Source organism: Misgurnus anguillicaudatus, chromosome 6 (assembly GCF_027580225.2).
Source record: "Misgurnus anguillicaudatus chromosome 6, ASM2758022v2, whole genome shotgun sequence".
Taxonomy (NCBI): Eukaryota; Metazoa; Chordata; class Actinopteri; order Cypriniformes; family Cobitidae; genus Misgurnus; species Misgurnus anguillicaudatus.
Window position 1 is genome coordinate 29441211 of NC_073342.2, and position 72089 is coordinate 29513299.

The following is a 72089-nucleotide window of genomic DNA, read 5'->3' on the forward strand; positions in this document are numbered from 1 at the left end:
CACATTATTTCCTCAGGAGGAGTATTTAAAAGTTTACCGCATGCAGATGTAAGGTTTAAATATGCCTTAAAAACGAAAGTAAAGTTTGACAGGTTGCCATGGGAACAGCGTTTGAGATATCAAAAATCCCTTCGCAATTTAGCATCTACAATGTCTCAGCATCATGTTGACCACTTCTGGTGTCAATAACATTATTTACCTAGAAGGAGTATTTAAAAGAACATAGCATGCAACTGTAATGCTTAAATAAGCCTTTAAAACGAGAGTAAAGTTTGACACGTTGCCATGGGAACAGCGTTCGAGATATCAAAAATCCCTTCGCAATTTATCATCTACAATGTCTCAGCATCATGTTGACCACTTTTGGTGTCAATTGCATGATTTTTCTAGAAGGAGTATTTAAAAGAACATCTCATGGAACTGTCAAAAAAATCAACCTTTGTGACTGCAACACTTCCTGCCGCCTGGTGGTGGCGCTATACCCGAGACTTACAATAGGCACATTGATGCGATCGGAATCTTCAGACGAACAAACACCCCGCGTGTCATCACTATAAGACATTTTTTGCCTTAGATATTAGACACTTTCTGTTTCTCTGATTTCGCCATGACTTTGCCGCTTCGCCATTGCAACACCGTTCGAGATATCAAAAATCCCTTCGCAATTTAACAAGTCCAATGTCTTGACATCATGATCACCACGTTTGGTGTCATTTGCTTGAATCCCCTAGGAGGAGTATTCAAAAGTTCACCGCATGCATTTTTTAAACAATCCAAAATGGCGGACTTCCTGTTGGGCGGAGCTAAAATGTTAGAGGGCGAAAGTTGTTCGGGTCGATGAGATCTATATGTGTACCAACTTTCGTAAATGTGCGTACATGTTTGCCCGATCTGCGCACTACTGTTTGTTTTTGCATTACAGGGGGCGCTACAGAGCCCCCGTGCCACGCCCGTGTTCCAGCCTTTGTCTGTTCGCAATGACGGACGACTCTAACGTCTGTGCTAAATTTCAAGAGTTTTCGAGTATGTTAAGGCACCCAAAATGCCCAAAAGTGTTAAAAAAAATAAAAATTAAAAAAAAAAGGATTAAAAAAAAAATAATAAATTCGAGCAAAAACAATAGGGCTTCGCACCTTTCGGTGCAGGCCATTCTGGCCTGCTCCTCGGTGCTCGGGCCCTAATAATAATCCTAAGGAAAACAATAGGGCTTCGCACCTTTCGGTGCAGGCCATTCTGGCCTGCTCCTCGGTGCTCGGGCCCTAAATATAGCTGCAAGCAGCGATGGCGGGCCCTCGCACGTTTTTTTACCGCTACACGGTGCCTCCGAGAAAACGATGCACGGTGGGCAAGTGCATCAAGTGGGTAAATATCGGTGGACTATTTATGTTGTTACTGACCCATTTGGGGACTGTAGGTAAAAGAAACCCCACATTTTGGACAAACGGGGGCACTAGTGAGCAACTTTAGAGGCACTTAACAGTTGACAACTCTGATGTGTGTGCCAAATTTGAAGTTAATCTAAGCATGCCAAGAGGCTTAAATATTCCTGAAATAATAGTAAATTTTGATTCGTTGCCATGGCAACAGCGTTCGAGATGTCAAAAATCCCTTCGCATTTTATCATCTCCAATGTCTCAGCATCATGTTGACCACGTTTGGTGTCAATCGCATGAATATCCTAGAAGGAGTATTGAAAAGTTCACTGCATGTAACTGTCAGCCTTAAATATGCCGGAAAATGAAAGCAAAGTTTGACACGTTGCCATGGGAACACCGTTTGAGATATCAAAATTCCCATTGCAATTTATCATCTACAATGTCTCGGCATCATGATCACCACATTTGGTGTCAATCGCTTGAATATCCTAGAAGGAGTATTTAAAAGTTCACTGCATGCAACTGAAGGGCTTAAATATGCCTTTAAAATGAAAGTAAAGTTTGACGTGTTGCCATGGGAACAACGTTCGAGATATCAAAAATCCCTTCACAATTTATCATCTACAATGTCTTGGCATCATGTTGACCAATTTTGGTGTCAATCGCATAAACATTCTAGGAGGAGTATTTAAAAGAACATCACATGGAACTGTCAAAAAAAATCAACCTTTGTGATTGCAACACTTCCTGGCGACTGGTGGTGGCGCTATACCCGAGACTTACAATAGGCACATTGATGCGATCGGAATCTTCAGACGAACAAACACCCCGCGTGTCATCACTATAAGACATTTTTTGCCTTAGATATTAGACACTTCCTGTTTCTCTGATTTCGCCACAACTTTGTCGCCTTGCCATGTCAGAACCGTTCGAGATATCAAAAATCCCTTCGCAATTTAGCAAGTCCAATGTCTTGACATCATGATCACCACGTTTGGTGTCATTTGCTTGAATCCCCTAGGAGGAGTATTCAAAAGTTCACCGCATGCATTTTTTAAACAATCCAAAATGGCGGACTTCCTGTTGGGCGGAGCTAAAATGTTAGAGGGCGAAAGTTGTTCTGGTCGATGAGATCTATATGTGTACCAACTTTCGTAAATGTGCGTACATGTTTGCCCGATCTGCGCACTACTGTTTGTTTTTGCATTACAGGGGGCGCTACAGAGCCCCCGTGCCACGCCCGTGTTCCAGCCTTTGTCTGTTCGCAATGACGGACGACTCTAACGTCTGTGCCAAATTTCAAGAGTTTTCGAGTATGTTAAGGCACCCAAAATGCCCAAAAGTGTTAAAAAAAACAAAAAATAAAAAAAAAATAAAAAAAAAAAATAATAAATTCGAGCAAAAACAATAGGGCTTCGCACCTTTCGGTGCAGGCCATTCTGGCCTGCTCCTCGGTGCTCGGGCCCTAAAAAAAAAAAAAAAAAAAGAATAAATCCGAGCAAAAACAATAGGGCTTCGCACCTTTCGGTGCAGGCCATTCTGGCCTGCTCCTCGGTGCTCGGGCCCTAATAATAATAATAAATATAGCTGCAAGCAGCGATGGCGGGCCCTCGCACGTGTTTTTACCGCTACACGGTGCCTCCGAGAAAACGACGCAAAGTGGGCACGTGCATCAAGTGGGTAAATATCAGTGGACTATTTCATGTTGTTACTGACCAATTTGGGTACTGTAGGTAAAAGAAACCCCACATTTTAAACAAACGGGGGCGCTAGTGAGCCACTAAATAGACACGCCTTTATCTGACCTTTTTGTCAACACTTAACAGCCGACAACTCTCATGTGTGTGCCAAATTTAATGTTAATCTAAACACGCCAAGAGCCTTAAATATGCCTGAAATTAAAGTAAAGTTTGAAGGGTTGCCATGGCAACAGCATTCGAGATGTCAAAAATTCCTTCGCAATTTAGCATCTACAATGTCTCAGAATCATGTTGACCACTTTTGGTGTCAATCGCATAAACATTCTAGGAGGAGTATTTAAAAGAACATCACATGGAACTGTCGAAAAATCAACCTTTGTGACTGCAACACTTCCTGGCGCCTGGTGGTGGCGCTATACCCGAGAGTCACAATAGGCACATCAATGCAATCAGAATCTTCAGACGAACAAACACCCTGTGTGTTATCACAATAAGACATTTTTTACCTTAGATATTAGACACTTCCTGTTTCTCTGATTTCGCCATGAATTTGTCGCGTCGCCATGGCAGAACCATTCGAGATATCAAAAATCCCTTCGCAATTTAGCAAGTACAATGTATCGGCATCATGATCACCACGTTTGGTGTCAATCCCATGAATCCCCTAGAAGGAGTATTCAAAAGTTCACCGTATGCATTTTTTAAACCATTCAAAATGGCCGACTTCCTGTTGTGCGGAGCTAATAGATTTGATTGTGAAAGTTGTTTGGGTCGACGAGATCTATATATGTACCAACTCTCGTACATGTGCGTACATGTTTGCCCGATTTGTGCATTAATATTTTTTTTTGCATTACAGGGGGCGCTACAGAGCCCTACTACCACGCCCGTGTTCCAGCGTTTGCCCGGTCCTAATGGTCAACGACTTTGAGGTCTGTGCCAAATTCCCGGTGTTTTCGAGCATGTTAAGGCACCCAAAGTGCATGCCAAGTGCTTAAATATGCCTGAAAATGAAAATAAAGTTTGAAGGGTTGCCATGGGAGCAGCATTCGAGATATCAAAAATCCCTTCGCAATTTATCATCTACAATGCCTCAGCATCATGTTGACCACTTTTGGTGTCAATCGCATGAAAATCCTAGGAGTAGTATTTAAAAGTTCACCGCATGCAACTGTCAAAAAATCCACCTTTTGTGACTGCCACACTTCCTGGTGCCTGTTGGTGGCGCTATACTCGAGACTCACAATAGGCACATCAATGCGATCGGAATCCTTGGCTGAACATACACACTGTGTTTTTATCCCAATAAGACATTTTTTGCTTTAGATATTAGATAATTCCTGTTTCTCTGAATTCGCCATGAATTTGTCGCCTCGCCATGGCAACACCGTTTGAGATATCAAAAATCCCTTCGCAATTTAGCAAGTCCAATGTCTCAGCATCATGTTCACCACGTTTGGTGTCAATCGTATGAATTCCCTAGGAGAGGTATTTAAAAGTTCATGACTGACACACTTCCTGGTGCCTGGTGGTGGCGCTATACCCGAGACTCACAATAGGCACATCAGTGTGATCGGAACCTTAAGACAAACAAACACCCTGCATGGCATCCCAATAAGACATTTTTTGCCTTAGATATTAGACACTTCCTGTTTCTCTGATTTCGACATAAATTTGTCGCCTCGCCATGACAGAACCGTTCGAGATATCAAAAATCCCTTCGCAATTTAGCAAGTACAATGCCTTGACATCATGATCACCACGTTTTGCGTCAATCCCATGAATCCACTAGGAGGAGTATTCAAAAGTTCACCGCATGCATTTTTGAAACAATACAAAATAGCAGACTTCCTGTTGGGCGGAGCTAAAATGTTAGAGGGCGAAAGTTGTTCAGGTCGATGAGATCTATATGCGTACCAACTTTCGTACATGTGCGAAAATTTTTGCCCGATCTGCGCACTACTGTTTGTTTTTGCATTACAGGGGGCGCTACAGAGCCCCCGTGCCACGCCTGTATTCCAGCCTTTGCCCGGTCGCAATGACGGACGACTTTGATGTCGGTGCCAAATTTCAAGAGTTTTCGAGTATGTTTAGGCACCCAAAATGCCCAAAAGTGTTAAAAAAAATAAAAATAATAATAAATATAGCTGCAAGCAGCGATGGCGGGCCCTCGCACGTTTATTTACCGCTACACGGTGCCTCAGAGAAAACGATGCACGGTGGGCAAGTGCATCAAGTGGGTAAATATCAGTGGACTATTTTATGTTGTTACTGACCCATTTGGGGACTGTAGGTAAAAGAAACCCTACATTTTAGACAAAGGGGGCGCTAGTGAGCCACTTAAGAGACACGCCTATGTCTGACCTTTTTGTCCACACTTAACAGCCGACAACTCTGATGTGTGTTAACTTTTAGGTTAATCTAAGCACGCCAAGAGTCCTAAATATGCCTGAAATAAAAGTAAAGTTTGGGGCGTTGCCATGGGAACAGCGTTTGAGATATCAAAAATCCCTTCGCAATTTATCATCTACAATTTCTCGGCATCATGTTGACCACTTTTGGTGTCAATCGCATGAAAATCCTTGGAGGAGTATTTAAAAGAACATCACATGGAACTGTCAAAAAATCAACCTTTGTGACTGCAACACTTCCTGGCGCCTGGTGGTGGCGCTATACCCGAGACTCACAATAGGCACATCGATGCAATCAGAATCTTCAGACGAACAAACAACCCGTGTGTCATCATAATAAGACATTTTTTACCCTAGATATTAGACACTTCCTGTTTCTCTGAATTCGCCATGAATTTGTCGCCTCGCCATGGCAGAACCGTTCGAGATATCAAAAATCCCTTCGCAATTTAGCAAGTACAATGTCTTGACATCATGATCACCACGTTTGGTGTCAATCCCATGAATCCCCTAGAAGGAGTATTTAAAAGTTCACCGCATGCATTTTTTAAACAATCCAAAATGGCCGACTTCCTGTTGGGCGGAGCTAAAATGTTAGAGGGCGGAAGTTTTTCGGGTCGATGATATCTATATGCGTACCAACTCTCGTACATGTGCGTACATGTTTGCCCGATCTGTGCACCAATGTTTTTTTTTGCATTACAGGGGGCGCTACAGAGCCCCTGTGCCACGCCCGTGTTCCAGCCTTTGCCCGTTCGCAATGACGGACGACTTTGAAGTCTGTGCCAAATTTCAAGAGTTTTCGAGTATGTTTAGGCACCCAAAATGCCCAAAAGTGTTAAAAAAAAAAAAAAAAAAATAATAATAATAATAATAATAATAAATCCGAGCAAAAACAATAGGGCTTCGCACCTTTCGGTGCAGGCCATTCTTGCCTGCTCCTCGGTGCTCGGGCCCTAAAAATAGGGCTTCGCAACTATCGGTGCAGGCCATTCAGGCCTGCTCCACGGTGCTCGGGCCCTAAATATAGCTGCAAGCAGCGATGGCGGGCCCTCGCACGTTTATTTACCGCTACACGGTGCCTCCGAGAAAACGATGCACGGTGGGCAAGTGCATCAAGTGGGTAAATATCGGTGGACTATTTCATGTTGCTACTGACCCATTTAGGTACTGTAGGTAAAAGAAACCCCACATTTTAGACAAATGGGGGGGGGGTAATGAGGCACTAAATAGACACGCCTTTATCTGACCTTTTTGTCAACACTGAACAGCCGACAACTCTGATGTGTGTGCCAAATTTAAAGTTAATCTACGCACGCCAAGAGCCTTATGCCAGAAATAAAAGGAAAGTTTGACGCGTTGCCATGGGAATAGCGTTCGAGATGTCAAAAATTTCTTCGCAATTTAGCGTCCACAATGTCTCAGCATCATGTTGACCACTTCTGGTGTCAATCGCATGGATCCTATACGAGGAGTATTTAAAGGTTCACAGCATGTTACTGTCAGTCTTAAATATGTGTAAAAATGAAAGTAAAGTTTGACACGTTGCCATGGCAACACAGTTTGAGATATCAAAAATCCCTTCACAATTTAGCATCTACAATGTCTCGCCATTATGTTGACCACTTCTGGTGTCAATCACAGTATTTCCCTAGAAGGAGTATTTAAAAGTTAACTGCAGGCAACTGAAGGGCTTAAATATGCCTTTAAAATGAAAGTAAAGTTTGATGCGTTGCCATGGGAACAACGTTCGAGATATCAAAAATCCCTTCGCAATTTATCATTTACAATGTCTTGGCATCATGTTGACCACTTTTGGGGTCAATCGCATAAACATTCTAGGAGCAGTATTTAAAAGAACATCACATGGAACTGTCAAAAAAATCAACCTTTGTGACTGCAACACTTCCTGGCGCCTGGTGGTGGCGCTATACCCGAGCCTCACAATAGGCACATCGATGCGATCGGAATCTTCAGACGAACAAACACCCCGCGTGTCATCACAATAAGACATTTTTTGCCTTAGATATCAGACAGTTCCTGTTTCTCTGATTTCACCACAACTTTGTCGCCTTGCCATGTCAGAACCGTTCAAGATATCAAAGATCCCTTCGCAATTTAGCAAGTCCAATGTCTTGACATCATGATCACCACGTTTGGTGTCATTTGCTTGAATCCCCTAGGAGGAGTATTCAAAAGTTCACCGCATGCATTTTTTAAACAATCCAAAATGGCGGACTTCCTGTTGGGCGGAGCTAAAATGTTAGAGGGCGAAAGTTGTTCGGGTCGATGAGATCTATATGTGTACCAACTTTCGTAAATGTGCGTACATGTTTGCCCGATCTGCGCACTACTGTTTGTTTTTGCATTACAGGGGGCGCTACAGAGCCCCCATGCCACGCCCGTGTTCCAGCCTTTGTCTGTTCGCAATGACGGACGACTCTAACGTCTGTGCAAAATTTCAAGAGTTTTCGAGTATGTTAAGGCACCCAAAATGCCCAAAAGTGTTAAAAAAAAAAAAATATATATATAGCTGCAAGCAGCGATGGCGGGCCCTCGCACGTATTTTTACCGCTACACGGTGCCTCCGAGAAAACAATGCACGGTGGGCAAGTGCATCAAATGGGTAAATATCGGTGGACTATTTATGTTGTTACTGACCCATTTGGGGACTGTAGGTAAAAGAAACCCCACATTTTGGACAAATGGGGGCGCTAGTGAGCGACTTAAGAGACACGCCTATGTCTGACCTTTTTGTCAACACTTAACAGATGACAACTCTGATGTGTGTGCCAAATTTGAAGTTAATCTAAGCATGCCAAGAGGCTTAAATATTCCTGAAATAATAGTAAACTTTGATCCGTTGCCATGGCGACAGCGTTCGAAATGTCAAAAATTCCCTCGCAATTTATCATCTACAATGTCTCAGCATCATGGTCATCATGTTTGGTGTCAATCGCATGAATATTCTTGAAGGAGTATTGAAAAGTTCACTGGATGCAACTGAAGGGCTTAAATATGCCTTTAAAATTAAAGTAAAGTTTGAAGCGTTGCCATGGCAACAGCGTTCGAGATGTCAAAAATTCCTTCGCAATTTATCATCTACTATGTCTTGGCATCATGTTGACCACTTTTGGTGTCAATCGCATAAACATTCTAGGAGGAGTATTTAAAAGAACATCACATGGAACTGTCAAAAAAATCAACCTTTGTGACTGCAACACTTCCTGGCGCCTGGTGGTGGCGCTATACCCGAGACTTACAATAGGCACATCGATGCGATCGGAATCTTCAGACAAACAAACACCCCGCGTGTCATCACTATAAGACATTTTTTGCCTTAGATATTAGACACTTTCTGTTTCTCTGATTTCGCCATGACTTTGCCGCTTCGCCATTGCAACACCGTTCGAGATATCAAAAATCCCTTCGCAATTTAGCAAGTCCAATGTCTGGACATCGTGATCACCACGTTGGGTGTCATTTGCTTGAATCCCCTAGGAGGAGTATTCAAAAGTTCACCGCATGCATTTTTTAAACAATCCAAAATGGCGGACTTCCTGTTGGGCGGAGCTAAAATGTTAGAGGGCGAAAGTTGTTCGGGTCGATGAGATCTATATGTGTACCAACTTTTGTAAATGTGCGTACATGTTTGCCCGATCTGCGCACTACTGTTTGTTTTTGCATTACAGGGGGCGCTACAGAGCCCCCGTGCCACGCCCGTGTTCCAGCCTTTGTCTGTTCGCAATGACGGACGACTCTAACGTCTGTGCCAAATTTCAAGAGTTTTCGAGTATGTTAAGGCACCCAAAATGCCCAAAAGTGTTAAAAAAAATTAAAATAAAAAAATAAATAAAATAAAAAATAATAAATTCGAGCAAAAACAATAGGGCTTCGCACCTTTCGGTGCAGGCCATTCTGGCCTGCTCCTCGGTGCTCGGGCCCTAATAAATTCGAGCAAAAACAATAGGGCTTCGCACCTTTCGGTGCAGGCCATTCTGGCCTGCTCCTCGGTGCTCGGGCCCTAATAAATCCGAGCAAAAACAATAGGGCTTCGCACCTTTCGGTGCAGGCCATTCTGGCCTGCTCCTCGGTGCTCGGGCCCTAATAACTCCTTGAAAAACAATAGGGTCCTCACACCCGGTGTGCTCGGGCCCTAAAAAGTTGGGACACTGTAGAAATTTTGAGAAAAAAAGGAATGGAATAATTTACTACTCTCATAAACTTATATTTTATTTACAATAGAATATAGATAACATATCAAATGTAGAAAGTGAGACATTTTGAAATGTAATGCCAAATATTGGCTCATTTTGGATTTTATGAGAGCTACACATTCCAAAAAAAGTTGGGACAGGTAGCAATAAGAGGCCAAAAAATTTAAATGTACATATAAGGAACAGCTTAAGGACTAATATGCAACTTATTAGTTCAATTGGCAACATGATGGGTATAAAAAAGCCTGTCAGAGTGGCAGTGTCTCGCAAAGGTCAAGATGGGCACATTCCTCCTAACCCGAGATGGCCTTCACCCGTCATCGGAAGGAAGTGCTATACTCACTAGAAATCTGATCAATAGTCTTAATTCTGATATAGCCCAGGTCAGGAAACAGATGGATCGGCTTAACTGTCTGTCTGTTAGCTGCCGTGATATGTCAAGATCACTTATATCCCAGCACTTCGAGTCGATCTTACCAGAATATCAACACATTTCAACTGTATCTGTTCCCCGAACAAACAAATACAGAGCACCGCTTACCGCATCTGGTACAAATTTGATTAATATAAAATTAGAAAACAATACATTAACCGATGAACCTCGAATGTTAAAATTCGGCCTTCTTAACATTAGATCGCTTACCAATGTAGGGTTAAAAATATAGGAATTTATTACTTTGTCACAACCCCCATTTCCATACTGTACCATCTGGATTCCTGTGCCTACTGATGGTGATCACAGACTATTGTCACAGCTGTTTATTCAATACAGTGGGGGTTAAAGGTGTGGTCTTCTGATTGGTCAGTTTGAATGTATGATGTTAGGTTTAGTCACATGGTCAAGGGAAAGAGAATATAGGTCTTGGTTTTCATGAGATCTGGGCTTTTGCCTTTTGGCATTGGCCATTTGCTTTCTGCCCTCTGCTTTTCTTCTTTACCTGAGTTCTTGGGTTTAGGCCTTTAGGCCTAGATTCCAGTTCTTAAAGGCGCAAAAGAGGATGTTTCCGCCGACTGAGAATCCAAAGACCGTTACTGAGTTTTTTAAATAAGCGCATGCGCAAGAACAGCCTCCCTCCTTCACAGCTCATATCTAGGAAACGCCTTCCATAGCTCGTGCACGAGTATTTGAACACGAGTGTTTGTTTACCACTGGCATATGCTGTGTCGCGTCAGTGGATTCATTATGTGAAATGATATGATAATAAACACATAAGACGTAAAGTTAGATCAGTCGACGCTACTCCCATTTCAACTAGCGTGTAGCAGACTGGTCACTTACAACTACAGTACAAGAACAACGTCGATATACCTGAATAACAGTACAACAATAATTATTCCACAAAGAAAGAATAATCACTGTTACCTGTCGAAGAGAATTTTTGCGACCTGCGCGTCTGACACCTCTCTGTTCCTTCATTGCTCTCCAGTGTTGAAATGTTTCTCCAATAACGACTCTGGTTAGATAACATTCTTCTGACAATTTTCTCCTCTTCTCAGCGACTTAAAAACTCTTTCTTTTGCGTCCTCCTTCGGGTTTCTTCTCTTCCATGGTGCAGATTCGAGGAGGAAAGCAGGAGCGAAAATGAAAACAAACCGAAACTTAAGACGGAGTTTCATGCGCTATGCGCATGCGTCACTCGTGTAACGTTACTGGAGCGCGCACGTCTCTCGCAAGAAACGTAATGGCAGTGATTGACAAGCCAGAGGGCCAATGACGATTGCGATGATTGCATCAACGATTGGCTGATGTTTATAAGGCCCTACCTTATGCACAGATGACATATATTAATTTTATTACTTTCAGTGCGCCTAATAAATAGTCTTTTATCATTTAGTAAAGACAGTTTCAGGTAATATTGCAAAAATGTATTAAACAAACATCCTCTTTTCCACCTTTAATGGTGATTCTCTTTCTTCTAAACTTTCTTTCTTTCTCTATCTTATCAGGTAATATCACACATACATTGGAAACAGTCAATTGTTTGTATTAAGTACCATTTCATGCATTTATAGTGTAACCATTTCAATTGTAACTTTAAGTCAGTACTGTTATTAAACCTTTTAATTTACAAATCTGTTGTTTAGTTTTGATTTAGTGTTAATACTTAAACGCTACATATTGCAATTCAATATATTTATATTCTAGCAATGCTCTCCCACATATTTTGCTATTATAACTGCACTTATTTCCGTCGTTGGTATAGGTTGCAGAAGGGTGATAATTGACCAGAAATACACAGTTTTATAATATCTTGCTGTTAACATTTCTCAGTCATTTCGGCATTCCTACAGACTGAACCACTGTAGTGAATCCACCCTTACAGTTTTGGTGCCGAAACCCGGGATCCCTTGCAGTGAGTTTTCTGAGTTTTACTTTGTTTGATCAACTGAATGAGGACTTTATCACAGTTTATCCTGTGAATGTGTTAAAGACCTTCTGACCACACAGTGGGTAAGTCTGTTTTCATTGTTTCATGGCATGGTTAGTAAAATCTCCATTTGCATGAATTGTATGAAACAGAAATAAGAAGGACCTTAAATAGTTCTAGAGATTATTTCAGATTATCTCCTCAGGGATGGAAGGGATTAATTTAAGTAATGATATATTGTTTGCTTTATGGAGCGAGAAAGTTGAACCTACACTTTCTAAATTATATAAAAAGGGTTTGAATTACAACGCTACCACTGATGATATTCTCACATGGTGGCACACAGTTGGTAGTGAACAAAGAAAATCCAAACATGCTGAAATCATTGAGGCTTTGAATTTCATGACGTGCAAGCAGCTACGTAAAAATAATGCAATTTTTGACTCAGTCCTAAATGCTAAAAGTGATGAATTGAGAACCAAAAACGCTGTATTAAAAAAGTCAGAGGCAAAGATCCAAAATCTTCAAACTCAGATAGATCAACTATCATCTGAGCAGTTAGCCCTGGCTAAACAGTGTGAGAAGTATAAAGACATTATTGCAGATGTAAAGGCAAAACTAATTGTGCGAGACACTAAGGCTATGTTTACACGTGGGCGGCTATTTTCATAAACGGACATTTCAAGCTCTCCGGTTTCAAAAATAATATCGTGCACACATGTCAGTTTTCAGAAAAGTGTTTATGTACACGTACCCATGCATATATGCCGTCAAGAGAAGCTCAAGCCCACGTAAGCCAATCACTAGCAGCGCTGGTGGTGACGCGAACTGGTTCTTCATGTTGGAGGGAGGAGCTGTTGCAGTAGGTGATCGATGACGTCAAATTACCGCGAGAGCGAGTTGAGGAATCACACGTAGAGGTCTAATTTTGAATTGCTCTCGCGGTACTTTGACGTCATCCGTCTGTCGGTTTTTGCAGCGCCGCATGAAGTCAAACACGCGTAAAATTGCTGACCTCCGAGCACTCGTCTCTGCTCCTCGACATAATGGAGCAGCTGTATTTGCAAATACAAACACACGAAACGAGTTTGCACAAACATAAATGTGATCTTGGAAGCATTCAGAGTAGCAGTCACATGTAAACATGGGTCGCACTTTTGACGTAGGTGCGAGCTCTGGCGCATACTCTGTGACGTTGCCTGCTTATGTCACCAGGTGACTATGATGGGGCGGAACCGAAAGTGGCGGAGAAAGGTTCCGCCTGAAGACGGTTTCCGCCCGGGCCCAATTTTTAACTGCACATATTTGCTTCCTGGTCTCCCTGGCAACACAGATCACGGGCAGACGAGCAACAGGTGTTATGAATTAAACAGGCAACTCGTGATTGGAAGAGAGAAGGGAGGCAAGACCCATAAAAAGGTCTAAGGAAAGCACAAACGGGGAGAGTTGTTTTGGGCATGAGCTCCATTTGCTGCCTAGGGCAGAGAAATCACACGCTCCGTCCTTGGAGGAGCCGGAGGGCGCTGTTGATCCACGGAGTGCTTATAGCAAGAGGAAAGAGTGCGGCAGCCAAGAGAGGCGAAAAGGACGGAGCTGTGATATTTAAAGGAGCACTGCACCGGAGGGTGCTTTGTAAACGTTGGTGCTTAGTGTGTGAGTTGAGGTGCGGAGCTGTGCTCGTCCGATACACATTGGAAGCTGGTTGTACTTTCTCTCTCTCTCTCTCTGGTAGTTCTCAGTGGATGTTGCAGTAAGAGAAAACCCTGTGGGTAGAAGAAACATCGGTATATGTGACACATGTAGAGAAACCAAGGAAGAAGGGAATGAAACAGTCCTTTTTGCAAAATATTAACCGAGAGGACCGCTGTGAGTATTAGCTTCTGGATTAAACGAAGTGTAACCACTAACCTGTCTATTTACCGTACACCTCCAGGAAGCGGAGGGCGGCCCTACCCCTGATCTAGCGCGGTAGGTGAGCCGCAGAAATAGTTGGACTCAGCAGCCATAGCAGCAGAGCTAAACATCCCGGCCGTATTGTCATCGCCCCCATCCGACCTCAGCGAAGTGGAGGACGTCGGGCGTCTCTTTGTGTACACCTATAGTGTGGTGGGTGAGTCCATGTAATTTGAAAACCTTTCACGTTGAAGTGGTGCTGTGTATTTGCTGTGGGTTGCTGTGCAAGTGCTGTGTGTCTTGTCAGACGTACCCCGCATCATCCCCTTTACTGAGGAAGAGACGGAAAGGCTGACGGTCGTGAGTAACCTCATCTATTATACGCTGTGTGCGGTTTGAGTCTGAAGTGACGGTGTGGGCCTCTGGAAGCCACCCCCGTCTGTGTGTCGACAGTTTTCGGAGTGTGGCGGTGAAGATTTGAAAGCTGGCAGTGTGTGCGTGAGTACAACTACGGGCCTGTGTATTGCTACTTTACCTGTGTGTTTTCCCTTGTGGCAGAGCGAGAGGCGAAGGAGTTCCGCCGCCCCGTGGTCTCTACAAAGGGGCGCCCCTGTCCGGTATTCGATCGCCCGACGGGCATTTAGGATAGGGCAGCGCTCGGCCCGGTGAGACGGTGTGACAGTTCGCCCCCCTGCTGGCCAGCGAACTCGCCGAGAGCGTTTTGGTCCCCCGGCGTCTTCTGGGGAAATCATCGCCGTTGCCCTTCTGTGTAGGCCAGCCGTCGTAAGCCCGCCCCCGTGCATTGTCGATCAGAACACTGTGTAGTGAGCTGAGGAAAAGCTGCACTTATCCAGAGTTGAAAACAGCCGAGAGGTGAGAAGCATCTAAGTTGAACTAACCGTGTTGTTGTGTCCAAGCTGCCTGTGGAGAAAGAGAGAACGAGAGTGAACGTCAGGAGAACGAACTGTGGACAGACATACATACCCAGAGCTGTAAACAGCAGAGAGGTGAGAAGCATCCAAGTTGAACTAACCGTGTTGTTGTGTCTAAGCTGCCTGTGGAGAAAGAGAGAACGAGAGTGAACGTCAGGAGAACGAACTGTGGACAGACATACATACCCAGAGCTGTAAACAGCAGAGAGGTGAGAAGCATCCAAGTTGAACTAACCGTGTTGTTGGGTCCAAGTTGCCTGTGGAGAAAGAGAGAACGAGAGTGAACGTCAGGAGAACGAACTGTGGACAGTCATACATACCCAGAGCTGTAAACAGCAGAGAGGTGAGAAGCATCCAAGTCGAACTAACCGTGTTGTTGTGTCCAAGCTGCCTGTGGAGAAAGAGAGAACGAGAGTGAACGTCAGGAGAACGAACTGTGGACAGACATCCATACCCAGAGCTGTAAACAGCAGACAGGTGAGGATGATCCAAGTCCAGATTAAACGTGTTTTTGTGCCCCAGTCGCTGCCTGTGGAAAGAGGAGGAAAGTAGAGTGAGCAGTGAAGCATCTGACCCACGCGATACAGGTATAACGGGCGAAGAGAGAGATAAACCCCTAAATCACACTATTTTGTCTTTGCCTCCAGGAGAGAAGAGGAGGGTGCCACGGATAGCGGAGTTTGGCAGGAGCCTGTGTTTCCCGTCTCCCCCCCCCCCCTATACCTTTGGTCACCAGCCCCCTGGAACCCCCGTTGCCCTCTTCCCCCTTCTTGCCACCTTCCTGTGCCGTGGTCTGCCTGGAAGGCAGAGAGGAAGTTTAGTTTTAATTGCCCCTCCCCCATTCCCCAAGTTATTTTAAATATTTAAATAAAGTTTGTTTTAATACTTACCTGTTCGCGTGTTGTCTGGTCATTGGGTTGGCTTTGGGGACCTCCTCGAGGTGGAAGTTGAGAAGGGGCGTGGCTTTAGCCATTAACAGCCAGCCCCTAGCCGTGACACTTAAACATCCGTTTGTCTCACTTTACATGCAACCGTGCAACCGAAGATTTTCAAGATCTCCACTCTGGCCGGAGTTTTTAGAAACAATCGATTTCAGAGGCGAGTTCTCCATTTGCATGTAAACGAGGGGCACAAACGAAGGTAAATCTCTTAGTTTTTAAAAATAACCATGTACATGTAAACAGAGCCATAGTCTCCCCAAATGATGTTTTATTAACATAGTTCGGGAGGAGCATGTCAAATAAACCACTTAAGTACTTCCAGCTGACTATAATCAGTAATCAACTCTAGTACCATCAGCTGTCTGCAATCAGTAATCATCTTATCTACCCAATTAGCACAAAGGCAAGCCATATATAAGTCACAGTTTAACTCTCCAAAGATCCTCTGCAGTCTCCAGAATCCCTCCACCACCCCGTCTCCTCTCACTCACCATGTTATTTTCTTAAACCGGGGGGGGATACTCTGCGTTCGGGCCCATTTCCGAGCTCAGAGCCCTCTCCCCGGACAGCACGCCAAATACGTTTACTAATTTAATCTATCCAACTTATTTGTAAGTGTGAACTCGTGAAACGCTTAACAGCGATGGGACTAAAAATGATGCTACTTGTACTAAAGAGAATGTATTTTCCAGAACCCAGAAAAGTGTTCCTATTTCAGCGATTGGGGTGATGCATCAACATGCTGGAACAGAACCGCATGTTGTGAAAGAAGCATTAGAGAGTCACAGACCTCCTAAAGCTCCAGTAGAACCAAGCTACAGACCCGGTGGCAAAATGAACAGGCTTTGTAATTCCTGTCATAAAATAGGCCATACAGAGGAGAAATGCTGGTCACTGGGCAGGGGCAGACCTCCATCCTATTATTTAAAATGTAGGAAATCACTTTCTAAGGACAGATGTAAGCAATCTGGTTTTGCTGGTAAAACTCTTACTGAGTTAACTGCATTGTTTATGCAAGGACTCCAGCTGTTGACCTCACTTGCTAGTGGCTTAGCAGCCAGTTAGCATGTGTTTAACATTCTCATTACAACGATCCTGTTTGCATTTCCTGATTTGTAATTGTTCGTAATGCATTGTTGTTTCTATAGAACACAAATTGTAGTTGTTTGTTGTACTATATGTACACATAGGCTAATGAAGTTAATTTCTTAAAACACTTGACTGTTTCCACTGTAAGTATTAGACAGTGAAAGGTTGTTGAAGCTGGACCAGTTGTCTTGTGTTAATGGAATAACTTTTGCTCTTGAAATTGTCTACCAGTTTCAAGTTGTATGTGTTTCTGATGTAACCCACAGTTCAAATAGAACCATAAATAATATTAGTGAAATAAATAATATATATAATAATATATAATATAATTAATAAATAGCAATAAATAGATAAATACGTTATTTAGAAACCACACAATATATTAAAATATTGATTTTGTAAAAGTTTCAATTCTTTTAATGATGTTGAACCATCCCTTTAGCTTAATATCCCTCTGCCCCTTTAAGACACTTTCACAGTTATGCACGAGCTGTTTTGTTTTGTTTTGTTTTTTTAACATTAACGGCAGACGCTAACGGAAAATCGATAAGATACACACGGAATCCAGACACCTTAAACTAAACTCCAAAATTAGGCTTATTTAACACTTCTAATATTTTGTTCATCGAAAATCAACCCTATAACATCTTAGCGGTGGTTTTGAGGAGTGTTTTCGGTTTTGGCCAGTTTTTTTTCCCCTACACGGAAAAGTTTATGGACAGCTCGACGCCGGATCGGACCTTTGGATAATCAGCGTATTGCGAGACAGCATACGAATGAACAGATATTTCAACTGGATACTAGATGGCGAGCCAACCCAAGGATCTCTAACCTGCAAGAACTGAAACACTGCATTCTGATCGCTTACATGGTTTGACCTGAACAAAGTGAACCACTGAGCTATATTCTTTTAATCACATTGGACATTGACCTTTGAACACATTGAATTGGACGGATCCTCTGAACTGAAATTCTGAAATTGCAACACAATAATTTTGATTTATTGAATAGAGAAATTGGTGAATAGGTGAATGTATGAATGAAAATTGGTTGATGTATTGTATTTTTTTTTCTTTTATGTTTTCTGTTAAAGTGAGACTCCAAAGTGTAGCAATTGCACAAACAAAAGAAACATTTAAATCCTTACATTTTACCTGCAAAGAAAGAGTTAGACCCTATAAAGTGAAACAATCACACTAACATAAGCACACTAAAATACGTACCTGTTCCCTTAAAGAAGAGTTAACTTAAAAGAAAACTAGAAACAAATAGCTTAAAAATAGTTAAAGCAACTGTTCTAAAAGAGCTGATTAAAATTTAATAGACCGGTCTAAGAACAAAACTAACCAGAATAAACCCATACTTAAACCAGTTAAATCCATTTAAACTTATTTAAATAAGAAAAGATTAAATATAAAGGATTTAAAATTATATATTATACATATCGTACTGTAAATATTTATTGATTATTTATTGACATACATCTTTTATTATAAATATTTATTGATTATTTATTGATCTACATTGATTATTTATTGACACATCTTTTACTGTAAATATTTATTGATTATTTATTGATCTACATTTTGTGGGGTAAATATTTATCAATACATTTATTGAATAATTTATATATTTATTTAATTATTCTATTTATCTTACTAACTTACCTATTCCATTCTTATTCCTGTTTTTAGTAAACTGCTAATTAATTTATATAAGTTTTCATGTCTCATGTGTCTTTTCTAATATAACATACACCACTCAACGAACCTAGAACTGGTCCAGTAGCATAGTTATTACGATTGCAGTGACATAAGTGCTACATAAAATTTGACGAGCCAGCAGCCAGGAGTGGTATTAATTCAAATAAAATAGAGTTAAAACTAGAGTCTAACCTTAACGAGACATGGAAGCAGTCCAGCATAACAATGTAAAAGTCCCTAATGCTGTTATCGTTAGTGGCATTACCGATACAGAAACAGATGAAGAACTTTTTGACTTTCTTAAGCAATATGGTTCCATCGAAAGAATAATTCCAATAGACTCCACACACACAGCACACTCAGACAAGCAAGTCATTATAGAATATAGATATGGCACAGCTGTACAGGCACTTGCATCTTTATTGCCCTACACACTTGACACTAGTTCCCCAGCTAAATACAGTTACTGCATTAGAACCCTAGCTAGTGTCTACACACCTGTAGTTAGCAAAACAGGTACACAGACCTACCTCTCTGAGCTGAAGGAGATAGCAAAGCAGACTGGCAAGGACCTTGCAACTCTCCTTAAAGAAGAACTCTCCATCATCAGCAATGCCGTTGACCTCGAGATTCCCGAGACTCAAAGTGACAGCATGGAATTGAAATCACCTGAGCAACATCTTCCACAAAGAGCCACACAGGTTGGCCCTCAGAACACATTTCCAGAGCAGCATGTCCAGCCAGGCGGCGACTGGACGCCACCTCCAGCACCAGCCAAAGAGACACCATCTGTTCTGAAACTCTGTGACATGAATCCACCAGAAATTCAGAAAGTAATCGTTGAACACATTGTGCGAAATGAAGACTCTGCTATGCATGTAAACACAGCCCTAAGAATCCAACCCTTTTCTGGGCATCTCCCTAGACCCAACAATGAGGCAGATTATGAGACCTGGCGCTCTAATGTGGGACTTCTTCTCAAAGACATTAGGCAATCAGACCTGCACAAATCACGGAAGCTCCTTGAAAGCCTCTTGTCACCTGCCATTGACATTGTGAAGCACCTGACACCCGAAACACCTCCAAGTGTATATCTGGATATCCTGGACTCTGCATTTAGCACCGTTGAAGATGGCGACGACCTATTTGCAAAGTATCTCAATACAATGCAAGACAGTGGTGAGAAACCCTCAACTTACCTCCAACGGCTGCAGGTGATGTTGAATGCCACCCTCAGGAGGGGGGGTGTCTCTGCAAGTGAGTTTGACAGGCAGCTTCTGAGACAATTTGTCAGAGGTTGTTGGGACAACACCTTGATATCTGAGCTGCAACTGGAGCAGAAAAAGCAAAATCCACCTACCATTGCAGAACTGCTGCTGTTACTCCGCACAGCAGAAGACAGGCGAGCTTCCAAAACATCTCGGATGAAGCACCATCTCAGTTCCTCAAAACCCAAGGTGTCATCCCATTACCAAGGCATTTGTGTGCAGTATGATGAAGAATGCAGTACATCGCATTTACCTACTCCTTCACCAGAGATTCAAGATCTGAAAAGGCAAATAGCAGATTTACAAACCCAGCTCGCACGTGTCACGCAGAAAAGTCAAAGAAAGAACCAAGCTAAGCCAGCTCCCAAACTGAAGGTGCCCACACCTGGTTTTATGGGAGTTCAGACTCCCACACCTCACAGCCAAGATGAAAAGACCAACAGCAGCAGGAGACCAAAACCTTGGTACTGCTTCAGGTGCGGAGAGGATGGACACATCAAGCCACAGTGTGATGGTGAACCAAATCCCTCTCTGGTAGCCTCAAAAGGAAAGCTGTTGAAGGAAAAGCAGCAAGCATAGGATGTTGTAAACAGCACTTCAGAGCCTAAGAATTTTTAGAGCCAGTTCCTGCAGAGGGACAAACAGGGACTGGGAGACAGACAAAGTGTCCCAAACAGAAACGACGTGTTTCCAACATGTTCTCTAACTCTACCACCAAGAGACAGTCAGCAACCCTGCCCAAGGGACTGATTGGAGCACGGTGCACTGCACAAGTGACCATATGTGGCAAAGTATGCAGCTGCCTATTAGACACAGGCTCTCAAGTCACGACAATCCCAAACTCCTTCTATCAAGAAACCCTGTCTCATCTTCCCATCCACTCATTAAGTGACTTGCTTGAGGTGGAGGGAGCAAATGGTCAGGAAGTGCCTTACCTTGGCTACATCGAAGTCACCATCAGCTTCTCTAGGAGCACCTTTGGAGTGGACATTGACGTTCCTACACTAGCGTTAATTGTACATGATATGCGCTCAACTCTGTCATCAGTACTAGTAGGAACCAATGCTTTAGATGTTCTCTATGAGCAGTATGTAGATGTCACTCCTCAGAACTACCAGTCCCTTCCATATGGCTACAGAGCAGTCTTAAAAACTCTAGGAGCCAGACAAAGACATACTTTTGATTCAAGCATGGGGAAAGTGAGACTACACAGCAGAGACGCTGAGACCATTGCTGCCTGTCAGACAAGAGTCTTTGAAGGATCAGTGAGCTGCAGAACAACTAACTGCAGTCAGTGGGTGATAGTAGAGTCACCAACAGCAGTTTCGTTACCAGGTGGCATACTGGTAACTGACGGGCTAGCAAACCTGCCATCTAAGCAGCCCCATTGCTTACCAGTCATTCTGAAGAATGAGTCAGACCATGACATAACTCTACCCCCTAAGGCTGTAATAGCAGAGATCCATGCCATCAAGAGTGCCCAGTCTATTCAAACTCTTGGTTCCAAACACTCAACAGACCTGACCCCCAAGAAAAAAATTGAATTTAACTTCAGTAACTCTCCAATATGTAACAAGTGGAAAGACAGAATATCCGAAAAATTGAACTCCATGCCTGAGGTGTTCGCGCAGCACGACCTTGACTTTGGCCGTACTGACAAGATCAAACATCACATAAAGCTTAGTGACGAGACACCTTTTAAGCACAGAGCGAGGCCTATACACCCACAGGACATCGAGGCTGTACGAAACCACATCCAGCAACTCCTTCATGCAGAAGTCATCCGCGAATCTGAATCACCCTTCTCCTCGCCGATTGTGGTCGTCAAGAAGAAGAATGGCGATGTCAGACTCTGCGTGGACTATAGAAAGCTGAACTTGCAGACGATCAAAGATTCATACGCCTTACCCAATCTGGAGGAGTCCTTTTCGGCATTGACTGGATCAAAGTGGTTCTCAGTGCTCGATCTCAAATCTGGATTTTACCAGATCGAAATGGAGGAACAAGACAAGCAGAAAACTGCATTTGTCTGTCCACTTGGATTCTATGAATTCAACCGGATGCCTCAGGGGATAACAAATGCCCCAAGCACATTCCAGAGGCTCATGGAACGCTGCATAGGAGGATTGAACATGAAGCAGGCTCTCGTCTTTCTGGATGACTTGATTATCTTCTCCTCAACACTACAAGAGCATGAGGAAAGACTGATGCGGGTGCTCAACCGGTTGAAAGAGCTTGGCCTGAAGTTATCGCCCGAGAAATGCAAATTCTTCCAGACCTCCGTGAAGTACTTAGGACACATTGTGTCTGAGAAGGGAGTTGAAACAGACCCAGAGAAAATAACAGCTTTAAAAACCTGGCCAGGACCAACTAAACTGAAAGAACTGAGAGCATTCTTGGGATTCTGCGGTTACTACCGTAGGTTCGTTAAGGACTATTCAAAGATTGTGAAGCCTCTCAATGCCCTCACTGCTGGATATCCCCCATTGAGAAAAGGCTTTAAGACCACAGTGAATAGTGAGAAGTACTACAATCCAAAAGACCTCTTCGGTGACAGATGGACCACCACTTGCCAAACAGCTTTTGACACTCTCATTGAGAAGCTAACCACTGCCCCTGTCCTCGGGTTTGCTGACCCCAAGTTGCCCTACATCCTGCATACAGATGCCAGCACTTCAGGTCTTGGTGCAGCACTCTACCAGGAGCAACAAGGACAGAAGAGAGTCATCGCCTATGCAAGCCGTGGTCTATCAAGATGTGAAAGCAGGTACCCTGCCCACAAGTTGGAATTTCTTGCCCTTAAGTGGGCAATTACAGAAAAATTTCAAGACTACCTCTACGGACGCCCATTTCTTGCTGTCACTGATAGTAACCCATTGACCTACATACTTACCTCTGCCAAGCTTGATGCCACAAGCTACAGGTGGTTAGCTGATCTGTCAACCTTCGATTTCCAGCTGCAGTACAGGGCTGGGAAGCATAATCAGGATGCAGACGGGCTGTCCAGACGTCCACATGATAGGCTACCTGATGACTCATCGTCCCGGAAAGAGATGGAGAGGATACAGCAGTTCACAAAAAGACACCTGTCAACAGAAATGGATGAAAGCACCATCAAGGCCATCTGTGAAAAGCACATGGTTCATGATGAAGGAACATTGCCTGGAACTACTTTGGTTATGTCGCTTGCCCACCATTCAAGTGCTATTCCAGAGGGTTTTGAAGAGGAATGCCAGCTAGACGGTGTGAACGTCATCCCGATGATAACACCCACTGAGATGCGGGAGAAGCAGAGGGCAGATTCTTGCATCAGTGCAGTACTCAGACAGCTGGAGCTGGGAGAAAAACCTCCACCATCTCTCAGAAAAGAACTCCCTGAGCTCTCCCTCCTCTTCAGAGAGTGGAACAGGCTGGAGATCTTAGATGGCGTCTTGTTCCGTAAACGACAAGAGGGTGCACAGACTCACTACCAGCTTGTGTTACCTGAAAATCTGAGACCCATAGTTCTGAAGAGTCTCCATGATGACATGGGCCACATGGGTGTAGACCGGACGCTTGACCTTGTCCGCAAACGTTTCTATTGGCCAAAAATGTCAGCTGAGGTAGAGGCCAAGATCAAGACCTGTGACCGCTGCACAAGGCGTAAAGTCCCACCAGAGAAAGCTGCACCTCTTGTGAACATCACAGCTACACGACCTCTTGAGCTGGTATGCATGGACTTTCTCACCCTAGAGCCGGACTCCAGTGGCACCAAAGACATCCTGGTCATCACGGACCACTTTACGAAATATGCAGTGGCCATTCCCACCTCAAACCAGAAGGCTCAGACTGTTGCCAAATGCCTTTGGGACCACTTCATTGTCCATTATGGCATCCCAGAAAGACTCCATAGTGATCAAGGTCCAGACTTCGAGTCCCGGACTATCAAGGAGCTGTGTGACCTAGCAGGCATCCGTAAGATACGAACTACTCCATACCATCCAAGAGGTAACCCTGTTGAACGCTTCAACCGGACCCTTTTGAGCATGCTAGGCACCCTAGAGAACCAGAAGAAGAGTCACTGGCGAGAATATGTCAAGCCTTTAGTACATGCCTACAACTGTACTAAAAGTGAAGTCACTGGTTTCACCCCTTATGAACTCATGTTTGGAAGACAACCAAGGTTACCAGTAGACTTAGCATTTGGCTTACCTGTCAACTACAAGCAAGGCTCTCACTCACAGTATGTCCGCAACCTGAAGTCCCGACTGGAAGCAAGCTACAAGGTAGCAACAGAAAATGCAAAAAAGACTGCTTATCGCAATAAGGCAAGATTTGACAAGCATGTTGTTGATTCCACCCTGACTGAAGGCGACAGAGTCCTGGTGAGGAATGTTCGCCTCAGAGGCAAGCAGAAGTTGGCAGACAAGTGGGAATCTGATGTGTATGTTGTCATCAAACAGTCTGGAGACATCCCAGTCTATGTTGTGAGGCCTGAAACCAAAGATGGTCCGATATGAACTCTTCATCGAGACCTGCTACTGCCTTGTGGGTTTCTTCCTCTTACCCCAGTTGAATCTGAAGAGTCCATCAAGGAGAGACCTAGACGTCCAAGGACTCGTCAGTGCCCAAGGAGTGAACAGTCATATGAATCTGAATGTCAAGACTCTGGTTCCGAAGACCATGATATCACCTACTTTTATGGGCATGAAGCCACGGTTGTAGATACCGTTGGTGTTCACCACACCCCTGCAACCATAGAGTCCTTCATGAGAAACACAGAGCCGAGGAAGCCAAGACGTTTCACAGTGTCCACCATTGAGAAAGACCTTCCAGATGTAGCTAAAGCTTTTCCTGAGGCTGCTTCTGTGATAACTGTTCCAAGTCTACCAGATGAAACCTACCTACCTGTAAATCCGCAGAATAACTTACCTGAAATGAATCCGGGAGAGAATAACTTACCTGATATGAATCCAGGAGAGAATATCTTACCTGAGATGAATCCGGGAGAGAACACCTTACCTGAGATGAATCTAGGAGAGAATATCTTACCTGAGATGAATCCGGGAGAGAACACCTTGCCTGAGATGAATCTGGGAAAGAATAACTTACCTGAGATGAATCCGGGAGAGAATAACTTACCTGAGATGAATCCAGGAGAGAATAACTTACCTGAGATGAATCCGGGAGAGAATAACTTATCTGACATGAACCTGGGAGAGAATAAGTTACCTGATGCAAATCTACAGGAAGATGCCAGAGAGAATGGAAGCCACCTAAGAAAGTCTAGTAGACACAGACAACCCACAAAGAGACTTACTTACCCCCACTTAGGAAATCCCTTAGTCACAGTAGTGCAGTCATTGTTTCAGAGTTTGAGTGCAGTCATCTCAGACTCTTTAAATGAGCCAAACTCCTGGCAGTCACATAGAGTGATGGCCGTGTAGTTGCTAATAGGATGCACAGGGACGTGCATCAGGAAAGGAGGGGAGGATGTAACCCACAGTTCAAATAGAACCATAAATAATATTAGTGAAATAAATAATATATATAATAATATATCATATAATTAATAAATAGCAATAAATAGATAAATACGTTATTTAGAAACCACACAATATATTAAAATATTGATTTTGTAAAAGTTTCAATTCTTTTAATGATGTTGAACCATCCCTTTAGCTTAATATCCCTCTGCCCCTTTAAGACACTTTCACAGTTATGCACGAGCTGTTTTGTTTTGTTTTGTTTTTTTAACATTAACGGCAGACGCTAACGGAAAATCGATAAGATACACACGGAATCCAGACACCTTAAACTAAACTCCAAAATTAGGCTTATTTAACACTTCTAATATTTTGTTCATCGAAAATCAACCCTATAACATCTTAGCGGTGGTTTTGAGGAGTGTTTTCGGTTTTGGCCAGTTTTTTCCCCTACACGGAAAAGTTTATGGACAGCTCGACGCCGGATCGGACCTTTGGATAATCAGCGTATTGCGAGACAGCATACGAATGAACAGATATTTCAACTGGATACTAGATGGCGAGCCAACCCAAGGATCTCTAACCTGCAAGAACTGAAACACTGCATTCTGATCGCTTACATGGTTTGACCTGAACAAAGTGAACCACTGAGCTATATTCTTTTAATCACATTGGACATTGACCTTTGAACACATTGAATTGGACGGATCCTCTGAACTGAAATTCTGAAATTGCAACACAATAATTTTGATTTATTGAATAGAGAAATTGGTGAATAGGTGAATGTATGAATGAAAATTGGTTGATGTATTGTATTTTTTTTCTTTTATGTTTTCTGTTAAAGTGAGACTCCAAAGTGTAGCAATTGCACAAACAAAAGAAACATTTAAATCCTTACATTTTACCTGCAAAGAAAGAGTTAGACCCTATAAAGTGAAACAATCACACTAACATAAGCACACTAAAATACGTACCTGTTCCCTTAAAGAAGAGTTAACTTAAAAGAAAACTAGAAACAAATAGCTTAAAAATAGTTAAAGCAACTGTTCTAAAAGAGCTGATTAAAATTTAATAGACCGGTCTAAGAACAAAACTAACCAGAATAAACCCATACTTAAACCAGTTAAATCCATTTAAACTTATTTAAATAAGAAAAGATTAAATATAAAGGATTTAAAATTATATATTATACATATCGTACTGTAAATATTTATTGATTATTTATTGACATACATCTTTTATTATAAATATTTATTGATTATTTATTGATCTACATTGATTATTTATTGACACATCTTTTACTGTAAATATTTATTGATTATTTATTGATCTACATTTTGTGGGGTAAATATTTATCAATACATTTATTGAATAATTTATATATTTATTTAATTATTCTATTTATCTTACTAACTTACCTATTCCATTCTTATTCCTGTTTTTAGTAAACTGCTAATTAATTTATATAAGTTTTCATGTCTCATGTGTCTTTTCTAATATAACATACACCACTCAACGAACCTAGAACTGGTCCAGTAGCATAGTTATTACGATTGCAGTGACATAAGTGCTACACTATGTTGAAAGATTTGTCTCCTAAGTGGTAAACTCTGCTATTCCTTGTATAGCTGCAGTAAGACCCTAAAGAGGAGCACAAAAATGCCATGTGGCTACATTGTGTTATACAATTGCATTAATGAAAATGTTTTACCTCACAACAGGATCCAGTAGCACTTTTACCATGCTTCTTAACTAAAAACACGGCGTTGAGAAGATTAGAGCCAGATCACACACAATTTGCCTCACTTTAGTCATTTTCAAAATGTGGTTTAAGCATCTGTTTTGGTTTCTTTTCAAAAAGTTTGATTAGTTTTATGTCTCAAATACTGAAATCTTGATAGAGTTATTTTCTATGTGTAATAATTTCATTAATTTTGCTATTATGTTTCACACATAATTTGCTTTTTATGCAAGACATTTAAAAACCATCATGTTCTTTGTTTTCATTTTGTTCATTTCATTTATAATGGTTATACTGGGACATTAAGATCTTTAAATATCATTTGGTTACACTGAATATATTGTTGCTGTTACTCCTACTGACAAAGTGGGTTGTTAAAACTAACATTTGCTAAGTTTAAAAAGAAACATTTCATTTACATGTTTCCAAACCCAATGTAAGAGCTTTTATTATTTTTCTTTTATTCTCACCTTGACCATGTTTTAATGTATTTGACAGGGATTTAAGGCTGAAGACCAATCTGACCATTTAAAACTTCAGTGACAAATGCCATATGCTTTGCTGTTTGTTGTCTCATTTGCTTGAATCACAGGATTCCTGCTGTTTCACATCTTGGGTGTTGCTTCAAAGAGAAGGACAGAAGTGAAACCCCCTTCAGGGCCTGTTCTTGTGAAAGTGTGAAGTATCGATGGAAATCTGTGTGACTATGAAAGGTGCAATTCCATTCGATGAAGCCTTTCATGCAGGGCTGTAAGGAGAAGGACGTCTTCAAGACTCATCAGCAACCAGTTTGGACAATAAGTCTGAAGATGACCACTGCACACAACTGAAAGCATAATCTTATGAACTGTGTCACCATGGGTCTTCTTACGTGTGGCCCACGCTGCCAAAGGGCGGATTTGTAGGGTTAAAAATATAGGAATTTATTACTTTGTCACAACCCCCATTTCCATACTGTACCATCTGGATTCCTGTGGCTAACTATTGTCACAGCTGTTTATTCAATACAGTGGGGGTTAAAGGTGTGGTCTTCTGATTGGTCAGTTTGAATGTATGATGTTAGGTTTAGTAACATGGTCAAGGGAAAGAGAATATAGGTCTTGGTTTTCATGAGATCTGGGCTTTTGCCTTTTGGCATTTGCCATTTGCTTTCTGCCCTCTGCTTTTCTTCTTTACCTGAGTTCTTGTAATGGTGGTGAAGGATGAACCCAAATGCAGACAGATATAACTCAAATAGGACTTTTAATATATAATGAACAGAAAACAAAAACCCACGAGGGGGCAAAACAACATAAACAGGGTATATCAGGAACACTAAACTGTACAAGACACAAGACTAGACTAAGACATTAAACAGGAATACATGAAACAAAGAACTAGACTGGATAATATAAACTCTACAATACTTCAGACAGCGTACTCACACGATGACAGAAACAATGCACAAGCACAGGACAACAAACACAAGGATCTTAAATAGAGGACAACAGCGGAAACGAGACAGGGACCGTGACAGGGGGCGCTGCGTCCGGCAGCGGAGACAAATCAAAGTCCGTGACAGGTGGCGCTGTGGTTGGCTGCGCAGACGGCAGGGGCTGCAGCGGTGGCCGCGCAGACGGCAGGGGCTGCAGCGGTGGCCGCGCAGACGGCAGGGGCTGCAGCGGTGGCCGCGCAGACGGCTGGGGCTGCAGGGGTGGCCGCGCAGACGGCTGGGGCTGCAGCGGTGGCCGCGCAGACGGCTGGGGCTGCAGCGGTGGCCGCGCAGACGGCTGGGGCTGCAGCGGTGGCCGCGCAGACGGCTGGGGCTGCAGCGGTGGCCGCGCAGACGGCTGGGGCTGCAGCGGTGGCCGCGCAGACGGCTGGGGCTGCAGCGGTGGCCGCGCAGACAGAGAAGTCAACCCCCTCTTCCTCCTCTTCCTTCTGGGGCGTGGTGCAGACGCCATGGCAGGCGAGGGGAAAACTGTGGTGGGAGCAGCAGGTTCCGAAGAGGACCCCTCGGATGGCGACTCCCACGAAACTCTCCGCTCTCGCTTACCTCGAAGCGACATGGGTGGGGAGAAGCTCTCAGGGGCCGGAGGAGGAAGACTCGGGTCGCCAAGCACAATACCTCCCATGGCTCGATCCTCCGGGATGACAGACAGAGGGATGGGACCAGCGGAACTGGCTGGCTCCCTCCTAGAATTGACCCCGGGTCCAAACAGAAGAGGATCGTACCAGGTGGGACCCGGTTCAAGAACAACAGAAAAACTGCGTCCTCTCCTAGCGCAGCGACGGTACATCCAGTCCGCTGGGTTCTTAACTGGCTTGTGCATTCTGTTATGAAGTTGTATGGATGAACCCAAATGCAGACAGATATAACTCAAATAGGACTTTTAATATATAATGAACAGAAAACAAAAACCCACGAGGGGGCAAAACAACATAAACAGGGTTATATCAGGAACACTAAACTGTACAAGACACAAGACTAGACTAAGACATTAAACAAGAATACATGAAACAAAGAACTAGACTGGATAATATAAACTCTACAATACTTCAGACAGCGTACTCACACGATGACAGAAACAATGCACAAGCACAGGACAACAAACACAAGGATCTTAAATAGAGGACAACTAATGAGGGCAACAGGTGACAGGAATTAAACAATGAAGATGAGAACAACAAGGGAGCGGGGTAAAAGAGACAAGACACAGGGAACACGTGGTCTAGTAAACCAATACTAAGACCACGTGAACCCACACAAAACATGGGTCTGTCATGATTCTGCCACAAGACAAGATTAAACAAAGGACAAGATGGCAGAACCATGACAGTTCTTGGGTTTAGGCCATTAGGCCTAGATTCCAGTTCTTAATGGTCATTCTATTTCTTCTAAATTTTTTTTTCTTTCTCTATCTTATCAGGTAATATCACACATACATTGGAAACAGTTAATTGTTTGTATTAAGTACCATTTCATGCATTTATAGTGTAACCATTTCAATTGTAACTTTAAGTCAGTACTGTTATTAAACCTTTTAATTTACAAATCTGTTGTTTAGTTTTGATTTAGTGTTAATACTTAAACGCTACATATTGCAATTCAATATATTTATATTCTAGCAATGCTCTCCCACATATTTTGCTATTATAACTGCACTTATTTCCGTCGTTGGTATAGGTTGCAGAAGGGTGATAATTGACCAGAAATACACAGTTTTATAATATCTTGCTGTTAACATTTCTCAGTCATTTCGGCGTTCCTACAGACTATACCAGTGTAGTGAATCCACCCTTACACCAATAAAGAACCTATTGTCAATGAAATAATTACTGACCAAAACTTGCACTCTGTTTAACAGAAACCTGGCTTAAAGCAGACGACTACATTAGTTTAAATGAATCCACCCTACAAAACTATTATTATAAACACGAACCTCGATTAAAGGATTAAAGGATACAACAAAAATTTTAAAGTAAACCAAAAATCTGAACTAAAATTTAAATAATTTGAACTAATGTTGTTAAATATGGATATAACCAATCGTAACTACAAACAGCTTTCTTTTGCCTTAGCTACAATCTATAGACCTCCGGGCCACCATGCAGATTTCCTCAAAGAAAACTCGGCTATCCTTTCTAGAACCAAGTGCACAGACCTCTACACTATGCTGCGCACACGCCGCTTACATTGGGCTGGCCACATCTACTGGATGGATGAAAACCGGTTACCAAAAGCAATCCTGTATGGCGAAATTGCTGATGCCCCACACCCAGTCGGGCGCCCGAAGCTCCGTTTTAAGGATGTCGTGAAGCGTGACCTTCGGTCGTTCGGTCTTTCAAGTGATAACTGGGAAAACATTTGCCGCTGACCGAGTATTGTGGCGCTCCTCTTTAAGATCTGGTGCCTCAAGATCTCACCTGCAGTATTTAGACTTCCTCAACAGTAGAAGACTGAAGCGCCTCACCAATCGTCGTTCTCGACGCAAAGGGCCTGAATGAATGAACCCAAAAGATGCATTAGGAAGTGCGTTTATGGATGTTCTGAATTCTCTCAATATTATACAAAACGTGACAGGGCCAACGTATACTCGTAAGCACACATAAGGCTTAATTCGGTCACTCGGACTCAATATTAATGACATCGAAATATCACCTCAGAGTGATACAGTTTCTGACCATTACCTTGTGTCATACACTGTACTTCTAGATAGGATCACTCAATTCACAACATGCTACCGAATAGCCAGAACAATAATTTCCACCACTAAAGATAGCTTTATTAGCACTCTTCCAGACCTGTCCCAAATGAAACATGTAGCAGATAACTGTGACGATCTAGATATTGTAATAGAAAACCTAAACAATGTCTGTTCTAACACATTGGATGCCGTTGCTCCCATTTGAAAAAAGAGAATCAAAGAAAAACTGCCAGCTCCATGGTATGACCATCACACCGCAGCCCTTAAAAAGGCAGCTAGAAAAATGGAAAGAAATGATAGAAGCACAAAGTTAGAGGTATGGCGTGCAGCATGGAAAGAGAATGTTAAACACTACAGACAGGCTATTAAAACCACCATATCTTAGCAAGCTTATAAATGAGAATCATAATAATCCTCGTTTCCTCTTTAGCACAGTTGCGAAACTGACTAGAAACAAAGAACAAACAGAAACCAATAGTAAACTTCAACACAATAGTAATGATTTCATGAACTTCTTTTCTAACAAAATTATGGCTATTAGGGAAAACATCGTAGCTACCCAAGCAGCCACCACTCTACCCATTAGTTCACTTAACCCTTTAGGCGCCAGAGGTTTTTTCCTAAAATGTTTAATTTTGACATGTTACTTTCAAAAGGCTATATCTTAAACGTGATAAGACATAGAGACTTTCTGTAAATTAGAGAAATATTAAGGATGACACACTTTATGGAGGGGAATAAAATGTCCCATTAAATTTGCATATTATGACGTCATATGTGGCAGCCATCTTGAATTTTCATGAAAAGTCACATGTTTGAATGATAAAATGCAGCACTTCTTTCCCCCAAAATGTCCCTCACCTTCTGTATGCTATATTGCACAATACTGAATGCTCAGGTAAATAGTAAGTAGTAAACAAACTGATCTGCGCGCCGATAGACTAACGTTATGCATAATGGCTCCTCTGCCCCGTGTATAACACCGCCTCTGCTCCTCCTACGAGCCGCATGGCCAGATCTGCCTCGCATGCGCCCCGACTGGAGAGAATTTGCACAGCTGGGACTATTGCCATTACTGTCGCCGTGATTGTGAGGAGGTGCATGGGACGGAGCACTGGAAGTCGGCCGCTCGCCCGACAGACTCCCAGGGCCCGCTCGGGAAGACGCAGCTCGCTCTACATTGCTTGCACGGTAAAAAGACTGGACGCGCATATTACCTCCAGCCTCATTCCCCACACCTGTAACACGCCTGCTAACCCGATGAATTCTCCGACCCCGCGTAACATTCCCACCACTGACATTGGGCAAAGGATTTATCATGTGCTTGGTGTATAGCTACACTTTCACTTTGTGCAGCCGCACGATTGCAAAGCAGGGGCGCGTCTGAATCGTGGTCACTAAAAATGAATCACCAGCATCTTCTGAAGGCAAATATTCCCCTTCAGAATCATTGTCAGCGAATATAAGACCCAATACTTCATTGCAGGTAAGCTTTTTTGATGCCATTATATGATCATGTATTGAAAAAACTCGCTGAGGTTATCGCTCTGATAAAATGACTCACTTGCACACTAGCTATGCTGTTGTGCACTTCAATGCGCTCTTGCTCTAATAGTTTGTATAGAAGCATGATGTTTTTCTGAGTCGGGTATAAAGTAGGACATGTCTGCCATCTAGTGGAGGGGGGGGATGAACGAAATTTGACACCCTATGTGACAAAATCGGCAGTTACATTCAGTGACGCATCTTGTCGACAAAAGTCGACCGTGGCGCCTAGAGGGTTAACACTAGATTACCATACGAACATCTTGATTCATTTAAACCTACTACAATAGATGAGTTCTCTAAACTAGTCACATCATCCAAATTATCGTCCTGTATATTAGACCCCGTTCCCACAAAACTACTTTAAGATATTTAGTACCGGGGTTGACACTACAGGGAATACCTCTTTAACTCATCGCTAGAAATAGGATACGTTCCAACCGCTTTCAAACTAGCAGTTATTAAACTACTGATTAAAAAACCACAGCTTGATCAGGGAGAGCTTAATAACTTTAGACCAATCTCAAATTTCCCTTTTTATTCGAAAATATTAGAAAAAGTAGTGGCAAGCCGGTTACGCACATTCTTGACAAATAATAGTACATATGAAAAGTTACAATCCGGGTTCAGGCCCCAGCATAGCACAGAGACAGCGCTGCTTAGAGTTACAAATGACCTCCTATTAACATCCGATCGTGGTGAAATCTCAATCCTTATATTACTAGACCTTAGTGCAGCTTTTGACACAATAGATCACACAATCTTACTCAATAGACTAGAAAACGATGTTGGCATCAGTGGTCAGGCGCTAGCCTGGTTTAGGTCGTATCTAACCAATCACTATCACTTTGTTTATGTAAATGAGGAAGAGTCATATCACTCCCTGGTTAAATACGGTGTACCGCAGGGATCAGTTTTAGGTCCTATCCTGTTCTCGTTATATATGTTACCCCTAGGAGACATTATCAGGAAACATAACATAAGTTTTCACTGCTATGCGGATGATACCCAGCTTTACATCTCCTCAAATCCCAGCGAAACACACACATTTTCTAAGCTAACAGACTGCATTAGCGATGTTAGTGACTGGATGGCACATAACTTTCTTAAGCTAAACTCCAATAAGACAGAGATACTTATTATTGAACCGAATCGCTACAAACATAATATGTCAGATTACAAGTTGAACATAGATGCCTGAACTGTGGTGCCATCTTCCACGGTTAGGAACTTAGGTATGATGTTCAACAGCAACTTATCCTTTGATAGTCATATCGCCAACGTCTGCCGCATAGCATTCTTTCATGTAAGAAATATCTCGAAAATACGCCATATACTGTCTACATCTGACGCAGAGAAACTTATCCATGCTTTTATGACCTCTAGAATAGACTATTGTAACTCGCTACTCGGGGGATGCAGGTAAACAAGCTTCAGCTAGTTCAAAACGCTTCTGCAAGGGTACTTACTCGATCTAAGAAGTATGACCACATAAGCCCAATTCTGGCATCTTTACACTGGCTACCAGTTTACCCCCAGGGGTCCAAAAACGCGGCGCCGCGTTTTGACGTGTTTTCTCCTTATCATGGCAGAATCAACTTAACATACTCCATCATTAATAATCATACACTTACGTGTTTGAGAACATTTGAAACTGTGAAGGGTCCTCTTTAATTTGTGAACATTCACAATAACAACAGATCTTTGTGTTTTTGTTAAATAAAGAAAATAAACAGGGTGTGCATTCTGACATTTCTGTCTCCACCAGCTGTCTCTTAAAACACGTTACAAAAATCAATTGAAACTCCGCAAATACTCGTCACACATACACGATACACATATCCAAAGAAAGCCTGAAATGTCTACTTTTAAACAAGCTAAGTATAATCGAAAACAAATATTGCCTGTTTATATAATCTGCATTGAAGTAAAGAGAGTACTGTTTTTCCTGGCTGACTTCATTATCTTTAATTCGGTCACGCCCACAGGCGGTACCGCTGTTGAGTATGGCAATCCATTTTAACTTTTATTCGTTGAGTTCTTGATATCAACAATTCAATTTTCACTAGTTAAAATTTTAATTCTTAACATCAGACATTACATTTCTACTAGTATCAATGGCAATTCTTGATATCAACAATTACATTTCCAGTAGTAACAATGTTAATTCTTGATATCAACAATTCAGTTCTTGATATCAACAATTCAATTCTTGATATCTGTAATTGTATTTTCACTAGTGAAATATCACCATAGGCTGCCGTTCAAATTCAATTCTTGATATTAAGAATTACATTTCCACTAGTAACAAGGTTAATTCTTGATATCAACAATTTAATTATTGATATCAAGATTTAAATTATTGATATAAACTATAGAGTTCTTGATATCAACAATTCAATTGTTACTAGTTAAAATGTTAATTCTTGATATCAATAATTCGATTGTCACTAGTATGGCAAGCCGTTTTAACTTTTATTCGTTGTGTTCTTGATGTCAACAATTCAATTTTCACTAGTTAAAATTTTCATTATTGACATCAGAAATTACATTTCTACTAGTAACAATGGCAATTCAATTCTTGATATCAACAATTAAATTCTTGATATCTGTAATTGTATTTCCACTAGTAACAATGTTAATTCTTGGGTCCATGTACTTTTGCGTCCATTCATTTTTCCTTTATAAACCATGATATGAAAAATAAAATATAAACGGTTGTTGTATTTTTTAAATGCAATATTAAATTTCAAAATTTAAATTCAAACTGTATTTAGAATATCCTACTCCAAAAAAACAAATATTGATGTATTTTCAGATTTTTGTTTATAATTTTTGCACCTTTATTATACTAAAACTAAAATAAAAAACGCGATTATTAGCTATTTCACATTCAGACTTCTTTGGCAGTGATCGCAGTGCTTTGCTTCATGCATGTAAACATCATCATTCTACACATTTTGTAAATTTCTTCAAGTTTTGTCAAAAACCGAGACTCTATAGTCCGGCTATGTGCAATAGGAACACACTTCTACCCTAAATAACCTTGAATTTGGTTACATGCCGCTTGCCAAAATAACTTGGAGAAGTATGTATTCTATCATGTAAGCAACAGGTGTTCAAGATGTTTGCTTTAATTTCTTTTACATGTTGTAAACATACGCATCATCTATTCTTGGGCTATTAGACTAGACTTTCACTGACAACCTAAATTTTTCCTTGTTTTAGTCAAAATTGCTTGCTGGGAAGCCGGTGAATGCGGAAGACAGATACACATTTTATAATTAACGGCTATTTAAATGAACATGCAGCGTTGCAGTCAGAAACAATTGACTAGTTTTAGATTCAGCCTGTGCGCATTTGTCATCGCAACAAGTTATGGTTCAGACACAGGTATTTAAACGCAAATCAACATTCATTCCCAACGAGAAATGTTCAAAGTGAACGGGAAGGACTGTGCGAAAATAGAGAGATTATGCAGTATAAAAAAGATTGTTTTTTATTTATATATATATATATATATATATATATATATATATATATATATATATATATATATATATATATATATATATGATATAATTTTCACAAATCAGGCTCTATCTAAAACAATCAAATTGGCATGAACACCGACTGCTTGTTGATTGAAAATAGCCGTTAATGGTAAAACCCCTCAGTTGAAACTGAAAAACTAAGCGGAGGAAGAAGATCCCCAGTTTAAGATTAATGTAAAATAATTGTGTTGTTTTACACTTGTATTTAAATTGTTATTTTTTTCATTAAAACCTTTAAAACCCGTTTTCATTTAGTCATGGAAGTAAAATGTTCTTCCTTTATTTCTTAACGCCATTCCAGCATCTACGGCTATATTCCTGGCGAGAACCAGGTAATACATACACAAGTTTATTCAGACAAGTTGATTTACACAAGTTGGGGGAGGGACAATTTGGTATCTCCAATTTGCCTAACTTGCGTGTTTTTGGCCTGTGGGAGGAAACCGGAGTACCTGGAGTAAACCCACGCTGACACAGGGAGAACATGCAGAAACTCACACAGAAAGGCCACCTGCCCCATGGAAGTAAAAAAGCAGGCTTTTAATTGCTTTAAATGGCTATCCTATATTTTATCAAAAAATAATTTACAAGTATGTAAGAAAAGGTTTGTACTGTAAAAATACTTTATTTGTTACGTTGTTACAAACCAGCCACAGGAGACAAAGAATTTACAAACAGCAAAGTCTCCGCAAGGTTCAGCACTTGGACAGCGTCAGTTTTTTAAGCATTACTTAAAAATGTTTCTCATCTCACCATATCCACAGGTACAGAGTCATCATATACAATAAATCCGTGAGGTAGTATTTAAAAACATTTAAAAACAGATGCATTTGTTTAAAGGAAAGCATTTATTTACCAGGCTGCAGGTGAAGCAGCTCTTTGTGCCTTCTAACGTCTCATAATTAGTCCTCATTTATGTCCAAGAGACTCAATAATAATCTTAACATTCAATCCTTAAATCTTTCATATTTAAAAGCGTTTTTGTGCTGCTGCGCATTCATGTATCCTATGTGTTAAGCAAACCCGCGTTGTCGTCCCGTTTCGGCGCATATTACTAATGCGCTCTTTAAATAACAAAAAAATATATTATGCCATTGACTTTAGACTTTAGACCAGGTTTTTGTTGTGCTGCATTGCGCCGGGTGTAAAAGAGAGCCCATTATCACAAATCAACATTTATAGTTTCAAACCTTGTAGATGTTCAGTCTTGTCAGTTATAATCTACACGTTTTAATATAGTCTAAATTAGTAAGAAAGGCTGTGATGTTCACGTGCATAAAGCCACGCTCTGCGAATTCACAGCCAGAAGAAGCCTTAATGTGAAACAGCAAAACTCTGTAAGTAAAGTAAATAAATTACAATTATTTTGCTTTTCAATTGTAAAATACTATTAAATGATTAGAATAACTTTGTATTTTGATTATCTTTTCACCAGTTTAAAAACAAAAAAAGAGAAAATCACATTTTTCGTTTTTATATTTATTGGTTAAAAAAGAAAAATGAATGGACGCAAAAGTACACGGACCTTCTTGATATCAACAATTCAATTATTGATATCAAGAATTGAATTGTTGATATCAAGAATTGAATTGTTGATATCAAGAATTAACATTGTTACTAGTGAAAATGTAATTCTTGATATCAACAATTGAATTTGAATGGCAACCTATGGTGATATTTCACTAGTGAAAATACAATTACAGATATCAATAACTTAATTGTTGATATCAACAATTCAATTCTTAATATCAAGAATTAAATTGCTGATATCAAGAATTGAATTGCTGATATCAAGAATTAGATTTGTGACTGTTTGGATTCTTGCTTCTTTGAAATGAAGACCAATTAAATAATATCCACAAATTGGCAATTAACTTGAGTGAGTGGACATTTTAGTTAATAACAAGCCAAGTGTGTGCATAGTGCATACATTAAAGAGCACTGTCTATGATCTCTCAGCTGCTTTAAGTAATAGACTAGGGATGCAAACGTGTCACATTTCAGCAAAATCCCCTGTTTTGGATCCAAAATAGGTCATTCTTGTGATTTGTCTGGATCCAATAAGTTTTCTAAAACAGGTATGAGTGGCGTCTGCAACGGGGTTGCAGTGAATAAAATCATGAAAATCATGTCCATCTGTTACAATGTCAATTCACTAACCAGTTTGGTAGGTTATGTTCAGTGTTGGGTGTAACTAGTTACTAAGTAATTAGTTACTGTAATTTAATTACTTTTCCTTTGAAAAAGTAAAGTAAGGGATTACTCTTATTTTTCTTGTAATCATGGGCGGAAATCCCGGGGGGGTCGGGGGGGACAGGACCCCCCCTATCTGAGGGTTGTCCCCCCTAAAATATCATTAGAATATGTGTATTGAAAATAATTTAATGATTTATAATACTTAAAATAGGTGTGTAAGTAGTGAAACAATACAAATGCAAACGGAGCAACAACAAAAAAACTTTTAAACATTTTGATTCCCCCTCCCTTGCCTCAGTGGTTTGGTCCACTGCACGCGCCCCTTTTACCTCACCGGTCACCACCGACACACATTCCGGTGGTAGAGAAGTGTACGGAGCCGACGCGTTAATCAGCTATATACAATACAACGTTTCCCATCACTTATCAGTTTATCCTCATATGTTTTAAAACTGGACTATGTTGACATATAAACATGAACATATTTCGTTTTCTGGAACAGAAGCAGATAAACGATCAAGAAAACATTTTTATGCATTCATGCAGAGGTGAGGCAGAGCTGAAAGTAACAAATTACATTTACTCACCTTGCTGTAACTGAGTTTTTTGTGTACTTTTACTTTGAGTAGTTTTTAAAATCTGTACTTTACTTTACTTAAGTATGTTTAAAGTATTGTAGGCTACTTCGCTACATGTTAAATCATATCCGTTACTGAGTAAAAATAAATATAAAAGTAAGGTGATAAAGACGCGCCACGGATGATTGATTGATGGGCGGGGGAACGCGCAAAAAGAACCATGGAGAGGGAGGAGACAGTCGCGGGCTAATGCAGACCTTCAATTCAATTCTTACAAAAGAAACCCCTAGCCTTTGACGCAAAGCGATTGTTTCATTCAATTAGGGTTCATGCTCTTGAGTACGGAGTTTGAGAATTGCCGACCGGGTTTTAACCGCTAATTTGCACGATGCGTTTTTAATACATGCGCATTATCTTCCGAGGTCTAGCAGCTTCGCGTCAAGTCAAACAATTTAAGAACGTCCTGGAGAATGCGCAGATCATTAGACATTGCAGAGAGAGAGAGAGAGAGAGAGAGCGCGAGAGAGAGAGAGATTGAAAGACATCAGGTACACAGGTCTGGGAGCTAATAAACGTGTAAAGGATGTATAGTGTATAGCCATGGCACTCATCTCATTATATGCTCATTTATGTATATAGTTTAATAACATAATGTATGTTACCAGCAATACATCAATTACAACCTTCATACAATGATTGTATTTACTATCTGCTGACCTCATATTATTTTTGCTTCAAAAGTGCATAACTCACCTGTAAAAATCATTAAATAATTCCATAAATTTTTCTTAGTTATAAAAAAGCTTTTTATTTTATTAACATTTGTTATTGCACTTTAATTGTAGAGATGTTTACAATTAAAAACATAGTTTGAGATGTATATATCCTTCCTTTGTGAACTATACTAGAAACCTCTCCCCGCTGTAAAAAAAGTAACTCTTAAAATTAAAATGACTTACTTTTTACTTGAGTAGATTTTTAGACCAGTAACTTTACTTTTACTTAAGTAAAATATTATTAAAGTAACTTTACTTTTACTTAAGTAAAATATTATTAACGTAACTTTACTCTTACTTAAGTAGAAAATTTTATTACTCTTTTCACCTCTGCATTCATATGTATTAAAATTAAATTTGCGTCTGTTCATAGAGAAAGAGAAACGTTTTCTATCTGTACCCATTTCCTTGCAAGTACAATTTTGCCTGTATTATTGGTGTCCCCTTCAAAAATTGTTCTTGAAAAATTTTATGTTTATTGTCCCCCCCAACATTTAGATGAGATTTTCGCCCCTGCTTGTAATCTAAATACAGTTACTTCTGATGTAACTAAATACTGTGTATGGACTGTAAAACAATTATGTATACTTAAATACAATAGTGGATTTAACATGGTTTTAGTTTACAATTCTCACTATTAACTGGATGATTATAATTAGCATTAATATTAATGAGATGTTGGCTGTTTATTAATACGTAATAGCACATATTAATGCCTGATTCTGCGAAACCTTATTCTACATCCTTAACCCTCCCCATTTCTACCAATTCTTAAAATTATCAACTTTTTTTGTATTAATAAGCAGTAGTTGGGGTATATTGAGGCAAAAGTAGTTAATAGTTAGTTAATAGAGAGAATTGGACCCTAAAGTTGGACCAGAATAATTGATGTACTTTTATATATTGTTTCTTCCATTTCAAGCAATTTCAAGCCTATCCTTGTATCGTACTGAATAGGATTTAGAAAGTAATTAGTAATAAGTAATTAAATACTTTTTGGAGAGAGTAATTTGTAAAGTAATCTAATTACATGATTGAAGATGTAATTAGTAACTAGTAATTAATTACTTTTTTTTAGTAACTTAACCAACACTGGTTATGTTTTACAATTTATAGTCACATTATTTCCTGCAGTCTGTGTACATTGAGCACACATACTTAACTCTGTAGTATTTTCTCAACCAGATGCAAAAATACCTTGTGCATATTATGCGCAGAAGAATTGTGCTGAAGTTCATGTCTTATATTTATCTCTTATTTACGTATCACATGATTCTCATCACAGAAACATGCAAAGCAATGACAACATGCATTTATTAAGGTCATGGAGTCACGTGCTGTACATTCTGCAGGGTTCCTGTCTTACATAAGATTAGATAAAGAAATGAAATTATAAAATTTTTGCCTTTTAAAAAAGTGTGTTTTCATTGCCTTTATATGAAAACTTTGTAAGAACAACTTTCACCAACTTAACTTTGACTTTGTACATTTATCAGGAGATAAAGCGTGAACTCAGTGAGAGATGCTGTGCGCTGCATTGCCGAGTCCTCTGCCTTTTTGCAGACTTCAGATTTAGGGTACTTTAAATTCATTTGTATTGACACATTTTTTTGCGTGTAAACAGGGCACTTTGGTTTTCCAAAGTTGCTAGCCACTCATCATGTTCGCTGGCCACAATTTTGTTGTTGGAAAAATATATTTTATATTATTAAAATTTACTTTGGCATGCTAAAATTACATATATTAGCTGGTATATACCTGGTATTTATACAGATCATATCATATATTTAGCTGCATGAAAAACAATCTGCCACTGAAAAAAATCTTGAACTTTATCGGCTTCTTCTGAACTCTTTTCATCGTCATAATCATCATCATCATTGTCTATCGCCCATTGTTTATTTTGTATTTTGTTATACTGTGACTGTCAAGAAGTGTTTGTGTTTGCAGTTGCTTGTTCTGTTCATCTAACCCAGTTCATATCACCATATACCATCACTGTGTTGGATACGTGTTGTATGTTTAATAAACTACCTGTTGCTTTTACATCTGTGCCAATCCCATCTGCCTACCATAACAATAACATTCACATAGAGAATATTTTATATTATTTAATATTTTATAACATTAATAAACCTCTCCACTGGTGGGTTTCCTTTGATTTCGGACAAAACTAGGATGTGTGCATTCTTGCCCAGAGAGTGTGCACGCACTTTAAATCTCTTCAATCACTTCCATGCAATTGTTTTATCTTTCCCGAAGTGTACGTCTGTGCGCTCAGACTGCGTCCCGTGCATTCGCAAATCCATCAGCTCTCACACTCTCTCTGGTAAAAAGGTGGCGCTTTGGTTCGCAACGCTCCGCTGATCGCACGCGCCTCTCAACAGACGGTCTCAGTACGTTGCGCTGGGTGCAGGGAGTGCTCATGGAAGTTTTAGTTTCCCATTATCAGTTTGCATTGTTCATAATTTCGCATAACTTTTAAGAAAATTACCCTAAACCGAAGCAAAAATGGTAAGAAAATAGGACAAAACAGTTGAGTAACCAATCCGTGAGAATGCCACGAAAAAGGCAGTCCGTAGCAGGGCCACGAAAAAATGCGGAGATCCGTGAGAATGCCACGGAAAAATTAGCACAAAATTCCGTGACTATGCCACGGAAATTCGTGAGATCAGGTTGACAGAACAGACCCTACAGTAGTTTTATCTACCTGTTCTTCTGAACTGCCAATAATCAATCCAAATGTCATAACATGAGATTAATTCAACTCTCTACCATGATAACGACATTTTTCTTATATAATATTGCTATAAATATTAAACAAAGTCTTTATTTGCGTCTTTATGCTAACCGATTAGCCAGATATGCTCACATTTACAAAGCCAGTTACTAAACCATCAATATCACTTTAAATAGTATAATACATTGTATTACCATGTAAACTCTGATTGGATGGTTGAGGGGTACTCATGTTTATGTAATGATCTGTTTGAATCAAGATATCTCCAAACAGCTTCTTACTAGTTCCTTTTGAGATTGAAGATATCTCCAAATAAATAAGTACTAGTAGTTATTCTGTTTTTGATATCAACTAATCATTTCTGATAGTATCTATTCCAACAGTGACGAGTATCTTTTTAAATATTACTAGTAACTAATCATTAGCTTAGTAAGTATTATTTAACACTGGTGCTTAATCATTAGATACTAGTACCTATTTATAGACACTAGTAGTTATTCAGTACTTGTATATTAGACACTAGTGTCTTTTACAATAGGTACTAGTAACATTTTTAATCTTACTAGTCACAATTGTTTTTGTACCTGTCATTCGTAATGACTAGTCAAAATGGCCACTGTAGAGTAAAATCTTACTAGTTTCTATTAAAAAAATACTAGTGTCTAATGAATAAGTACTAGTATTTATTGAATAAGTACTAGTAACTAATTAATAAATACTAGTATCTAATAAATAAGAACTAATATCTATTTAAAAGGTACTAGTATCTTACAAATAAGTACTAGTATCTAATGGAAAAGAACTAGTATTTAATGAATAGATACTAGTATTTATTAAATAAGTACTAGTATCTAATTAATAAATACTAGTATCTAATAAAGAAGCACTAGTATCTAATGTTTAGGTACTAGTGACTATTGGAATAAATACTAGTCAGAATTGAATAGTTGATATCTGAATGACCGATCTTCATAGAAATCAATGGGAAAATTTTGAAATTTGTTACTAGTAACAATGGAATAAATATAGCTGCAAGCAGCAATTGCGGGGCCAAGCACCTTCAGCGCAATGAGCACCCAAAGCACAGCAAAAACCACAGGACGCAGCAAATGTGCAAAGCGCAGAAAGCACGCAATACAGAGGCCGAGCCCGAAGCAAAGCAAATGCAGAGCAGAACCACTGCAGTGCAGAGCAACAACAGTAAAGATGGCAAAAATATAACACGTGTGGAAAACCAGACAGGTCGAGAAGAACGTGTTAAAGTGAACACAAAAGGAAATCTCAATAAGTGAAAGTAAGAGCTGGGATTCGAACCTCAGGTTCCCAAAGCACAGCAGTTACCGCATGCGCCACTGAGTAAATGATTAAACCTCTGAGTTGGTGTGTCCAAGCTATAGAATAGAGATTTAGAGCTGTAAACATTGATATCCAGCAATTACCAAAAGTGCAGAAATGACAACAGAGAGCACAAATAACTGAAATACAATGTATAGTATGAGATTCACAAAACTTAAGTGAGAAAAAAGTTAAGACAAAATATCACTGCACATGGGATTCGAACCCATGACCTCAGAATCTCATGGCATGTGGTTAACCAGATGCACAACTCAGTTAACACAGCTCAAAGGGCAGCAAAAAAACAGCTTAGGTGCTGCAAGGATTGACATGTGCCAATCAACACAGATGCAGAACTGACAGTGCAGAGCAGAACTAACAGAAATACAATGTATATGAGAATCAAAAAGCTCAAGTGAGATTGAAGACAAGAACATCATTCTGTATAGTAATGCTATACAATGTAATATACAGTCACATTAATTTACTATGACAAATAGACAATGTCACAGGCACGGTCAACTTTGGAGTGGTATTTCTAAGAAAGAGAACAGAATATCAAAAATCTGTTCGGTCATTTCTGTGTGGATTGCTCCAAACATTATACGAGCAGTACCTGGCATAAAATAAACAAAATCTGTAAAAGGAGTAGCGAAAAAATCATCTACCATATGCTTTACAATAACACATGAACAGAATGTTGGAAAATGACAAACGAGGTATCGTTGCAATCGGCATAAACCAGTGAATACAATTTCACAAAGAAATTAATATCAGACAAAGTATTCAGAAGTTATTAGCAGTTCCATAAGAACTGTTATAGTTTATAACCCCTAGGTGGCGCTGTACTCTGACTTCCCAGGTACCTTCAGGACATCATGTCAAAGCTCCTTACTAATTTTTGCGCGGATATGTCCAATAGTTCAAAAAATATAACAAATTATGTGAAATTTCAAAATGGCGGACAGGCGGTTCGGTCAAACCCGGCATAATACACATCGACAGATGCGGCATGAGGTAAGCAATCCATAGACATCAAGATCATAATTTTCTGACAAACAGTTCAGAAGTTATGGGCAAAAATAGCCTATTTTCATATCTCATGACCCATAGGTGGCGCTGTCACCAAATTTGGCATGAACCCCAAGTTCATGGTCCTCATGAAGTGTACCAAATTTCATTTCAATTGATCAAAGAATGACCGAGCTACAGCTTGAAAACCATTTTTGCGTCAACCTCGTTAAGTTTGCGCATTTATTACTTTTGAACAAAGATAAATATCAAAATTCTGTTCAGTCATTTCTGTGCGGCTCACTCCAAAGTTCACCTGTGCCAAATTTCATAACAATTGAACCAAATTTGAAGGAGGAGTAGCGAATAAACGGAATACTGTACATTTCAAAATGGCCGCTACTGTAATGGGTGGAGTTTTACTGTAATGCATTAAAAACAATAAGCATGAGGAGAGCAATCACGTGTACTAAGTAGAATTTTCATAGATCAAGCGGATCAGCAGTTATAACCATTTGAACATTTAATTTTTGCACTGATGGTGGCGCTATAGAGTTAGGACTAGAGACCCCATTTTTGGTCACATGACTTTTTAAGACCACCACTACAACTGTGCCAAATTTCATCATTTTCCTACGTACGGTTCATAGGGCTGCCATAGACTCCCATTGGGAAAGAAGATGAAGAATAATAATACTGACAGTTCCAATAGGTGCCTCAGCACCTTCGGTGCTTGGCCCCTAATTACTATTCACTATTCCATTAAGTACTAGTATCTAATGAATAAGCACTAGTATCTATTTAAAAAGTAATAGTATCTAATGAATAAATACTTGTATCTAATTCATAAGTATTAGTATCTAATAAATAAGTACTAGTATCTAATGATTAAGAACTAGTATCTAACAAATAGATACTAGTATCTATTGAATAAGTACTAGTATCTAATGAATAAGCACTAGTATCTAAAAAATAAGCACTAGTATCTATTTTTTAGGTACTAGTATCTAATGATTAAGAACTAGTATCTAATCGAATAGATACTAGTAACTAAAAAAATAAGAACTAGTAACTAAAAATAGATACTAGTAAATGTAAATGAAAAAATGCTAAAAAGGCTTGCCATATGCCTTGATCAGTTACTGATTTGATTAAATCAAAATTTTACTAAATTGTAACTGTTTATTTAGAGAAGACTTTTTATAGTGACTGGGCAGTCAGATTTTATTTTCTTTCATTTATCTACCTTTTCATTTCATCTCTCTTTCTTTTCTTTCATCCTCTATTTTCACTTTTTCAGAGACAAAGACTATTAGGAACCATCAGGAAGTTTGAGTTAGATTATTAGTTAGATCTCTATTTACATGCTCCGACCCTCACAAATCTTAGTGTCCTACCATCCACAACTAAGATATTAATAGTATACACACTTCGCTAGCTGCCTTCTCTAGCTAGACACACCTGTTAAAACCTAGCTGCATGTTATACACGTAGCATCACCGCAACATTTGTAGCTCCCCTGTATGGTCTTGCATTAGTCTCTTGCCCTTACTCTCATCACAAGTGTGCCAGAATGTCTCAGACGAGAGACCTAAATGCCTGGCAAGGCATTGTGATGAACACCTTTCTACCCAGAACTGCCGACAACCAACTGCACCAGAGCCAAATGAAACAGGACATCGATGGAAATTGACAAACGACACATGGCCCAAGCCAAAGTTATGACCACCAGGAGCTAAACAGCATTGTTCTCTCCTTGGCCCACAACCTCATGAGCCTGAGACAGGAGGTGAACGAACTAAAGCTACGAGCCACTGAGTCCGAAGAAGAACTGACACATGCTCAAAGCCGTATATAGCACAGCTTGAGAATGAGGCCCAGGTCAGACAGAAGGAGTCTGATAAAATTGAGTTACAGGAGGAAGTCAACAAATTTCATAAAGCGCTAACAGCTGCTGAACACAGAGAGCAGCTGGGGAAAGCAGCCAGAGAGAACCTGGAAAAGGAATGTTGTAACACAAAGACACCGTTAAAAACAGCCCATTCTGAACTTTTAGATAGAGAAGCTAGAGTCAGGGCCTGTGAAGGCCATCTAAAAGCATCCAGAGCTGAAACTGAGGCTCTGACACAGCAGCTGGACAACACAAAAGACAACCTTGAAATGGTCCAAATAGAGCTAAAACACTCTTACATGCTGCAATGAGAACCACAGGGGGTGAGCCATCTCCCTCTGTCACACCATATCAGCAAAGCAAACTCCCCCAGCCAGGTACAGGATTACAACGGGGGGAGGCAGAGCCCTCTGCTTGACACTTCAGCAGCCAGCCTCCTAGAAACCCCTGCAGCCACAGAAGGGAAGGGACTTTTCCAGAACCCTGAAAAGGCACATGCAGTGACCCTTAAAGACCTCCACAGACTGGCTAGAACTATTGATCACTTCACACCGAACATTGCAGGAAACCATGATGTCCACGCCTTCCTGCGTGACATTGACTTCTACCTGCAAATGATAGTGAATGTGACCACCCAAGAGAGACTGTACCTGCTCTGAATAACATCCAGTCCAGAAGTGAAGATGTCACGAGTGACTATCGGGGCGGAACCAAAAGTTGGGAGAATAGTTCCACCTGGACCGATTTACCCAAACACCGGCACTTCCGGGTTACCCCGGGCGACGAAATCAGCAGAAACCAGTGACAGGTGAGAGTGTCGGCGTGGCGAACGCTGATTGAAGGATTTGTAGGAAAAGTGGTATATATGGAGCATGTGAAACACAAGTTGCATTGTTTGTCCCATTATTGACGGTGGTTGAGCGGGCGTTGTGGCAAGTGTTGTGGATGTGGTAAAGTGGACGAACAGGAATTGAAGAGAGAGGATCTGTTGGAGAAAACGAAGATGGAGGAATTAGTTATGGAAACAGGTTTGAAGGAAAATACATCTTATTAAAGTGATACATGTCCACTTGAATGTGCTTATCTGCTTCAAAGGCCGTTACGAGGTATGATCTTTGGCGAAGAGCGTGTACAGTTTGGCGACTTCATGGGAGATCGCTGGAGGAAAGAGGATAACCCTGAAGGGGAGAAATAATCGTAACAGAACTGTGAGTACCAGTGCGCCATTTATTACGTTGAAAACTTGGAGTTACAGACAGTCTTTATCGTGTAAAGAGTGTGTGGTTGCATAGTGGCCCTACCGTGGAAACCGAAGCCGGTGGGTGAGCCAGTGGATCAGAGGATACCTGGAGCGTGGTGCGGGGACCCATGTCATTCGTCCAGAACGCCTGTGGCCACGAGTGTAAACATCGTTTCACCAGTGCAGTGTATTGACCCAGTGTGGAGGTATGGGCCTTATTTTTTTACTACTAGGAGTGTGAAGTGCCATGTGTGAGTGTGCATTATTGACGTGTGTGCACCTGAAGCATTTGCAGTGCTGTGCCGTGTCCCTGTTGCTCATACCACCCCTGGGGAATACCAGTTCGCTGTGAGGCACACCGTGGAGCTGCTGGGGCATGACTATCATCGTGGACGTACCTGCTACCGGCACTTGGCCCCTATCCCTGAAGAGTCTGTGGAGGACAGAAGGAGAGATCCTTTTTAATATATTCCCCTTTCCCCCTGCTCAGAAGCATTTTAACTAATTTAAATACAAATTTTTTAACTTTACTTACCTGTGTTCGTCTGATTGGTCATTGGGGTGCTTTTGGGGACCTCCTCGAGGTGGAATGCGCCGGAGGGGCATTTAGTAGCCCGCTCCGGCTGGTAACAAAGAGCTTTCTGGACCGACAGCCAGAGGCTGTCAAATCGGACTATCAGCAGACGAAACAACCCCTCATTAAAGAATTCTCAGATCCAGAATCTGAATATGGACTGATAGCTGCCCTGGACATTAAACAGGGTCGGCAAGAAACTCCAAAAGCATACATTAACCGATGGAGGAGGACATCAGCTTCAAGAGCCTCTTCCTCAGAAATCTACACCCTATTGTGAGACATCATTTAGGGATCGTGGCCTGCCCCCGCACAATTACTATTCGTCAGCTGCGTGACCTGACACAGAAGGCCTTTACCTAGCACCGGGGCCTCCTCAAAAGGAAAGGCCCTCAAAACACCATCCGTTCTCAGCTGTAACATCCAAACTCTGGCCCCAAAAGACCCACTTTGTCACTACAACTCAATGCCCTTCAGGGACAAGCTAGAAGACCTTCAAGCCATCAGAGAACAGAACTGTCACCATGGTAGATCCAGATACAAGACCAACCGCTGGGAGAAACCATGGACCAAACTTCCAGGGAAAACACACTGGTAACAAAGCTGGCAATTCAACAGCCAATGACAGCATCATCCAACCCAAAAGCTTTGGTACAGCCACAGTACCATCTAGAGACAGCATCTGCTATCACAAGACCACCACCCTAAGAAGCACCAATTGCCACAAGTCCATCACAATCTACTGGTATGGGGTGCTGCATGCATGTCTGATCTTCATGCATGTTTTCCATCGCTCGTTGTTGTCTACAGGTCAGACAACCATGTACAACGGGGGGATATGTAACGACTGAGCCAGATCAGACACACAATAACTTCTAATATTTCACTGCAGACCCTCACCCAACAAGCAGGTCTGTAACACTACCCCCAATTACTGAACATAAAGTGTGATAGTTTTGTCTGTGTGAGTGGTAAACTCATCACACAAAGACAGAAATAAGTAAAAGTTAGCTGCTGATTAAGTGGTTAGTGTTTTTGCATGGACTTTTCTGATAAGTTAGCGGCCAGCGATCTCATTCAGTTAAGCCTGCGTGTAACTGGAATCGACGATGATCAAAGACCCTGACGAAGCCGGATAGTGTTATCGAGTTGTGGACTTTGCTGAGATCGTCAAATATGTGAAATCTTCTCTTCAATCGTCTTCTCTCCATCGTGAATCCTCTCGTCCTGTGTTCTGCTGCTGATTCCTTTGATCCTGTGCGTGTGAGGCTATTCACGTTAAGTAAAGGTACCATATTTTTGTTTGGCCTGTGTGTTGAAGCAGCCATTTGGTTTGAGGCTACAACGTATCCAAGCTACATTCAGGCCTGCACCGTTTTAGCATTTTAAAGGTTATTTTCACTTTGAACTAGGGTGTTGCCGGCTATTTTATTGTCTTGTGCCCTTATGTGTTAAATGTGAATTTGAATGCCTTTGTGATCTGAACAGTGATTTGACTATTTACATTTAATTTACAAGTAAATCTGTTATTTTGTAATAAACGGTTGTGATTAATTCAATTCAATTCAATTTTATTTATATAGCGCTTTTCACAATACTCAATTGTTTCAAAGCAGCTTTACATTAATAGAAGCAGTAAAAGCACAGAAAAATGACAGATAGCACAACATAATACACAATAGCATAAGCTGTCAAATTTGCTGAGGCTATGACTCGACATTATGAACGAGCGTATTACTAATGTAACGTCTAGGAGAAGATGCTAAATTAAGCCCAAGCAGGCTACCTCCCCGGGGTAAAAAACCCCCTAGGAGAAAAAAAAAAACAAAAACCCCGGGTTGTTGAGCCGGGGAAAAAAAAATAAAAAGTCCTAGGAGGGAAAAACCCTTGGGAGATATATATGTATATAAACACATATAAACGGATAAGGAGATTAAGCGGGGATTAAGCGGGGTTTAAGCGGGTTCTGCTTGTGGTCGCTGGTCAGGCATCAGCTGGGCATCACAGTGATGGACGACCAGTAGATCAGAGGTGAGTCGACTTTCACATCTACCGGAACTGGGTCTGTTTGTCCCATTGTCCTCAGGGACGAGGACAGGACAGGGAGAGAAAAACAAAATCATATTAGCGTAGGGGCCGTTCACATGTAATGCAAGTGTCACACAGTGATGTGGTTTAATCAGCTTAGTTTCAGACAGACTAACTATTGCGGCATAATTATATTATCCACAGTTGAGGATTTTGCAAATTGGGGGCCCACTGCGACGGTATATATGGTAACTAAGGGTCACCTTCTGATTTTTAAGAGAAAGAGAAAATGAAACCTGTCGACCTGTTTGACTAAGGCCTGTAACCCCACTGTCGTCGTTAACTGGGCGCATGCTCGTGCGGCGACCGGCAGTTGGATTTTCAGCGTCCTGTGTGTTATGTTTTTAGCGAGTTTCTTCGTTGTTTTTATGTTAAACTGTGTACGATTGTCATGAACAAGTCATGAACAAGTGCTTTTAGATATTGCACCATCTTTCTAAACCAATGGAGCTTTTAATTATCACTGCCCTGTGGACCTTGGCCAACTTAATTTTCGCTTGTCACGGGATTACGCTTCAATCTCCGAGGATACAATATACTAGAGATCAGCTGTTACAATGGAGCACGTACACTCCTATCATCGGACTACAGATGGATCGCCAGTATCCCGAGTGTATTCAACGAAAGGATTCTAATAAAACTACGATTGAAGGAAACCCCGGCAAAGTCAAGAAAAGGAAGCGTGGGAAAAGAGGAGGAGTTAGACTGCGACTAAGGAAACAACAACTTTCCCGTATTCCCTTGCCCTCCTTGGTTATGGGAAATGTTCAGTCCTTACGAAATAAACTTGATGAGCTGCAAGGGAACGTTCGGTACCTTCGAGAATATAGAGACAGTTGTGTCATGGCATTTACAGAGTCTTGGCTTACCGAGCAGGATTTGGACAGCGATCTGTTTATCGATGGATTTGGTACTCCATTTCGCCAGGACCGGAGAGCTGAGGTAACAGGTAAATCACGTGGAGGGGGCGTGTGTCTCTATGTCAACAAGCGCTACTGTTCCTCTGTGACTGTTAGAGAAAGACTCTGTACGCCTGATATTGAATTGTTATCAGTGTCGCTACGTCCATTTTATCTACCTCGCGAATTCCCGCAAATATTTATAACAACTGTGTATATACATCCAAAAGCAAATCATGTTTCTGCAACGAGCACTTTATTTGATGTGGTCCAAAAACTTCAGAACATTTCACCTGAAGCACCCAATCTCATTCTTGGAGATTTTAATCATGTGTCACTAAAAAAGTCATTGACAAATTTTTATCAATATGTAACTTGCCCAACCAGGCAGAACAAGACCTTGGATTTCTGTTATGGGACTATCAAGGGAGCATATAAGTCAGTACCCTTGCCTGCTTTAGGTTCAGCTGATCATAACTGTGTTCTGCTTCTTCCTACGTATAAATCTGTCCTTAAGAGAGAGAAAATTCAGACAAAAGAGGTTAAAATCTGGTCGGAAGAATCCATTGCTTGCCTTCAGGGATGCTTTGATTGTACCGATTGGGAGATGTTTAAAGACTCTAGCAAGGACATTGATGAACTCACTGATGTAGTCTGTTCTTATGTTACTTTCTGTGAGAGCATGATTATTACTACTAAAAAGATCAAAGTTTACCCAAATAATAAACCTTGGATGTCAAAAGCAGTTAAAGGTAGTTTACAGAAGAAAAAGCTGTCCTATAGTCTAGGAGGGATTTTAGAAAGAGAAGCAGCAAAAAAGGAGGTTAAAGTAGAAATTTTAAAAGCGAAACAAATTTATAAAACTAAAGTAGAGAATAAATTGGCTGAGAAGAACATTGCTTCTGCATGGTCTGGTATGAAAACTATAATAGGTATACAGCAAAGTGTGAATAGAACTGATATTGCCATAGATGGTTATGGGTCAAATAGTGAACTCGCTAATGCACTAAATAATTTTTACTTGAGATTTGATCAGTTTAATTTTGAGAATGAAATTGAGGAATTGAGATGTAAATTTAAAGATAATCATCATCTCGTCCTAGACCAGAGAGCAGTTGAAAAATCTTTTCTTTCTCTAAAGTTAAATAAGAGTCCTGGTCCAGACAATATATGTGGCAAAATATTGAAATATTGTGCAGGGCAATTAAGTTATATCTTCTGTGATATTTTTAATATGTCATTAAACCTACAACATGTACCTAACATGTGGAAGCTGGCTGACATTATCCCGGCCCCTAAAAATAACTGTCCTAAGGCTTTAAATGACTTGAGGCCAATTGCCCTCACTTCTCTTGTAATGAAGTCATTTGAAAAGCTTGTAAAAACAGAGATTGTGAGGCAAACTGAGCAAGCTCTTGACCCTATGCAGTTTGCCTATAGGGCACATAGAGGAGTCGAGGATGCCACAATTACTCTACTTAATCTTTTGTCTAAACATTTGGAAGGAAAAAATACTCATGCTAGACTTTTGTTTATTGACTTTTCCTCAGCTTTTAATACTATCCAACCTCACATTTTAGCTATGAGACTTATTGAGCATTTTAAGCTGACAAAGAATTTAGTAGGTTGGATACTGGATTTCCTGACAAATAGAACCCAGAGGGTAAAAGTAAATGGCATTTTATCAGATTTATTATGTTCGTCCACTGGTTCACCCCAGGGCTGTGTTCTTTCTCCATTATTTTATATCTTGTATACTAATATGTGTCAAAGTAATCATGTAAACAGGACAATATTGAAATTTGCTGATGACACTGTTGTTGTTAGTTTGTTACATGAAAATGAGTCTGGCCATGGTCCTGTTATTGAGGAGTTTGTCACCTGGTGTGATGAATCCTATTTGGAGTTAAATATTACTAAAACAAAGGACATGATCATAGATTTTAGTACTTGTGCTTCACGCCATGACACCACAATTATTAAAGATCAGGTTGTGGATTGTGTAGAAAGCTACAAATATCTGGGCACAGTAATTGATTCTAAACTGACTTTTGAAAAGAACTGTGAGATGGTATGTAAAAAGGGCCATCAGCGTCTGTTTTGCCTCAGAAAACTGTCCAGATTTCATATTGATAAAACTATGATGACCCTTTTTTATAGGGCATTTATTGAATCAATCTTGTCGTTCTCCCTTGTAGCGTGGTTTGGAAATTTGTCTTTGAAGAACAAAAACTCTTTAAATCAAATTATTAGGTGGGCAAGTAAGATCATAGGTGAGCCACAGCTTAACTTAGCAGACCTTTATTCTAATTTTTTAAAGCGCAAGGCGAGTTTTATAATTAAAGATTGGTCCCACCCTTTACATGATGAGTTCCAGCTACTCCCCTCTGGATGTCGGTTCGTGGCCCCTAGGTGGAGAACTAAACGATATAGGAACACTTTTGTACCTGCTGCTATAAAACTATTGAACGAAAAAAGCAGGAGATGATATGTATGGTTTAGTTGGGTACTGAGGGTGTGTGCAGAAGCAAATTGTCATGACCTTTTTACATATTGTAATATTTTATTGTTATTGTACGTTATTATGTCTTTGTTTTATGAATTGTTTTTAAGTTTGGATTGCTGAATGTCTGGTCTGCGCAACAAATTTACCTTCGGGTACCAATAAAGATACCTTGACCTTGACCTTGACCTTGACCTTAATGCAGGTTCAGTGGCAAACGGGTCTATATTGCATGCTATTTACAAGATCATGAGAAAACGCCAACATCGCAACCTGACCATACGTGCCAACCCGTTTGACTAAGGCTGGAGGCCCCACTGTCGTCGTTAATGCAGGTTCAGTGGCAAACGGGTCTGTATGGCATACTATTCACAAGACACAAAAAAGCGCCAAAATCGCAACCCGACCATACGTGCCAACCCGTTTGACTAAGGCTGGAAGCCCCACTGTCGTCGTTAATGCAGGTTCAGTGGCAAACGGGTCTGTATGGCATAGTATTCGCAATATAAAGAAAGCGCCAAAAGCCCAACCCAACCATACGTGCCAACCCGTTTGACTAAGGCTGGATGCCCCACTGACGCCGTTAATGCACGATCAGTGGCAACCGGGTTTGTATGGCATACTATTCACAAGAACACGAAAGTTCCAAAATCGCAATCCGACTATACGTTAAGATAAGGTTTTTATTTATTTATTTGGTTGGTCTGTTTTATGACCGCGAGTGCTTTGTTCGGTACAAATAACTATTTCGAGTTAAGTACTTTTACTAGACAAATTATGCGAATGCTTTGTTGAAGAGAAAAGTTTTAAGTCTAGATTTAAAATTATTGACTGTGTCTGATTCTCGGACATCGGTTGGTAAATCATTCCAGAGCTTAGGGGCTAAGTAGGAAAATGACCTTCCACTTTTAGACACTTTTGATAGTCTAGGGATAATCAAGAGACCGGAATTTTGTGACCGTAGTGTGCGTGATGGATTGTATTCTGATAGTAATTCTCTAAGGTATGAGGGTGCTAGGCCATTTAAAGCTTTGTAGGTGAGTAGTGATATTTTAAATTGTATGCGATATTTAACTGGTAGCCAGTGTAAAGATGCCAGAATTGGGCTTATGTGGTCGTACTTTTTAGATCGAGTAAGTACCCTTGCGGAAGCGTTTTGAACTAGCTGAAGCTTGTTTACTTGATTTGCATGGCATCCCCCGAGTAGCGAGTTACAATAGTCTATTCTAGAGGTCATAAAAGCATGGATAAGCTTCTCTGCGTCAGATGTAGACAGTATATGGCGTATTTTTGAGATATTTCTAAGGTGGAAGAAAGCTGTACGGCAGACGTTGGCGATATGACTATCGAAGGATAAGTTGCTGTCGAACATCACACCTAAGTTCCTTACCGTGGAAGATGGCACCACAGTGCAGCCATCTATGTGCAACGTGTAATCTGACATATTATGTTTGTAGCGATTCGGTTCAATAATAAGTATCTCTGTCTTATTGGAGTTCAGCTTAAGAAAGTTATGTGCCATCCAGTCACTAACATCGCTAAGGCAGTCTGTTAGCTTAGAAAACGTGTGTGTTTCGCTGGGATGTGAGGAGATGTAAAGCTGGGTATCATCCGCATAGCAGTGAAAACTTATGTTATGTTTCCTGATAATGTCTCCTAGAGGTAACATGTATAACGAGAACAGGATAGGACCTAAAACCGATCCCTGCGGTACACCGTATTTAACCAGGGAGTGATATGACTCTTCCTCGTTTACATAAACAAAGTGATAGCGATTGGTTAGATACGACCTAAACCATGCTAGCGCCTGACCACTGATACCAACATAGTTTTCTAGTCTATTGAGTAAGATTGTATGATCTATTGTGTCAAAGGCTGCACTAAGGTCTAATAATATAAGAATTGAGATTTCACCACGATCGGATGTTAATAGGAGGTCATTTGTAACTCTAAGCAACGCTGTCTCTGTGCTATGGTGGGGCCTGAATCCTGATTGGAACTTTTCATATGTACTATTATTTGTCAAAAATGTGCGTAACTGGCTTGCCACTACCTTTTCTAATATTTTCGAAAGAAAAGGGAGATTTGAGATTGGTCTAAAGTTATTAAGCTCTCCCTGATCAAGCTGTGGTTTTTTAATCAGCGGTTTAATAACTGCTAGTTTGAAAGATGTTGGAACGTATCCTATTTCTAGCGATGAGTTAAAGATATTTAGAACCGGGGTTGACACTACAGGAAATACCTCTTTAAGTAGTTTTGTGGGAACGGGGTCTAATATACAGGACGATGATTTGGATGACGTTACTAGTTTAGAGAGCTCTTCTATTGTAGTAGGTTTAAATGAATCAAGATGTTCGTGTGGTAGTCTAGTGTTAAGTGAACTAACGGGTAGAGTGGTGGCTGCCTGTGTAGCTACGATGTTTTCCCTTATAGCCGTAATTTTGTTAGAAAAGAAGTTCATGAAGTCGTTACTATTGTGTTGGAGTTTACTATTGGTTTCTGTTTGTTCTTTGTTTCTAGTCAGTTTTGCAACGGTGCCAAAGAGGAAGCAAGGGTTATTATGATTCTCATTTATAAGCTTGCTAAGATAGGTAGATCTGGCGGTTTTAATAGCCTGTCTGTAGTGTTTAACACTATCTTTCCATGCTGCACGCCATACTTCTAATTTTGTGCTTCTATAATTTCTTTCCATTTTCCTAGTTGCCTTTTTAAGAGCTGCGGTGTGATGATCATACAATGGAGCTGGCGGCTTTTCTTTGATTCTCTTTTTTCGAATGTTAGCAACGGCATCCAATGTGTTAGAACAGACATAGTTTAGGTTTTCTATTACAATATCTAGATCATCACAGTTATCTGCATGTTTAATTTGGGACAGGTCTGGAAGAGTGCTAATAAAGCTATCTTTAGTGGTGGAAATTATTGTTCTGGCTAATCTGTAGCATGTTGTGGATTGAGTGATCCTATCTAGAAGTACAGTGTATGACACAAGGTAATGGTCAGAAACTGCATCACTCTGATGTGATATTTTGATGTCATTAATATTAAGCCCGAGTGACAGAATTAAGTCTAATGTGTGCTTACGAGTATGCGTTGGCCCTGTCACGTTTTGTCTAATATTGAGAGAATTTAGAACATCCATAAACGCACGTCCTAAAGCATCTTTATGGTTATCCACATGAATATTAAAATCACCAACGATAAGAGCTTTATCTACAGTGACTACAAGCTCAGACAGAAAATCTGCTATTTCTTTAAGGAAATCTGCATGGTGGCCCCGAGGACTATAGATTGTAGCTAAGGCAAAAGAGAGCTGTTTGTGGTTACGATCAGTTATTTCCATATTTAACAACATTAGTTCAAATGATTTAAATTTTAGTTCAGATTTTTGGTTTACTTTAAAAATTTTGTTGTATATTGTAGCTACACCACCCCCTCTCCCCTTTAATCGAGGTTCGTGTTTATAATAATAGTCTTGTGGGGTGGATTCGTTTAAACTAATGTAGTCGTCTGCTTTAAGCCAGGTTTCTGTTAAACAGAGTGCATCTAAGTTTTGGTCATTAATTATTTCATTAACAATAGGTTCTTTATTGGTAAGCGATCTAATGTTAAGAAGGCCGAATTTTAACATTCGAGGTTCATCTTGTAATGTATTGTTTTCTAATTTTATGTTGGTCAAATTTGTACGTGATGTGGCAAGCGGTGCTCTGTATTTGCTTGTTCGGGGAACAGATACAGTTGAAATGTGTTGATATTCTGGTAAGATCGACTCGAAGTTCTGGGATATATGTGATCTAGACATATCATGCCAGCTAACAGACGGACAGTTAAGCTGATCCGTCTGTTTCCTGACCTGGGCCCTGGATAGTCATACTATATCAGAATTAAGAATATTAATCAGATTTCTGGTGAGTATAGCACTTCCTTCTGATGTCGGATGAAGGCCATCTCGGGTTAGGAGAAATGGTCTACCCCAGAAATGCTTCCAATTGTCTATAAACCCTACATTATGCTGAGGGCACCACTTTGACATCCAGCCATTGAGAGACACTAATCTACTATGTGTTTCATCTCCCCGGTAGGCGGGGAGGGGACCAGAGCATATTACATTGTCTGACATTGTTTTTGCAATTTCACACATCTCCTTAATATTATCTTTGGTGATTTCCGACTGTCGGAGTCTGGTGTCATTTGTTCCGGCGTGAATAACAATCTTAGAAAACTTCCGTTTAGCATTAGCCAGCACTTTAAGTTTGGATCTAATGTCAGACGTTCTGGCTCCCGGTATACAGTCGACTAGGGTGTTTGGTGCCTCAATGTTAGTGTTCCTGAGTATAGAATCTCCAATGACCAGGGCACTTTTAACAGGTGTTTCAGCTAGTGTATTCCTTAGGGGATCGAATCTGTTAGAAAGTACCGTAACGTTATGGGTCTTAGATGGACGCCGTATATGACTATGCCGCCTGACAGTCACCCAGTTAGACCGCCGACTTGACTCTGATGTCGGAACCGAGCCATGTGTATTATGATAAACACTATGCGCGCTCGATACAGTCTTTATAATGTTTACATTAGCATCTGATGTCGGAACACTATGTGCGCTCGATACATTGTTTGTAATGTTTACATTAGCATCTGATGTCGGAACCGAGCCATTAGTCTTTTCGCTCGATACAGTATTTACAACAGTAACATTAGCGGTTTTGCTATCCTCAACTAGCGTTCGGATGCGCGATTCTAGTTCAGCAACCTTCTCAGTTAATCTTAATACTTCAATACACTTAGTGCATGTAAACCCATCTATGCTAACGGCAGAAGCTAAACTATACATGTAGCAAGTAGTACATGTTACAATAACAAGCGGAGTCTTACCGCTTTCATGCTGGGCGATGGCGTCTTTGTTTACCCGAACGCGCTCCGCGGAGCTGCATCGCGTTGGGGGTTTGGTTGTGGTACGCCTCAGTCGCCTGCGAACGTCTGGGTCCAGGGTGATGTTGGGCATGCTGAATCTGCGAAGGCCGGGCAGCGGCTCCTCCACAGCTTCCCGATCGCTTTCATGTTGGGCAATGGCGTCTCCGTTCACTCGCTTACGGTCCGTAAAGCTGCATCGCGTGGAGTACTCGTTTGTCGCATTCCTCGGTCGCTTGTGGACGTCCGGAGACATGGTGAAGTGGGCGCTGTAGCTCGCGTTGGATCTGCTCAAACCGATCAACTCCTTCGTAGCTTCCCGCTCAGGCGAGGACAGGTCAGAAAAGCATATATCAGATGAATCCGCCATTAGATCGGAAAATGCTAGCTTCAGTCGGCAGCGTTTGTTGAAGCTAGCGGGCTATATGCTAACACTGTGGGTGTTTATTAGTGATAAATAGTTTCACGTGGTAGTACTGCTCAATAATCCTCACGGTAAAGTATTCCTAGGTAAAACTTAATATATAAATAGGAATAAGATAGTAAAAAAAAAAAAAAAAAGGCTTTTAGATGAAGAACTCGACGGAGCTCCGATGCACGATCTGTTCAGCGTGAAACCGGAAACACGTCAGAAAAACTACAGGATGAGCGCTTACGCAGCCTACAGCGGTTTCTCTGCTTACTGACTCTATTAATAATATTTTAAGTTAATTAAAAAAGAGTTTAAGGTTGATTTAAAGGTGTACGTGTTTATTTAAAGGTGAAAGTGTTTATAGGTTAAAAGTAAGTCAAAGACATTTCAGTTTCTGTTAAAAGTGTATTTTCTGTTAAAGGGTACCCATTACTGCTTAAAGGAGCATTTCACCCGTGGAAACATTAATCTTTATTAAAAGTGGATCATATTTGTAGTGGAAATGTAATATAAATTTAGAATTTGGTGCCTATTTGACAGAGAAAAGGGGTGTTTGTAGTCTCACCCTCTCTACAAAGATATAGAACTTCCTTCTTTCAATGATGCAAAATGATGATTTTTACATCATTGAAAGAAGGAAGTGCAACACTGAAATCCATATTTCTCCTGTCTCAGGGGAAACAGAGGGAATGATGCACGACTATTCAAAAACATGACTGGGTTTCTAACTATACACAGCTTAATGCAAATGGGTGAAGTGTCCCTTTAAGTAGTATTTAAAGATTCAGAGGGGAAAAATATTTCATATTTTTACAAGTAGTAAATACACACACAAGTTAAACACTGATACATTTATTAGTGAAACCTCACTTATTTGATTGAAAAGGTATTTAACGAACTCGGGATAGCCACCTTTAATTATAGTCAAGCACGCTAGAGAGGCGCTACACTGCCATAACTTCATGCTTTATCCTTTTCTTTCCTTAAACCTTTACCTTCTTCCAGTGCTGACCTGTATGTGTGTGTGCGTGTTTGTATGCTTAGATTAGTATATGTTTAGTTAGTCAATAAAGTCTGATTTGTATCACACACAATGTTGTTTGTAGTTCATGCTCATAATCTGGAGTCACTAATCATTAAAGGTATCGCTACCTGCTCTTAACGCTTGGATAAATTTTAGGATATTCATCTCCTTAGCCAAGAGAGCTATATCCTAATTTAGTCTTTTAGGGGCAGTTTCGCGGACAGGGATTAGACTAGTTCTAGACTAAAACAAATGTAAGAGGTGTCCAAACTGAAAACAACTTGCACTGACATATCTTAAAATACATCAGTGCCCTTTGTTTTGCCTCAAAATGCATGCAAGTAATGTTTTTAGTAAGGTATGTTTGTTAAAACTAGTTATATTTCCTAATTAAACTCAGGTCTAGTCCTGGCTTAAGCTAATCCCTGTCCGGGAAACTGCCCCGTAGTGTCTTACTAAACATTCGCTGGACGAGTGTTGGCCAGACACCCAAGAAACTTATTTGATCCACATACTTATAATTGATTACAATCCATTGTAAGTACTTTACATTTGAGCTTATGTTTGTTTCCCTTAATTGGGATGGTGGAGAATGTTTTTAAAATATTAATAATTAATATTATTAATTATTATTTATCATTAAGCCCCTCATTCAAAATCACTACAATGTCCATGATGCACGTTTAAATACTTTATCAACTAGTTGTTCAGTTCGGTTATGTACACACTATGCAGAGAATTAGTAAATGCGGTTGTCTGACTACCTGCATTTTGTGGGAGTAAATTTGGTTGTAAATTGCGGTTTTCAGTTCTGTAAATGACTGTGTTTACAGAACAGGATTAAGTATTAAAAGGTGACGTGACAACCAAATTTATATGCAGTGTGTATGTACAGGCCCATTATATTCAGTTTAATTATTTCTGTAATACTGCTATTCTTAAGTGAAATCTTAATATTTGTGCCCTGCCCCCTCCTCGCCTTTTTCAAACTGATAGTGAGGTAGACTGGAGCTGAAACAGCTGGGTTTCATAACGCTTTAATGAATAAATACAGAACATCTATGTTGTTATACAGGAAATACAATTTTACATATACAGTACTTTATCCGTTTTCTTGAAATACACATAAACTAATCTGAATTTACAATTAAAAATAAATTAATTAAATGTAATTAAATGTGCAGTTCATTAAATTAAAATTACATGACCATACTAACAATTTAACATGAAAAAAAGTAAAATATTTGGTTGATAATTAATTCATTGTAAAACGTGTATAAGATCACTTAAGATGTAATAATCATTGGTAAAACCGTCATTCATTTAAGATATTTTCTAGGTTAATGATATTTACTAACACCTAACCCAACCAAACTTACAGTACTCATCACAGAAAGGACAAAACTCAGTAAACAAGTGAGATCATGCTATGATCACAGTGACATCACTCCTACTATAATAGTAATACTATAATACTGTAATATGCAAGCTCAACATTGTGAATTCAAAATGTTGAGTTGGTATCAGGGCTTGAAATTAACACCCGACCAAGCGCCGAATGCGGGTGAATTTTGCAATTGTCTGGTAACACTGTCAATCAACCGGCCACATTGGCGGGTAGCCAATGCGAATTGAGTGATTCATTGAGAGGATGCGACTGCTGTTTCTACACGTTTATGCGATTGGAAAGAAGATGACGCACTTCTCTGACTATGTTTGGATGTGCGAGTATGTATTAAACTGTTGGTGAGATGGGATGAGAATGCAATGCTGACATACAGTACAATCACAGTTGCACAGATGTGTAGTGCTGCTGTGACAGATCAGAACTCTTGATGTGTAAACTTTGGAGAGAGCTGCGCTACTGTGTCTTATACTTTAGTACATTAACATACATTTTGCGAATAGAGTAATGAAAAACAACGTATGTGGGGTTACTGTTTATGTGCGCAGTTTGGAATTCCCCCTCCGTCTGTGTGTGCGTGCGCGGGTTTAAGGGCACTCAATAGTGCACATACAGAGAGACGCGTTTCAAAAAACAAGCGAACATAAAATCTTTCTGTTCTTGACAGGGCACATATAAACAAAATTATCTTCAGAGTATTCTTTTTCTAATATTAACATTTGTTTATGTCTTAAAGGCAGGATAGGCAGGAATTATCGAGTGTCTGTAGACCTCTCACCACTGTTTTAAACACAGCTCATGGTTTCCATTCACTCCACCCCCTCCCTTCTGGGTTTCTTCTAAAGCCACGCCCCCAAAACACATGAACGCGCGAGTCACGACACCAACAGCTCTGCTAGAAGAAGGATTTACCTCAGACAAGTGGAGAGGAAGGAGCGCGGTGCATGTAATAAGATCATGTCACAATCACATGTAATAATACACCTAACTTTATCACTAGGAATATAAACAGATAGGATGGCTTTTAGTACTCACAATGAAGCCAGTGTTTTGCATAGAAGAGTTTCCGTGATGAAAGCATTGTTGACTCTGATGAGGACTACAGTCCGCAGACAATACCGCTACAGCATCATCGACTTGAGGAAAAGCCACGTGATATTTACTCTCGTTTGATTGCTTCGTTTATTCCTTTTTTTTTGCCTTGTTTGCCTTCGCTGACTGGATATGCACTTTCTGTGAGTTCTGAAAGCACTTTCTCTGCCATTTTGCTCTTTCTAGAGTGCCTCGTGCACGTTCAAATCAATCGGGTGTGCGCATGTGTGGGCAGATCCCACAGCAACGGGTGGTGCCATGGTCGCGAGAGAGAGTTATATTCGTGCAAGCCAATCATTTGTTTCGTCCCGAATGGAAATAATTAACTGTGTTTAAAACAGTCGTGAGAGGTCTACAGACACTCAAGTTTTATACTCTCTTTTTCAGAGTACTTACATTTTAATTATGTATTTGTATATAAAGACAGTTTAAACAAATTTGTAAAAAAGTTTTTTAGATAATTCCTGACTACCCTGCCTTTAAGTGTATGTATAGATTATAGTAAAAAACCAGTCTGTGCTTATTTGGTCTTAAAGAGACAGTAACCTCAATTATTAGGGCACACCGGGGTGTGAGGACCCTATTGTTCCTCAAAGAGTTATTATTTTTATTTTTCTCCGAATTCAGCAGGACTTTAGAGGGCCTAAACATGCTCGAAAACTCATGAAACTTTACCCAGATGTCAAGAGTGGTGAAAATTTACATGTGGTGTAGGCTTTGGAATTAAGCGTGGGAAATGGCTCTATAGCGCCACCTACAAATTTTCAATGAAGCAGCCCTCAGACTGTGTTTGACGTACAATTACAAAATTCGTTACGCTTCTGTAGCAGGACAAGACCTACAAAAAAGTCTCTTGGAGCGAAGCCATAAACCAAACAGGAAGTCAGCTATTCAGAGTTATTTTTGTGATTTGGGTGCAGTTTTTGTCATTTCCAGGCGTCATACTTTATCGGATTATCTTCATATTTGGTGAGTGTCATCTTAAGGCCTTTGTGATGCTAAATTGTGAAGGATTTGACTCTACGTAAAAATTTGTGTCGGTTCTGGCCCGACAAAATTTGATGTTTTCCCATGAAACAGGAAGTTGCTGGAACTCAGGCATACAGTGTCCGATCTGTCCCAATTTCACATGATTGCTAAGAGTCCTGACCTTAACACATCTACATTTCAATTTTCATTTATAGTCATAGTGCCACCAGCTGGCAACCTGAACTGGCATGTTTCAGCACCACTTTCAAATATTCAACGAAGCAGCCCTTGGACTGTGTTTTATGTACATGTACTAATTTCGGTATGCTCATGTACAGTATTATTACAAGCCAAACAAAAAAGTCTCTTGGAGCAATGCCCTACATCAAACAGGAAGTCAGCTATTTTTTATTATTTCTCAGATTTTGGCTCAGTTTTTCATATTTCCAGCAGTCATACTTTAACTAACTCCTCCTACAGTTTTCGTCGGATCATCATCATATTTGATGAGTTTCACCTTCTTCATCCACTGTTCACTGCTTTTCTAAGGCCATCCAGTGCTTTAAGTGGGCCGGAACGCGCCGGTACTCAGTACCGCCACTTCTAAAAATAGCTCTTGAGCGTACCCCCACCTCTCCCTGAGCCCAGAACATGCTTTTAGCGTACCGGAACGCTCATTTGCACATCTGTTTAAATCAGAGGTTTTAATCCTTTGGCTGCGATGCCGCTTTTCAGAGCGCTCTTCACAATGTACACTTCCTAATTCGTCCCACCGAGAGCAGAGACTACATTACCCATACACCCTTGAGTTTACAAGTTAAAAGCGCATACGTCGCCTTTGCTGTCAGTCAGCCTCAACGTGGTGTGGAGAGGTGTGACTCACCATACCCGTCAAGTATCCTGTTTTGGCCGGGAAAGTCCCGTATTTTACCCTTCTTTCCCGCCGTCCTCCCGTATTAGTATTTTCCCTTAAATCTCCCGTATTTTATCCTCCGTAATTTCGCACGCAAAGGTTGTGATCTATAAAAAGATCCTAAAGATCGCTAAAGATACACTGATTCCACTAATCCACTTCGTGTTTTCCCGCCCACTCCGCAGCATCTCTGTGTGCACTCTCTGCCTGGACGACAGTTTCTGAAGTTCGTTGCATTAACAGGTAGATTTATTACATTTTATCAGCTGTTAAACCACAGAATTACCCATTTGGAAGTTTGTTTATGTATTTGTAAAATGTAAAAGTGCTAACAACTTAGCAAGCAAACAACAACAAAATATCCACATTCTTACTATTATCGCTTGTCTAATGGATTTAATGTTCCCGATCAGATCTAAGTTAATATAAACACTAAATTTGCTGTTGTTGGCACACTTTGTAGGCAAAAAGTACAAAAAACACAAATGCCTTCACAAAATAAAGACAGAGAACGAAAAGGGAGGCTGCTTCTAAAGGCAGTTCAACATTGCAAACATGGATTCAAAGATCCATCAAGCCAGCTGGTAAATCATATTGAATATTTTTTTGTCACACTTTAATTCTTGTTATTATATTTCCCATTATAATCACTTGTCTACGTTGATGCTAGTAATATAACACATCATATTTTTAATACTTTATTAAAACCATACTAATAGTAGGCTACCACCCCCCTTAGTGCCCTTTTTGGTTTGGGACACTGCCCAACAAAATTTCAATGAATTTGAACGACGCGCACAGTAGTTTTACCACCCGCAAAATGGAAAACAATGGGAAAAAATAAAGTGATGACTTTCTAGTTTACAATTGCCAGTAGGCTATTTTGTTATTCTTGAACCCATACATATGGTCTTGGTGTCATTTTAAAGTTTTTGTTTTTAAGCTCTTTCTATCTGAACAACTAGTTTTAGCATTTGACCATGCTGAAAATTTTACTTATATATCTACCTTTTGAACATTTTATGTATGTTCAATAGCTATTTGTAGCTCAAGCAAATGCACAAACTTATATAAGGATTTATTATTTTTTACAAGGTCGTCTGTTGACTGCTGAATATAAAACCCCTTCAATATGGAAGTCCAGTCAGCAAAAAAAAAAAAAGAAATATAGCTGCAAGCAGCAATGGCGGGCCCTCGCACGTTTTTTTACCGCTACACGGTGCGTCCGAGAAAACGATGCACGGTGGGCAAGGGCATCAAGTGGGTAAAATATCAGTGGGCTATCTAATGTTGTTTCTGAGTCATTTGGGGACTGTAGGTAAAAGAAACCCCACATTTTAGACAAACAGGTGCACTAGTGAGCCACTTAAGAGACACGCCTATGTCTGACCTTTTTGTCAACACTTAACAGCCGAAAACTCTGATGTGTGCAGAGATGTATAGTAACGAAGTAGAACTACTTCACTACCAGTGTTGGGAGTAACGCATTACAAAATATAATATATTACAGTAATATATTCGTTTTTGCTGTAACGCAGTAATATAACTCATTACTCGTAAAATTTTGGTAATATTTTACTCGTTACAGTCTTAGTAACGAGCACGTTACAACAATGCATTTCAAAATTAGACCGTGTTATTTTAAATTTTTATTTTTGACCAATGCGCGCGACCAGCATCCACACATGAAAAAGCTGTGTAAATGGCTGCGTCCCAAGCCGCATACTTCCATACTATATAGTGGGCGAAAAGCACTGCTTCTCGTACTCTTTGCCTACTATATAGTATGGAAGTAGGCGGTTTGAGACGCAGCGTATGTCTATTTCCACGTGCTGTATGCAACAAGTTCTTTAACTTTGTATTTGACATGCGATTTGGACGCGGTGCGCGTCAAATATAGAGATGTTTCTTAAAGAGCCGAATCTGGGAAGTCCGCGGCTGTATTATAAGCATTGACCAAAGTGGTCGCAATCAGGTCCGGTAGCGCCGCACACGTATAATTTTGCGAATAAGAGCACTAAGTAAGAGCAACAGAAAGTTTCTATCGGTCTCCTGTGCTGCTTGAACCTCAGAAGTAAAGAGACTTTTACATGTTGCCAGTAAAATCCATATCACACCAGCAATGACAAGGTAAGCTTTGCTATGATTACAGTCCATATACATAATAGATTGCTAGGCTATTCCTATGCTATCTACAGTTTTATTACAAACAGCAACCTAAACTACAACATAACATTAGTGAAGACTTAAACATGGTTATCTAAATAGTACATTTAAACATCACTGTTTAAAGTTTTTACCAGCCTTTGTATGGGAACCTATATTCATTGTTTGGCAAAAAGCAGTGCTCCTCTGTTTGTCTGTTTTATTAAGCAATTATATGTTAGCCTACATGTAATCCTATTGGACTGAAATGAGCTGTATTCCTTGAGGCCTAATCCTCCAATAGGACTTTTTGATAAGTTGTGTCAACCCAGTGCATGCCAGGTTTGTGCTGTGAATCTGAATTAAAAGTGATCAAAAGAATAGAAATGAAAAGAGGTTGCGTGTCTTACCATGTTATTAGGTTATAGGTTGCATTATAGTGGGCTCTTTTACCAGATCATTTGTCTATGTTTATGATTATGACAGTAATTGTTACTGTATTTTGCCATAAGTCTTCACTTTGCCTATTCAAAGCTCGAGGGCCAACACATAACTTCTAGATTTATAAGCAGCAACAAACTACATTTTAACATTTTATAATGCCTAGTCATACTTCTGTTCTTTTGATGAAAGTAACTCAAAAGTAACGCAAAAGTAGTGTAACTCATTACAGTTCAGAGACAGTAATATTGTAATGTAACTAATTACTTTCAAATGACAGTAATTTGTAATATATAATGTATTACACTTTGGAAGTAACTTGCCCAACACTGTTCACTACTGTACTTAAGTACTAAAAGGCAGAATCTGTACTCTACTGAAGTATTATTTTTTTCTCCTACTTCCACTTTTACTTCAGTACATATTTTCGATGAGTTTAATACTTTTACTCCAATACATTTTTTATGTGCTGCATAGTTACTTGTTACACTCAAATGTTACGAATCATTCCAAACCTACATTATCACTGCCGGAGCGGTGATACACATTAGAAACACACACAAATTGTGGTCTAAACCAATAGGAGATAGTGAAGAGCGGACCCCTCCCTCCCTCTCACTCACAAATATGAGCCGCGGTTGTGGACAAATGTGAAGTGAAGAGAGAACCAAAGTGCATGAGAGAGACCGATAGAGAGAGAGAATTCACGAGAAAGGGCGAGTGTGCGCGAAAGAAGGAAACCTAAATACATTGAAACATCTTGTACCTTTACCTATTACCATTACATCGACTAATATTTTATTAATTCTGAATTTCGAGATGTCTAAAATTCCTTCGCAATTTATCATCTACAATGTCTCGGCATCATGTTGACCACTTCTGGTGTCAATCGCATGAATCCCATACGAGGAGTATTTAAAGGTTCACAGCATGTAACTGTCAGCCTTAAATATGTGTAAAAATGAAAGTAAAGTTTGATGCATTGCCATGGGAACAGCGTTTGAGATATCAAAAATCCCTTCGCAATTTATCATCTACAATGTCTCGGCATCACGTTGACCACTTCTCGTGTAAATCGCATGAAAATCCTAGAAGGAGTATTTAAAAGTTAACTGTATGCAACTGAAAGGCTTAAATATGCCTTTAAAATGAAAGTAAAGTTTGACAGGTTGCCATGGGAACAGCGTTTGAGATATCAAAAATCCCTTCGCAATTTATCATCTACCGTGTCTCGGCATCATGTTGACCACTTCTCGTGTCAATCGCATGAAAATCCTAGAAGGAGTATTTAAAAGTTAACTGTATGGAACTGAAAGGCTTAAATATGCCTTTAAAATGAAAGTAAAGTTTGACGCGTTTCCATGGGAATAGCGTTTGAGATATCAAAAATCCCTTCGCAATTTATCATCTACAATGTCTCGGCATCATGGTGACCACTTTTGGTGTCAATCGCATGAAAATCATAGAAGGAGTATTTAAAAGAACATTGCATGGAACTTTAAAAAAAATCCAGCTTTGTGACTGACACACTTCTTCGTGCCTGCTGGTGGCGCTATACCCGGGAGTCACAATAGGCACATCGATGCGATCGGAATCTTCAGATGAACAAACACCCCGCGTGTCATTACAATAAGACATTTTTTGCCTTAGATATTAGACACTTCCTGTTTCTCTGATTTCGCCACAACTTTGTCGGCTCGCCACGGCAGAACCGTTCGAGATATCAAAAATCCCTTCGCAATTTAGCAAGTCCAATGTCTCGACATCATGTTCACCACTTTTGGTGTCAATCGCATGCATCCTCTAGGAGGAGTATTCAAAAGTTCAACGCATGCATTTTTTAAACAATCCAAAATAGCTGACTTCCTGTTGGGCGGAGCTTAAATGTTAGAGGGCGAAAGTTGTTCGGGTCGATGAGCTCTATATGCGTACCAACTCTCGTACATGTGCGTACATTTTTGCCCGATCTGTGCCCCAATGTTTGTTTTTGCATTACAGGGGGCGCTACAGAGCTCCCTTGCCACGCCCGAGTTCCAGCCTTTGCCGGGTCCTAATGGCCGACGACTCTGACATCTCTGCCAATTTTCAAGAGTTTTTGAGTATGTTAAGGCCCCCAAATTGCCCCGAAACGTAAAAAAAAAATAAAAAAAATAAATAAATAATAAATCCGAGCAAAAACAATAGGGCTTCGCACCTACGGTGCAGGCCATTCTGGCCTGCTCCTCGGTGCTCGGGCCCTAAAAATAGAGTACCGGCACTTCTTTTGGGCCACTTAAAGCACTGAGGCCATCGGCTGGCAGTGGCCATCGGTGTGAGGGCCCTTTCATCGCTGCTTGCAGCTTTAATCATACTAAAAGGAACAGTATGTAGGATTGTGGCCAAAACTGGTATTGCAATCACAAAACTTGTGGCTAAAACTGGTACTGCAATCACACAACTGGTGGCCAACACACAAAATGACAACATAAACATCAGTTGAGGGCTGCAACTACACTTTTTAAAAGACAATAACCTGGTCAGACCACTGTTGTCAGTGATATAAGTATTTGAAATGAAAATGATTTCTTAATGTCTAGTGACATATCAGGGCCATTTTATGATTAATTGATATAAATTTCTTACATACTGTTCCTTTAAACCCTGCAATTTTAATAAAACAACATTAGAGAATTAGAGCTTTTGTAGCTCTAAAAAATAATTATATTTAATTCATACAGTAAGGACAGTGTTATCATTCACTATTCAGGAAAAAAAACTGGCTGGTAAAAAGTCACTGTGGCAGGTGGTTAAAAAAGTTAACTTCAGGCCCTGGTTGGTATGAATGCACAATAAGTGTGCCTTGTATTCTAGAAAGGCCCAGTGGTTAGAGAGTCAGACTTGTTTGTTACTCAGAGGTTGTTGGTTCGATTTCCACAGCTGGCAGGAAGTGACTAAAGTGCCTTGGTGTTTCAGTAGTAGTTGCCCAGTGTTTGTGTCTATGTGATCATGACCTGCAGTGGATGGATAAAATGTAGAGACATCATGTCTCTTTTTCTTTTGGTCACTTGGTGTTTTTAATCATAAAATCCTGATAATATCTGTATTTGGCTGCAGAAAAGAAAAAAATATTTATTTTATTATTATTTTATTATTATTTGATTTAAGATTATTATTTGATTTAAGATTTTTTTCTTACGGTGTGGGCTGATCTGCTGATCTTCAGAATGCTGATCTTTGTGAGAGCGTTGGGAAGCACGACCAGTCTGAGAGGTACTCATGCTTAGGCCGAACTGCAGATCTTCAGAATGTTGATCTTTGTGAGAGCGTTGGGAAGCATGAACAGTCTGAGAGGTACTTGTGTTTGGGCCAAACTGCGGATCTTCAGAATGCAGATCTTTGTGAAAGCGTTGGGAAGCACGACCAGTCTGAGAGGTACTTGTGTTTGGGCCAAACTGCGGATCTTCAAAATGCTGATCTTTGTGAAAGCTTTGGGAAGCACGACCAGTCTGAGAGGTACTTGTGTTTGGGAAGATCTGCGAATCTTCAGAATGCAGATCGTTGTAAGAGTGTTGGGAAGCACGACCAGTCTGAGAGGTACTCGTGTTTGGGCCGATCTGCAGATCTTCAGAATGTTGATCTTTGTGAGACCGTTGGGAAGCACGACTAGTCTGAGAGGTACTCGTGTTTGGGCCGAACTGCGAATCTTCAGAATGCTGATCTTTGTGAAAGCGTTGGGAAGCATGACCAGTCTGAGAGGTACTCATGCTTAGGCCGAACTGCCGATCTTCAGAATGCTGATCTTTGTGAGAGCGTTGGGAAGCACGACCAGTCTGAGAGGTACTCGTGTTTGGGCCGAACTGCGGATCTTCAGAATGCTCATCTTTGTGAAAACATTGGGAAGCACGACCAGTCTGAGAGGTACTCGTGTTTGGGCCGACCTGCAGATCTCCAGAATGCTTATTTTTGTGAAAGCTTTGGGAAGCATGACTAGTCTTAGAGGTACTCGTGTTTGGGCCGAACTGCGGATCTTCAGAATGCTGATCTTTGTGAGAGCGTTGGGAAGCACGACCAGTCTGAGGGGTATTCGTGTTTGGGCCAAACTGCGGATCTTCAAAATGCTGATCTTTGTGAAAGCTTTGGGAAGCACGACCAGTCTGAGAGGTACTTGTGTTTGGGACGATCTGCGAATCTTCAGAATGCAGATCATTATAAGAGCGTTGGGAAGCAAGACCAGTCTGAGAGGTACTCGTGTTTGGGCCGAACTGCGGATCTTCAGAATGCTGATCTTTGTGAGAGCGTTGGGAAGCACGACCAGTCTGAGAGGTACTCGTGTTTGGGCCGAACTGCGGATCTTCAGAATGCTCATCTTTGTGAAAACATTGGAAAGCACGACCAGTCTGAGAGGTACTCGTGTTTGGGCCGAACTGCAGACCTCCAGAATGCTTATTTTTGTGAAAGCTTTGGGAAGCACGATTAGTCTTAGAGGTACTCGTGTTTGGGCCGAACTGCAGATCTTCAGAATGCTGATCTTTGTGAGAGCGTTGGGAAGCACGACCAGTCTGAGAGGTACTCGTGTTTGGGC